Genomic DNA, 60,948 nt, shown 5'->3' with positions numbered 1-60,948 from the left:
AAGTTTCCAACAACAACCCGATGATTGTGTCTTGCGGAGGATTGTGGGAGTTGCAGTTAAACAGCTAGAAAGACCGAGACCTCCACTCCACTTTTGGTTGCCAAAATGTCTCACATACCTTAGAGAGAAGATTATAATCAAACAGTCCTTAGAACAGCAGTTGCTCAGACAGAAAAAGCACCTTCAGTTCCTCTGCCGAGTCAGATAATATGAGCAGCCATTATTACTTGCAGGTGGATCAGCCTGTGACTCAATCAGCTTGATTGTTGGGAAGGATAGGAGGAACGAGGCCCACATAGGGTCGAGATGAGTTTAGGCTAGGCCCCCTCCCCCGCTAGATGTGTATTGTGAGTATCGGCTGTCAGCCCCCACTCTCTCTCACAGGGAGTTACAACAATAGGTCCCCCTTTTCGGCGGGAAAAAAGGGGGCGGGCTGAAGGGCGGAGCCAGGGGGCAGGTAAGCCAGGAAGGGGCTTTTTAAGGAGGAGCAGGAGGCCAGTAAAACATAACCTGTTTTTTCTTTCAGAGAGGACACTTACCGGTACGCTGCCAGCTTCGTTGAAAATGGAGAGAGGAAGATCCACTGCGCCGAGAAGGAGGGTGCTGCGTCCTCAGAGGTTCCGTGACGAAGAAGATGTTGGCCAAGTCCACGGTTCCGGTGCGAAGAGGAAGGTAAATTTCTCCCCTCTAGGTAGACGCTCCAACAGGCGACGCAGGATGATGGAGGCCATCACTGGAGACGACGCCGCCAGCAGCCACGGACCGGAGGAAGAGTTTGGAGGAAGCGGGTCGGAAGAAGATGGCGGCGGTATGAAGATGCAGGCATCGCGAGACTCGGATGACGTCATCGCACCGGAAGGAGGTAAGGGAGCCGGAGCGGTCCACACCGCTAAGAGCCCGATTACGGCCAGCCACAGAGGTCCACAGCCGGGGGAGAAGGAGGCCACAATACCCCATGCAGCACCCAAGGGGCCCCAATTTTGCTCATCACGCCAGCCCACCAACGATCGGGGAGCATTTACGCCACGGGGCAAGACACCAACCAGGGGCCCTATCTTATTAAAACCCCGCCATACAAACCCCATCTCCGCCCAAACAGGGAACCCCCCTCCCAGTAGCCAGAGGGGGGTCCCTCCAAGAAGCAAGGGCCGGGAACTAGGAAAACGCGGGGGGAAAAGCCAGGCCCACCCCAACAACCCCAGCAGTCCAGCCCCTACAACTCCCCCGATCCATAGGAATGCCCATAGAGGGGGAGGGAGCTGGGAACAGGAGCAGGGCTCCGACGAAGGAGAATGGGGGATGGAGGCAGAATCCACCCCAAACCAATCTAGGGCCAGGCACCCAGGACCTTTCCCAAGGGGGGGAGGGAACTCCAGGCCCAGGGGAACAGGTGGTCACTCGTATTTTCAAACCTCAAGACACTGGAGCCAGCCACAGTGGTCTGGGGAGTATGACCAATGGGAAGATGATGACTCTTGCTATTTTATCGAGGAATACAATTACGAGGATGATTGTGAGTTTTTTTCCTTCAAGCAGCCACGGGCATCGGCAAAGGAGGCCAGTAAAGGGAATGTGGCAGGAAGACATTGGTTACGGAAATAACCGGGTGCCAAGTTTTTTTTTAGAAACCGAGAGGAGGAGGAGAGTTGGATCCAATGGAGAAAGGAGAGAGAGCAGAAGGGAGAGGAGGAAGCAGGACCTTCAAGACGGCAGGAAGGAAGGGAGAGGGCTTCATCCAGTACAGAAGGGCAGTCTTCACAGAACGGCGACAGGACCAAGGTGCCTACACGGAAGACTACTATGGGTGAGTTGAATATTTCTTCTGATTCGGAATCTGATTTTGAGGGGTCAGATAGTGAGACTGAGGGAGGAAAGATATTATCATTAATGAAAAAATTCTTTAGAGGACAAGGGAAAGAAAAAGGTTTAGGAAAAACAAAAGAAAGTAGTCAATCAATGGTGCTAGTTGGAGCAGCAGATACTTACGCATGCGCGTTGACAGAAACAGCAGATCACTTGCTGAGGAAAACTAGGAAAAATATTGAGGCTGGAAAATTTGTGGATATCTATGAGTTGACTAGGGAAGCTGTTCAGGCAAAGGAGGACGGGGTGAAAACCGAAGAGAAAGGAAAAAAGGGAAAAACAATTTTCGATTGGTTGAAGGGATTCTTGGTTTTTGCAAGCGTATACTTAGAGAAAAAACCAGAACAATGTTTGAATATTATAAAGTACATAGACACAATAGTCGATACATATTTGTTTTATAAAGGCTCTTCATGGTCGGATTATGACAGGGCTTTTAGGAAGAAGATATTGAGTAGCAAGGTCTTGTCTTTTGGACAAAAGGATATAGATTTGTGGACGAGATTGGTTGCAAAAGATAATGGTTCAGCTGGCAATGGCAATAAAGGGTCATATGCTTTTAAGCCCAGAAACATCTGTTTTGCGTACAACGAGAAAAGGTGTACTAGGGGCTATGCGTGCAGGTTTAAGCATTCTTGTTTGGCTTGCGGATCTTCTCATGCGGTATCTGAATGTAATAAAAAGAAAGAAGGTCAGATAAACAGGCAGCCTTTTCGAACAGCTTACCAGAAGAGCGGAAACGCCAATACAGACAGCCAGGCTAAGTAAAGAGTTGGCAAGTTACCCAGACAAGGAAGCCGCAAAATTTTTAACAAAAGGTTTTTTGGAAGGTTTTAGGATCCCAGTTTTACACCCTCCCCCACCCAGCAAAGTTTTTAAAAATTTGAAATCAGCTAGTCGACATACCGAAGTTTTGAAGCACAAAATTGAAAAAGAAATAAAAGCAGGGAGAATGGCAGGACCATTCGAGGACTTGCCTATTGAGGGGCTAGTAGTGTCACCTTTAGGTATAGTCCCAAAAAAGGAGTCAGGAAAATTTAGAATGATACAGCACCTTTCATATCCAGAAGGAGAATCGGTGAATGATGCTTTAGACGAGGAACAGTGTAAAGTACAATATCAGTCTTTCGATGAAGCATTGGAAATAGTTAGGAGTCAAGGAAAAGGGGCATTGTTGGCAAAGGTAGACATCGAATCTGCATTTAGGTTGTTACCCTTACATCCAGAAAGCTTTAGATTGACAGGTTGTCATTTTCAGGGAGCATTTTATGTCGACCTATGTCTACCCATGGGCTGCGCAATCTCTTGTTCATTTTTTGAGACTTTCAGCACCTATTTGCATTGGCAGTTATATAAAAGATCAGGCAACAAAGCTATAGCTCACTATTTAGATGATTTCCTGATCATAGGCCCCAGACACTCTTCAATCTGTCAGGACACATTAGCAATATTTCTGCATATGTTGAAGGAATTAGGAGTGCCAGTGGCCGTTGACAAAACAGTAGAACCAACCACAAAATTGACCTTTTTGGGTATTGAGATTGATACAGGGGCCAAAATGTGTAGATTACCAAAAGAAAAGGTAGTAAAAACTAGGCAAGCAGTTAGGAGATTGGAAGCAGCGAATAAAGTATCACTGAGGGAAATGCAACAAGCCCTAGGTCTATTGAATTTCGCATGCAGGATAATACCAATGGGTCGCATTTTTAACAGGAGATTGGAAAAATCCACATCAGGGGTTAATAAACCATTTCATAAAATAAGGGTCACAAAGGAAATGAAAGCAGATTTGAAAATATGGAACTGTTTCTTATCTAAATTCAATGGTGTCAGGTTATGGTTAGCAGAAACATAAATTAATCAAGAGGTAGAGCTTTTCACAGATGCAGCCGGAAGCGTTGGCTTTGGAGCTTACTTGGCAGGGAAATGGTGTGCGGCCAGGTGGCCGCAAGCATGGCATGACAAAGGTCTGACAAAGAATTTGACATTGTTGGAGTTATTCCCAATCTTGGTAGCATTGGAGCTTTGGGCAGAAGATTTGAAGGATAGGGCAATTAAGTTCTTTTCTGATAACATGGGAGTGGTCCACGCAGTGAATAACCTGTCATCAGACTCAACCCCAGTAATTGGACTACTAAGACATCTGGTTCTGATTTGTATGAGGTTTAATATATCGTTCAGAGCCCAACATGTACCAGGGGTAGAAAACACTATAGCAGATGCCTTGTCTAGAGAAAAGTGGGATATTTTCTTTAAGTGCGCTCCATATGCGGAAAAATCAGCTTACGCATGCCCTAAAAATTTATGGCAGCTCGTGACCCCCTCTTAGAAGAATTGTGTGAAAGGGCAGTATCCGAAAAGACTCTTTCCAGCTACAAAAGGGGCTGGAAGAGATGGCAGATATTCTGCAGAAGCGGTAAGAGCAATCAAGGCACTAAGGATTTGGTGTCATTTTTAATGGTCCTGTACAGAGAAGGAAAGTCAAGAGCAGGAGCCAGCAACGCATTAGCCGCAATTTCTCATTTTTCCATAGTAAAGGGTAGAGCAGATATCACACATGATCCATTAGTTAGGAAAATAATGAAGGGATGGGCAAGAGTTGAAGGCCCCAGGGTCGATAAGCGAGAACCCATAATTGAATGCAGACTAAAAATGATTCTGAACTCTCTTGAGGAGGTGTGTTCAGACCAATTTGAATGTATTTTGTTTAGAGCAGCCTTCGCTCTGGCTTTCAGAGGAGCATTTAGGATAAGCGAATTGGTCCCCCCATCCAAGAAGGTAACAGATAAAGGTTTAATGTATAGCCAGGTTTTATTACAGGACAGGAAGTTGTTAGTTTACATCAGTAGATCAAAAACAGATCAGTTGGGTAAGGGCAGATGGTTCAGTATAGAAAAAACTTCGAGAATAACATGCCCGGTCAAGGCCTTGCAGGATTACATAGGGATGCGCCCAGCAGGGGGGCACCTTTTGTTAATTCACAGGGACTTATCCCCCATGTCAGCATTTCAATTTAGGCAAGTGCTCAAAAAGGCAGTCATTGCGAACGGATGGGATCCTAAAAAATTTGGATCACATTCATTCAGGATAGGGGCAGCAACAGAAGCAGCAATGAGGTGAGAAACAGAGGATAGGATAAAAGGAATTGGGAGGTGGAAATCAAAAGCATACAAAAAATACATATGCCCCATAAATGTAACACAGTAGTAATCCTACAATTTTTAACCTACCCCCCCCCTTTTTTTTTTTTTTTTTTTCTTTGGTTTGTTGCTGCAGGGGGAAAAGCTACCTGCAACATTTTGATCATAGGCCACTCCTTTATTTTTTGGGCAAGACAGCATGCAGCAGGCAAGCAGTTGGGGTTACCGGAGGAACACATGAAGATTACATGGCAGGGGTGGAGAGGCATGAAGTGGGAACAAATGAGAGGCCGGTTGTATAGTTCAATACAGAAGTTCAAGTTCATAAACCTGGTGATAGTACATGCTGGGGGAAATGACCTTACGTCAATCAAAACCCCAGCGTTGATAGAAAGCATGAGAAAGGACTTGGAGGATTTAATGTCCAGCAACAAGATAGGGGGAGTGGCTTGGTCAGACATCATACAGAGAGGAGAATGGCGAGGAGCAGTTTCCCCCCAGGGCATTGAAAGAGCCAGGAAAAAAGTAAACCGGGCCATGCACAAGATCATGTGTTCCTCAGGTAACGGGGTAATTAGACATGACAATATAAGGTACCGACAAACACAGCTTTTTAGAAAGGATAAAGTACATTTGACAGAGGAAGGTTTGGATTTGTTCTGGGCAAACTTCAGGAATTATATAGAAGAATGGTGGAGGTCGCAGGAGGTCTAGGTGGGCCATGGAAAAGGATAGGTGGCACCCTTCCCTTCTTTTCCATTGGGTGGCATCAGTGCGGCTCCAGGAAGATGGATGGTTTTTTCAGTGAAGTGCAGGCCTACCCTCGGAAAGTCGCGAGTGTGGAGCAGACTTTGACTGCACGGTCTTGTCTGTGTCATGCGAGAGGCTGGGTTAGCGCCATTATTGCACATGATAGGGAGCAGGGGGATGGGCTACTGGTTGGTCAACAGCGGGCGCTCTGCCCCATGATCCCTGCTCTCTAAAATAACTGTTTGGTACGGTGTGGGCACCAGGCCCACGTTCTTGGCGATTATAGGAGCCGCAGCTGGTGGTCAGGGTGTACCTAGTCCTTGGCACATATATATATAACTTTGTTAATAAAATACGTGACCTCCACAGATTTTGCCACCTTAAGAAGTCTCCGTGTCGTTATTCAGGTTTTTATTCTTAATAATTAATAATTAATAATTAATAATTAATTCCTTAGCCTAGAGACAATTAGGGGAAAGCTTTACACTGGAACCTGGAATTCCCTTTGTGCTAGAGGATTCTTATGTCACGTAGAGACAAGATTGTTCCTTGTTTCCTGAATATATTGTTGTCTAATGTTTTCTTGCTACTCTCACTATAGTTTCTGAGCAAATGGTAAGTAAACATGGCTCCACCATCCAGTCACATGTAATGTATATTGTTACTAGGGCTGCGTTTTTAAAACATGCATCTTAATATTTAGTACGTAGATGGCAGTGTATATGCCTTACATAAAGTGAGGGACACATTACTAGACCTGGAGCAAGCTCTGTTTTAATTTTTTTGGGAAAAGATGTTTATTCCTGAATAAATTGTCTTTGTCTCATTAGCTAATTCCTAAGGCAGAATAACGTGACCAGGCAAGAACAAAACCTAGCGTTGCTCTGCGGCTCATGCATCTGTACATATTATTAGTATTATTAGATGACGCCCTTAAGTGTTGCAGGATGGATTTAAATAATGGCTTTCCTGCTAGATGTTGATTTATTTTTTATTAAAGACTGTGGTTAATGAAAATCCAAATAATGTGATTAATAAAACACTTTCAAGAGGGATGTTATAGTTCAACAGTCTTTTTATTGCAGTCTCTCATAATATATGTAAGTTTGCACTTCTTAAGGTGAATTATTCGATAATATAAGCCACAATTTTCTAATAATACAGTGGTGTGAAAAACTATTTGCCCCCTTCCTGATTTCTTATTCTTTTGCATGTTTGTCACACTTAAATGTTTCTGCTCATCAAAAACCGTTAACTATTAGTCAAAGATAACATAATTGAACACAAAATGCAGTTTTTAAATGAAGGTTTACGTTATTAAGGGAGAAAAAAAACTCCAAATCTACATGGGCCTGTGTGAAAAAGTGATTGCCCCCCTTGTTAAAAAATAACTTAACTGTGGTTTATCACACCTGAGTTCAATTTCAAAGGTTATAAAGCCATTTCTAAAGCTTTGGGACTCCAGCGAACCACAGTGAGAGCCATTATCCACAAATGGCAAAAACATGGAACAGTGGTGAACCTTCCCAGGAGTGGCCGGCCGACCAAAATTACCCCAAGAGCGCAGAGACAACTCATCCGAGAGGCCACAAAAGACCCCAGGACAACATCTAAAGAACTGCAGGCCTCACTTGCCTCAATTAAGGTCAGTGTTCACGACTCCACCATAAGAAAGAGACTGGGCAAAAACGGCCTGCATGGCAGATTTCCAAGGCGCAAACCACTTTTAAGCAAAAAGAACATTAAGGCTCGTCTCAATTTTGCTAAAAAACATCTCAATGATTGCCAAGACTTTTGGGAAAATACCTTGTGGACCGACGAGACAAAAGTTGAACTTTTTGGAAGGTGCGCGTCCCGTTACATCTGGCGTAAAAGTAACACAGCATTTCAGAAAAAGAACATCATACCAACAGTAAAATATGGTGGTGGTAGTGTGATGGTCTGGGGTTGTTTTGCTGCTTCAGGACCTGGAAGACTTGCTGTGATAGATGGAACCATGAATTCTACTGTCTACCAAAAAATCCTGAAGGAGAATGTCCGGCCATCTGTTCGTCAACTCAAGCTGAAGCGATCTTGGGTGCTGCAGCAGGACAATGACCCAAAACACACCAGCAAATCCACCTCTGAATGGCTGAAGAAAAACAAAATGAAGACTTTGGAGTGGCCTAGTCAAAGTCCTGACCTGAATCCTATTGAGATGTTGTGGCATGACCTTAAAAAGGCGGTTCATGCTAGAAAACCCTCAAATAAAGCTGAATTACAACAATTCTGCAAAGATGAGTGGGCCAAAATTCCTCCAGAGCGCTGTAAGACTCGTTGCAAGTTATCGCAAACGCTTGATTGCAGTTATTGCTGCTAAGGGTGGCCCAACCAGTTATTAGGTTCAGGGGGCAATTACTTTTTCATACAGGTTTGGATTTCTTTTCTCCCTAAATAATAAAAACCCTCATTTAAAAACTGCATTTTGTGTTTACTTGTGTTATCTTTGACTAATAGTTAAATGTGTTTGATGATCAGAAACATTTTGTGTGACAAACATGCAAAAGAATAAGAAATCAGGAAGGGGGCAAATAGTTTTTCACACCACTGTATATGCATTTTTCAGTATGAATGGGGGGCACAAAACTGTTTGCTCTGCTAAATTAACTTATTTAAAAGATTGTTCAGTTTTAATCCCAGGCTGAATTACTCTTCAAGTGGCCAACAGCCCATGGAGAGGCAACAATATTGTTCATAATATACTGTCCTCTGTGGCAGGTAATTACTTTGAACCAGTTGTTATCTTGTTGGACAAACCAGATTAAAGACTGCATTTGTTTCATGACCTGACATTAAGGGCGAAAATAGAAAGGGGATTTTGATCAGATTCTGTGGTTCAGACGTTATCTGACTCACAGAATCTTGTCATGCAACAGCAGGAGATTTTATAAGATGCTACAAAATCTGATCGCCACTACTGTAATGCAAGTTGGATTTACATCAATGTATTTCACACCATTGGATTCCTGAGCTGAACCCCTACTTGACATTTTTTTTGCAATTGTTGTTTAGGTAACCAATACACCCCAAATCGCAAGATGAATATTACTCCTAAATCAATTTTTTTCTCTAAAAATGTTGTAGCTGCTACCTTGAAGTAGTATATATGAAGTAAATGGTCTTCTGTTTCTACTGTGCGTAACTTGTCTAATTACACATTAATGTTGGAAGTTAAAATGCTATCAGAAAGTAGATTTATTGTGGGGCTAGATTATTATTCATTTAACCCTCGTCTGTTCAGGAACCTTCATCTTCATTTGCCAGTCTAACATCTTGTCATCCAGTTGCTAAGGTCAAGACTCCAGCACTGACAATTATATTTCAAATAGTAATGTTCTTTATTTTTTTTGTTACTTTTGAGCAAGGGTAATAGTACATACCATCTATGTCCTGTGCTGCCAGACAATATGCAAGAGAAAAATGCTATTTTGGCATAAAAGTCCCTTTCCAGACTAATACAGGTAGGACATGGTCACACTGGACTCTCTAAGGGCTCTTACTCATGAGCGTTTTTACCTGCGCTCCCCTTCTCGGCGTTTAGCCACAGGGGAGCGCAGGAATAGACGCATTTCATTATTTCAAATGGGGCTGTACTCACACAGGCGCAAGTAGGCGCCGAACGCAGGTTGAGACGCAACATGCTGCATTTTTCCTGCGTTCGGCGCCTACACGTGCCTGTGTGAGTACAGCCCCATTTGAAATAATGAAATGCGTCTATTCCTGCGCTCCCCTGCGGCTGAACGCCGGAAAACGGAACGCAGGTAAAAATGCTCAGGAGTAAGAGCCCTTACACAGATGGGTCCTTGCTAAGTGGATAAGAAAGGGAGAGGGTTCAATCACACCTCTCTGCTGCTGTGTTGATATAAAAATAAGATGCCAGAGGTTCTTGCAAACAAAACAAAGGCTTTGTCAAAATGTCATTGGGTTATACTCTGTATTATTGATGTCTGATGCAGTCAATGTTAGAGGAGGGGTCTGTGACAGCTAGGTAGGTTTTATGATACACCTTTATGTTACCAGTTAGTGGTCTGGATCCCCTCCAGTGGAATCATTCAGGAAGCAATATCCTAAGCCTCAATTCCTTCAGCTATGTAGTCCCATCAGTTTAGGCCAGTTATGCCTAAAGAAGAGCCACATCCAGCCATCAAATCCTTAAAGGGGTTGTTCACCTTCAAACAACTAGTTGGTTTCAGATAGATCACCAAAAATAACGACTTTTTCCAATTACTTTCTATTTCCTATGTGTGAAGGTTTTTCCAATATTGAATTGTAAAGTGTAATTTCTCTCCTTCTGCAGCAGCTCTGGGAGGGGGGGTCGCCGATCCTGTAAGCTGTTCTAAATTGATACATTTAGTTGATACATTTGTTATCTTTGTCCCTGCTGAGCAGAATCTCTGGGTTTCATTACAGGCAGCTGTTAGAATTGATACAATAGTTGCTAATACTCCAGAGATGCTGCTGAGAAATGTATCAACTAAATGTTGCAAAATTGTAACAGTTTAGAGTCTGCACCTGAATTACTGAGCTGCCAGACTCAAACACCAGAGACACGAACATTCAACTTTAAGCTTAGATTTTGGGAAAAACCTAAAAAAATAAATAATGGAAAGTAATTGAAAAAAGTCTTTATTTCTGGGGAACAATCTAAAAACAACTGAACTGAAAAAAGTGTTTGGAAGGTGAACAACCCCTTTAAGTGGAGCACAGGCAACCCTTTATAGCTACGTCACACTATCTTTATAGGTCCCTGGTAAGGCCTCACCTGGATTATGCAGTGCTGTTTTGGACTCCAGTCCTTAAGAGCGATATTAATGAGCTGGAGAGAGTGCAGAGATGTTCCAGTAAACTTGTTAAAGGGATGGAATATTTAAACTATGAAGGTAGACTATAAAGGTTGGGGTTGTTTTCTCTGGAGTAAAGGTGCTTGTGAGGGGACATATACACTCCCTCATATATATATGTGTATGAGTGTAAGGATAGGTCTGTATAGTTAGTTTTGTACACAAGAAAGTGCTTTAGTAGCAACGAATGACACTGTCTAAATTTACACATCATGTTATCCACAAAATCCCCAGATCCTTCTCAGTTAAAGGAGAATTCAATCCCCTAATTTGCATCACTCCTGGAAGAAGTCCGAAGGAGACAATATGGCTGCTGTGAACTTCGTTTGACAGGACCTGCAAGAGGGGCCCAGGGTGCCAGCTAGGCCAGGAGGGAGGAGGCCTATTTAGAGTAAGGGGATGCAAATTAGGGGGTTGAATTCTCCATTAAGAATACCCCATAACATACTGTCATTTAGTGTAGAACTGCCATTTGTTATTTTTACCAAAGTGTCTTTGCATTATTCGACTTACTTTACCCAGTTTAGTAATTTATATGTGGAAAGTAGCAGCATCTTACATATAACTTATTGTTTTGCATAATTTGGAACTCACAAGGCAACCATCAGGGTCACAACATTAAAGAGATACTGACACCATAAATTGAACCTTTTTTTTTTACATTTACCATAAAATTGACTTTGCATGCTACTTATAATTTTGCCATAAAGTATTTGCTCAATGCTTTTACATAAACTATCTGACTCCCTGTGATCGCCTATGAGGGAGCTGCCATATTTGTGCAGCAGGAGTCTGTTAGCATTAGAAACTTTAACTGACAGGCTGAGATGGGACAGTCATGTTGGCAAAACAGTCAGGTTTAGAAACTTCAACCAACAGTTACAATTAAACAAACCTCTCTGCAAAAAAAACAAAACAACATGGTAAATTTTAATATATATTCATATTTTAAAAAGTAGGTTTTAGTGTCAGTATCACCTTAGCAAAGACGGACCCATGTGGTACTAAACGTGTTCTATTTACTACAGGAAGTGGATAGCTCAATTTTCTGCTGATCGCGCCGGCCCGGAGTGTCAGGAAATTAAATACAATCACTTGGGAGTGCCTAACTTTTGGCTCCTCCAAGTGTAAAATTACTTTCCTTCTCCTTTAAATTGATTGGAAAGGGGAGATTCTTCCTCTTTGGCCTCCATCCTGACACAGGTTGATTTGTCTGGGGATTTGCAATAAATTAAAGTATCCTATTCCTTATAAGAGGGGTGTCCAACCTTTTGGCTTCTCTGGGCCACATTGGAAAAAGAAAAAATGTCTGGGGCTACACATGAAATACACAAACACTTTAGATTTGTAAAATGAAAGAAAATACACAGAAAAGAACTACAGTACCAGTTGGATAACCAGAAGGAGCTCTACATTGGAATATGGGACACCTGGATATTAAACAGACTTATTATTATTACTAACTGGGCAATGGGCAGAGTCCCTCATCCTCCCTACTCCATAGGTCACCACATTGTTACAACATGGCATAGTAAACCTGCTCCTAACAAGACGACAGACTGAGGTGGTTAATGTGTCTGGACCTAGCACAAAGTGTTATTTCACTTTTGTTTTCTCTGTATTTCAATAAATTTCTTATTTTTCCCCTTTACTTCCTTTCAGCTGGGCCACATTCATATCCATCCAGGGCCACAGGTTGGACACCCCTGCCTTATAACCTCATTTAAGTTTTCTTACCACCATTGTCTAACCAAAACATAAATGTGCTGAAATTATGTTTCTGTCCTGTATCAAAGGTCCCAATGACCCAGAATGCATTCTACCACACAAATAGAGCTCCACCCAAAAGCATCAAGAAGACATTTTGTACATTTTCACATTTTAATAGCCATGACTAGGAACTTAAGATTGTGGTCTCCTCATCACTTGTTAAAGGATTCAGTTTAAAAAAAAAAAAAGTTGAGGTATAAAGTTTTTGGGAAGGCGGCTATGATTCTTCTTCCTCTTCTTCCTTTAAGCTGCCATTTAAAAAGAGCTATGGGGTGGCCGGCACAGTATTAGGGGCAGAAAAATTACAGCAGTCGATGCTAGTAGTGGTAATCTGAACTACCAGAAACACCCGCATTATAACTTCCATGGCATGTGAAAGTAGCTGGCTGGAAGAGGGCTGCAGTGTGTGGCTTCAAAGTTCTTCATATACCTCTGGGCCTGTTGAGAAAAGTAATAAAGAAAAAAAAACATTTAAGGGTATCAACCAATGAAAAATGTACTACGGCCTTGGGAATTGAAGACCACAATAATAAGACACAGCAGCAATGCCTTGAATTGAAGACAAAAAAAGCCCTTAAGTGCAAAGACACAGCTGGGTACTACAGACAAATCAACTAACTATAACAAAGAACATCAACTGAAAAAAAAAGTGTAGACATGGTTGTAAACTAAGGATAAAGCAATGAACTGCTGCAGGTTAAAATGGGTGTGTGAGCAGCTGAAGGCTTATGGGGAAGACGGAGATGTAAAAAGACCATATGGTCTAAAGGTGGCCACAACGAGCAGATCTCTCCCCCTTATATGCCCACCTTGAGGTGGGCAATATCGGGCTGATCTGATCATGGGCCCTAGGGCCCAACGATCGGATCCGCGGGGATTTTTAGTCCCGTCTAATGGACATCTGGCCGACTTTCGGGCAGATATCGAACAAGGAAGCCCGTCGGAGGGCCCCATACACGGGCCAATAAGCTGCCGACTCGGTCTGTCGACAGCTTTTATCGGCCCGTGTATGGCTGCCTAAAGAGACAGGGACATATTGCTGGAGCAACTAAATTACTTAGATATTCCTAAGAAAAACAAAAGTTTGGGGTGCAAAAGCCATAAATGTATCTGTGTGTCTTTTGCACCTAATATACTAGTCATTTATTAAATCCTTTGTTAAACTTCCCCTAACCACTAGAAACTGCAGGCACTGCCACTGACCATACCAGAAATACTAACCTCTCTAGGGATCTCCTGGATGTGAGGAAATATTCCCAACCCATTTCCTTGCTTAAGTTGATGTGCACAGCTCACAGGAGAGAAGCTCATATAGAACTGTCACATATTATGAAGGTTTATGGACAAATTGCCTATTATGCATGCAGTAATATATTGTGCCCTGGAAGCGATATATGCTGATAGTAGGGTAGTAAGATACTGTTCAAGGGCACAAAACTAGGGTTTACAGGTCTGTGCCAAAAATAACTGCACTAACCAGTAAATGAGTATGCAAGCAGAGTAGCACTTAGATGGGTTCTATTTCTAACACGAAGAGGCACATTTATCAAAGTTCGAATTCATGTGAGTTTTTAAAAACTCCCTTCCTTCTCAGTTAAAGGAGAATTCAACCCCCTAATTTGCATCCCCCTTCCCTAAATAGGCCTCCCCCCCTGACCTACCTGGCACCCGGGGCAAATGCCCCTACTTTTGGGCGCCCTAAAATGCCGATCACTACAGGAAGAGGATCGAAGGAGACAAGATGGCTGCTGTGAACTCTGCTGGACAGGACCTGCAAAGGGGGGGGGGGGGTAAGAAGAAAGTTAGGGGCATTTTCCCAGGGTGCCAGGTAGGCCAGGGGGGAGGAGGGAGGGGGGCTATTTAGGGAAGGGGTATGCAAATTAGGGGGTTGAATTCTCCTTTATGAAAACCCTATAACAGACTGTCATTTAGTGTCGAACTGCCATGTTATTTTTACCAAAGTGTCTTTCATTGCATTATTCAACTTACTTTACCCAATTTAGTAAAATTTACTTTGCATGCTTATTATAATTTTGCCATAAAGTATTTGCCCAATAGTTTCATAGTTACATAGTTAAATTGGGTTGAAAAAAGACAAAGTCCGTCAAGTTCAACCCCTCCAAATGAAAACCCAGCATCCATACACACCCCTCCCTACTTTCACATAAATTCTACATACCCATACCTATACTAACTATAGAGCTTAGTATCACAATAGCCTTTGATATTATATCTGTCCAAAAAATCATCCAAGCCATTCTTAAAGGCATTAACTGAATCAGCCATCACAACATCACCCGGCAGTGCATTCCACATCCTCACTGTCCTGACTGTGAAGAACCCCCTACGTTGCTTCAAATGAAAGTTCTTTTCTTCTAGTCTAAAGGGGTGGCCTCTGGTACGGTGATCCACTTTATGGGTAAAAAGGTCCCTTTTACATTACCCATCTCACTCCCTGTGATTGCCTATGAGGGGGCTGGCATATTTGTGCAGCAGGAGTACGTTAGCATTAGAAACTAACTGACAGGCTAAGATGGGACAGTCAGGTTAGCAACTAACAATTACTCACAAAAACAAACAACATGGTAACTTTTAATATACATTCATATTTTAAAAAGTAGGTTTTAGCATCACTATCACTTTAGCAAAGACAGGCCCCTATTAATACGAAGAGGCACATTTATCAAAGTTCGAATTCATACGAGTATTTAAAAACTCCCTATAACTCCCATAAATTGATCTAAATTTATTTTAAAAAAAATCATTTTTTAAACTCAGATGAATGTAATCGACCTGAAAACGCAAATCAAGTTTTCACTTGACTGTCAGGAAGGCTACAAACAACTCAAAATTGATCCCTGGATGTCTCCCACTGACTTAAACAGCAATTGGGCAGGTTGCAAATAGTCCAATTAGTGTTCTTAAAGGGGGCGAATTTGAATTTATTTAAAAACTTGAATTGAATCTGACAGTTTTGACCATAAAAAAACTCAAATTTCAATTCGAGCCTTGATAAATCTTCCACTAAGGCTCGTCACCTATAATAGCAGTTTTATAAGGAGCTATAAGAGCATAGGTTGTTCAGCAAGTAGATGGGCAATTCTAATATCCAATGATAACTCAATCAGTACTTCAAATGTGTTTTTAATGATGGGTATATGGTGTGAATTGGCTATGAAAATGAATCCTTCCTGACTTTTGCATAAGGATGTAAAGTAATTATGGATTTGACAAACTATGAAAAGAGTGCAGAACTTATTACGTACTAGATACAAAGCCAGTTGTCGTCTACCTTCTGAGCTCATCTCCTCACCTAGAAAAACAAATAAATAAATAAACAAACATCTCACTCCTATGTTTTGCCTCGCCTCCCAAACATCCCAGATTGTGAAACTTACCCACACTCCATGGAAAGAGGCCTGTGTGCTCACTTTGATAGGATTGCAAGACAGAAAGACACCAGTCATCTTCTACTCCATAAAGGCTTTGCACTGATGCTGCACAAAGAATATATAAAGGGGTAAGTGATTTTAAAAATGTCTCTTGGCAGAAAGATTTTGACAGCTGCAAGTTAAAATGTAAGTAAGTTATTTAATGGAAAAGTAACTAGCAGCTTCAAGGATTTAATTGTAGAAAAGCTAACCAGTAGCACAGATTGTACTTGAAAATGAAGTATACCCAAGTATAACACAAGTTGTTTTAATTAAGAAAAAAAATAGATTTATTTTTTTTCTTGAGCAAAATCGGGAAACTGAAAATACTCCATGTGGTCAACTTCCTGGTGCTTGCCAGGTAAATAAATTATGAGTGTCCAGCTAATCCTCCATATAATGGACCTGTGTGGTACTTTATTGTAAACCAAAACAGGATTGTCACAATAAAGGGGTGAGGGGAGGTGGTTGTTTATACAGAGCTCAATGTAACAACTGGGCTATTTACAGTGGAATTAGTAAGTGTAAATACAAAACAATTCTCTATTACTACTCTACAATAAGAAAAAAGCTACAACTGATGAATAATTAAAAGAAGCAGAATATATTTTCAACATTCAATGTAATTTGCTTGTGTTGAATGTTGAATAAAAAAAAAAAAAAAGGTTTATATAGACTTTTAATGCTCCTCTAATTCAGTGAATATTTTTAGTAGGACTTGTCTCTGGAAGAAATTAATAAAGGCAAACTATGGAGGAACAAAAAAAGAGAAGAAATAGCATTTTAAATCTGACCTTCCTGCTCAGGTGTAGAACATGCCAGCCACTCCCTTACTACCCTCCTGCCCTCTTCAGTCATTACTTTGGGGTAACTGTGGAAAAGAACATTGAAATATGGGGTAAAGGGTCTGTGGACAAGCAAAAATGTAACTAAACAGTAGCAGGTATGGGACTTGTTATCCAGAATGCTTGAGACCTTCGGGTTTCCGGGTAACGGATCTTTCCGCAATTTGGATCTTCATACCGTAAAGGGATAATGTCATGGGAAAACATGTTTTTTCCAAAACGCATCAATTAATAGTGCTGCTCCAGCAGAATTCTGCATTGAAATCCATTTTTCAAAAGAGCAAACAGAAAAAAATCTTTTGCTCTTTTGGGAAATAGATTTCAGTGCAGAATACTGCTGGAGCAGCACTATTAATTGATGCGTTTTGGAAAAAACATATTTTTCCATGACAGTATCCCTTTAAGACATCATATACACATTAAATAAACTTAATAGGCTAGTTTTGCTTCCAATAAGGATTCATTATATTTTTGTTTGTATCAAGTACAAGCTAACGTTTTAATATTCCAGAGAAAAAGGAAATTTTTAAAAATTTGGATAAAATGGAGTCTATGGGAGACTGTCATTCCGTAATTGAAAGCTTTCTGGGTTTTTGGATAACGGATCCCATACCTGTATAAGGCACTTTATCAAGCCAACATCTACTGAAGGATGCCAGCCATAAATATATATAAAAATATATACCGTCTGTACTAAGGTTACTAGCATCTTGTTATTTTGCACTTGCATTTCTACTTGGAGTCAAAATATCAGAAATTGCATCAGGTTACTGTGTCCCACAGAAAATAAATATTGGTGATACTGTGCATTGCCAGCTGAAAACAAAATTGAACAGTATTTAATGCGACATGTCTGTTGAACAATGAAATGTAAGTTGACGGGTGTCTTAACTTAAACCTGCAGTAGAATTGCAAAGTGCTATGCTTATCACATTGGATCCTGGTTGTATATGCCAGGATCAGATCTAAAGGCTGCAGTTATGCACCCTATACTGTTTAATGGAATGTTCCTCACCGCTGCTGAAGTAGAGTCATGAGCAAATCATTGCCTCTATTTGAGGAGACATCCTCTGGGACTCTGTGGAGCAGAAACCTTATTAGACACTAAAATCAATAACAAATTCAGATTCAATAACCACTTAAATGCACTTACGTTGTTGTGATAATTTCGTCTTTTGTTCTTCTGATTAATAGTACTGGGCCCTGATACCTGGGGCAGGAGATATTACTTATCAGATGCAGTGGAATTGCTGGACAATGGTATAAACAGCCCACAATGATAAAGTATCAAACATTCCAATATCTTCTATCTTGGTATAATGTGTAAGACATGAACAGGATTTAAAAGTGAAAAATATTTAAATTCTGCCACTAGCTATGGGCAGAAAGAAACCTGTAGTTGTACTGCAAAAGTAAATGATAGAGGTCTCTCGGGTCTGCTTCTAATATATTTCCATTTACAGCAATACGGGTACTCGTATAGCATATTGAAGTAAAGTTATTGTTTTTTATTTTGCTATAGATTCAAAGGACAAGAAAAGTGTAAATCACTGGGAGTACCAATATTAATTACCCCTTTATAATTACATGTGCTAACCATAAACCTTGGCCAGTGCTCCTCTTCCCTGAATATTGAACCAGCCTAGGATATATTTCTGCCAGTGCTGTGACTCCATTAACTGAAGGGCTCCTTGCAGTGAACATGCACTTGGTTCTGACATTCAAATGGGACCACTGGGAACTTTCAGAACATGGCAGTGTAGCACAGGCAGAAATATACTATATAACAGCATGCATAAAGCTAGTGTAGGAATCCTTTTGAACATAATCTTTATGTAAGAAAACGGACAGGAAAATTCCCTTCACCTCCCTTTTATACACAATAAGATGGTAAGCATACCAAAGCACCATTGTTCACAATGGTGAATGCTTTAATTAGATGGGAAGCTGTGATGCAATTTTCTGTGTTAAATGGGATAAGTGGGATATCTGGGTTATTCTGTGTCAAACACACATACCAAAGTGGCTTCATCTTTAGTTCATCTAGTGAGGGATAGTCAAGCTCATATATACTGCTGGGTCAACATGCAGGTCAGACTCCTAGCTCTTTCTGTGTCAATGTGCAGGGGAAGTTCAAACTTAATAGTTCCTATCTGCTCCCCAGTGGTATGAAAATGTACCTGCAAAGCTGCTCCGCATTGTTTAGGTTTAAATACTTCCTAACTGTTCTGGTAACCAGACCTCCTGGAAAGTAAAAGATAAGCAGAAAATTATTTGAAAAATATAATGGGATCAAGTAAAGAAGATATAAAAGAAAAGCAAAAAGGAGACACCAAAGAAATTAAACAGAACTATATATTCTCCTATCCTTACTCCAGCTTTCTGGCATCACTTTCAGAGCAAGTGGCACAAGGTCATCAAAGGAAGCATCAAGGATGATAGCACTTATGTCTGGGTAGGACATGACAGCCCAGGTAGCTGTGAAAGACAGGACAGTCCAAAATAAGAGAAGGGGAGGGTAAAAGGTAAATCCAAAACTTACATAACATGTGTTATGCATGTTTATACACTTTGTCTGACCCAACTCACACCTGTAAAGCCCCCAATAGACCAGGCATATACAATGATATCTTGCAGTTGGAATCCCAGGTTGTACAGCGCATACTGGATCGCCACATCCATTGCATTTGCCTCATTCTGTGGAAAAGGTACACCCTGAAGAAAAGGGAAATAATATCATATGAATGTGACATAAGAATCATTCATTGGTGCATAAACAAATAGATTATGGATACATGTAAGCTACCAACTGATATATTGGTGCCTCTGCATTGGTATTTATTACAAGAAAAAAAACCTGCACACATGGCATCTCAAAAAAAAAACAGCCTTAAAACACAGCCTAATCTTATGAAGGCAGGTAGGAAATCCCCTGGTGCCCAATATAATCTGGACAAGGAAACTTCTTTATTTAACTGAAGAATGGTCTCAATTCTGAGGACACTAGACTGTGGCAGAGGCTATTGGTATAGCCAAGAGGGGAGGAGCTCTTCTATGCTAGTGTCCTGCCTCCTATTGGTACAAGCTATAATCCATTGTTCCTTTGTCCCCCAAGGAGATGTGAGAAAAAGAAAAGACAAAATGTTAAACCTCCTCCATCCACTCCACAAGATTCACACCCAAATACTGTAAATGACTTGTTGCTCTACTAGAACAAGCATAAGAACTATTCTTATTCTCTTCAGAATTATAGTTATATGAAAAAGTTAGGGAACCCCTCTCAGCCTGCATAATAATTTACTCCACTTTCAACAAAAAAGATAAGTGGTCTTTCATTTCCCAGGAACATCGGAGTACTGGGGTATATTATCTGAACAAAGATTTTTAGTGAAGCAGTATTCAGTTGTATGAAATTAAATCAAATGTAAAAAACTGGCTGTGCAAAATGTGGGTACCCTTGTAATTTTACTCATTTGAATGCATGTAACTGTTCAATACTGATTACTGGCAACACCAAATTGGTTGGATTAGCTCATTAAGCCTTGAACTTCATAGGCAGGTGTGTCTAATCATGACAAAAGGTATTTAAGGTGGCCAATTGCAAGTTGTGCTTCTGTTTGACTCTCCTCTGAAGAGTGACAGCTCCTCAAAGCAACTCTCAAAAGATCTGAAAATAAAGATTGTTCGGTATCATGGTTTAGGGGGAAGGCTACAAAAAGGCTGTCAGTTTCAACTGTAAGGAATGTAATCAGAAAATGGAAGGCCACATGCACAGTTGCTGTAAAACCCAGGTCTGGCAGGCCAAGAAAAATACAGGAGAAGCATATTCGGAGGATTGTGAGAATGGTTACTGACAACCCGAAGATCACCTCCAAAGACAAGAACATCTTGTGCATCGTTCTACAATTCAGCGCAATTTGCACAAAGAACATCTGTATGGCAGGATGAGTGGCAGGGTGTATGGCACTCACACTACAAACAGTCGCTTGTTGTATGCAAAAGATCATTTAGACAAGCCGCAGTCATTTTGGAACAAAGTGCTTTGGACTGATGAGACAAAAATGTAGTAATTTGGTCATAACAAAAAGAGCTTTGCATGGTGGAAGAAGAACACCGCATTCCAAGAAAAACACCTGCTACCTACTGTCAAATTTGGTGGAGGTTCCATCATGCTGTGGGGCTGTGTGGCTAGTTCAGGGACTGGGGCCCATGGTAAAATCGAGGGTCGGATGAATTCAACCCAATACTAACCAATTCTTCAGGATAATGTTAAAGCATCAGTCACAAAGTTAAAGTTACACAGGGGTTGGATATTCCAAAAGACAATGATCCTAAACACACTTGGAAACCTACAAAGGCATTTATGCAGAGGGAGAAATACAATATTCTAAAATGGCCATCACAGTCCCCCAACTTGAATATCATTGAAAATCTATGGGACAATTTGAAGCTGGCGGTCCATGCTCGGCAGCCATCAAATTTAACTGAACTGGAGAGATTTTGTATGGACGAATGGTCAAAAATACCGCCGTCCAGAATCCAGACACTCATAAAAGGCTATAGGAGGCGTTTGGGGCTGCAAAAGGAGGCGTTGGGGCTGCAAAAGGAGGCTCAACTAAGTATTGATGTAATTTGGGGTGCCCAAATTTATGCACCTGTCTAATTTTGTTATGATGCCTATTGCATATTTTCTGTTAATCCAATAAACTTTATGTCACAGCTGAAATACTACTGTTTCCATAAGGCAATGTTTTATATTAAAAGGAAGTTGCTACTTTGAAAGCTCAGCCAATGATAAACAAAACTCCAAAGAATTAAGAGGGGATCCCAAACTTTTTCATATGACTGTAAGTGTATTTATATAGCATATATGCTACAAGTTGACTCATATTTATACACTGTATTCAGCATGCAACAAACTTGGTAGGAGAGAGGGGCATGCCTAGGGGACCATAATATTCAACTGCTGCTTTCAGACTGCACATAGCAAGGTCTGTATAGAATTGGTTTACTGAGATGTGAGTGCAGTAACCTGACTAACCAACCTGTTCTTTTCTAAATCCAAGTTAGAAATTCACCAAAGCAATAAATAAACTTACTGTACTACCAGCAAATCCAGGATGATTCCAACCAAGGACTGAATAGCCAGCTGCAGAAGAGATAAACCAAGCATTACAAAAAAGGCAGGTGGTGTAGTAACAATTTCTCTAAAAATTCTACCTTACAAAAAGCAACCATACTATAGTTAATTAGCTTTGAATTATTAAAATATAATGCCAACATAAAGTCAGACTAGAGGGTTTCTTTACTCAACCATGATTTTTTTCTAGTGGGGTTTTTATTTTTTCATAATTTATTATACCCCAAAGCTGCAAAAAGTCAAAATCCGAAATCCAACATCTCAAACCTATCCAGGTCATGTTTAAGTCAATTGGAGATTTCCCTTTTACAATTTGAAGATATCTTGGTCTATGCTGGGTTTTCGCTCGATTTTGAGTTTTGTCCCCGACTTTTTCGAGTAATTTTATTGATAAATACGATAAAATCGTGGATGTGAGTTTGGTTGAGCTTGGATTAATATAAATATGAGATAGATTTGAGTTTAAGTAAATAACCCCCTAAGTGTTTTCCATGTGACTGTCAAAAACCAAGTGTTTCAATTCAGTGGATAGCATTTTCCAGTGCAGTGGACTCGCATCTTATAGAAGAATACCGGTACCTATTACAGTGAAACCTCAATTTTACATACCCTGATTTTAAGTTAATATGCAAACTTGTATGTGATTATTTTAAACATTTTGTAAGTACTGTGCTATGCATTTCATCATTACAAATAAAATACATAAGAAAAGTAGCTTGCAAAAAGAAGGGCAGATACAGTACATGAGGAGATTAGTCGCACCATGATTAATCTCCTCCAAATGCTTTCCCAGTGGCTAACATGCAAATCGCTGCTGAGGAAACATACGCAGCACAACTACTTTCCTCGCGAGGAAACTTCAGGCAACTTTGCACCACATACAGTATGTTTCCCCAGTGGCCGATTCACATGTTAGACACTGGAAAAGCAGTTGGAGGAGATTAATTGCAATAACCTCCTCATGTATCATTGCCCTAAACCCAGTTAAATGTGTGCTATAGCAAAATAAAGGTAAGATTTTAAACTTACAGACAAATCCTTTTCTTGTAAGGCTGTGATGACAGTGCAGATAGATAAGAGCAGTCCTTGTGTGTTTAGTCAGGACAAAGCAATCAAAATCTTTACTTCTCCCTCCATGCTCACTGCACCCTTCTCACCATGTGTGAACATGGAGAAAATAATACATGCCTACAAGAAAGAGACTTATCAGTAAGAAAAAAATACCTGCTGTAAGGAGAGGAGAAGCTGGCATACATGTAAGCAATCTTGTGCAGTGTTAGGAACTGCTTTGTCAGATGGAGAAGGTTTGAACTACAAAGTCCTTGCAAGCACAATGATTAGTTTATGATTCTCCCAACATCTGATGAACTATACTTTCCCCTGCTATAGGAGAGGATAACCATTGTATTTCATCTTAAAACCAAAATATTCAGTTTGTATTCTAATCCTGTTAAAAGGAAAGTTGAACATGACTAGAAAATAAGCTCTGACCTTCCAGTGGTGTGGCAACACAGCCGATTTCATAGAATCCAGCATTCCCCTCGCAGCAGATAACCTTATTAAAAAAAAACCAAACATAAAATTGGTAACATAAAAAGGACTTTTGTGACTATAGCAGTTTCGATCATGGCTACTTGACCAGGAAAAAGTAAAGGTGACTAAATGCTGGGAATCACTATTATCAAGCTGGAGATTAAGTGCACTATAGTCTTTAGAGTTGGAGACTGGTAAAAGAGAGAATGAAATATACACTAGGGTATAGGCAAACAGAAACTCTTACCAGCTTAGATCCTTTGTCATTTCCTAAGTGCCTGCGGTCTACAAATATTGCATCTATCTCATTCCCATCACATGCCAGCAGCTTGGCTCGCTTTCCATTATACTAAAAAAAGGGGGATGGAGGAGAAAATATGACCAGTAGACAATGTTATATGGAAAAGGGTAATGTGAGAGACAGCTTCATGGAGCAATGAAGGAAAATAGGCTCACCTCCTCCACTAGCCGTGCCTGTCCTTGCAATAACATGGGCATGAGAGCCTTCTGTAATAGGTATACTGAGCCAGGGTACAACATACGCCTGCCAAATGAGTGAGCTACTGCATAACTGAGAGGAAAGGAGATCATGAATTACTTGACTGAGCCTACCCAATCAAACAAACATCTACAGAAGAGAACCAAGCCAAATCTACAAGTGGAAGCATTTGCACATGTTATTTCAGTCTAAACTGTGTATTCCTTAAATGATGATAAATGCGCATTTGTCACTACAATGTTTCTGAGAGTCATTTCTAAATAAAGTTTCTAAGAATGTATGTCTGCTACGGTTATTACCTTTCCTTCATCTTGCAGTACTGTATAAATTTAACTGAAATATGGTTTTAAGCTGTAGGTGATCACATAAACATGATCTGGTCACAGAGCTTTCTAATTTTTGACAAATTTATTTATATGACAGTTGGCCTATGTGAGTGACCTAATTTGCAGACATCATCTCCCTATGACATCAGTTTGGTTTTAGCCAATCAATGCTGTGCTGGTTACAGTATATCACACAAGTGTCTGATCATCAGCCAGACTGGCTTTCTATCTGTACATGTATATATTAAGATTCAACCCAGAATAAAAACAAGAGTATTATTGCAGTCTTTAGTTATATTGATATATGAATGATTGAAATGTAATTATGTGAAGGGTAAAACTGTACCTGGTAATCTGACAGGGTAACTTCTGGATCCTCTGTAACACATTATTAACAGTGCCACGTGGACGAGGATCTGGCTTAAGCAAAGGAACTCCCCCAAGTGGGCCTGTGCTTTTAAGATCTTTGCTGTAAGAAGGATAGATATACTGTAAATAACATATTAAGATGCCATTAATATGCTCTCTGGATACATTCTGTTGTGCTTGCCCAAATGCAACAAACGTTACAAATGCTGTTACAAAAACCTTAGTCTATAACAGATGTATGCAGCAAGAGATTATGGTCCTCATTTACCAGGGATGCAGTGCTATGTACAAAATGCATGGAAACTCACACACAGTAAAACACCTTAAAGAAAGACGCTGCTCTTATTTTTTGTTGGCCTTTATCTCAGTACACTTCTTGCACTTCTTACTATGAATTTGGTGCAAGGTGCAGCATTCTAAGCTTGTATTTTATACCTGCCATTGACAAGTCAATAAATCCAATCTCAAGACTCTTATTTATTGTACACTAAATAACACATAATTCTACAGTAACTAAATGCCTATAGACTGCCCAAGTGATGACCATAATAAAGAGCATGCAAGACCCAACATTTACAGAAGCATACACACTGCATACGTAGCAAGTCATAGCAAAGACACTAATTAAAACTGTTTTGTGGGGAAAAATGGTGTTTTGCCATAGTTTATTGTGAATTGCCCTCAGCCCTGAAAGCCAGTAAGTGCCATATACACACCCACACACACCCACACACACCCACACCCACACCCACACCCCCCTTTCATTTGATATATATATCTTCCATGCACTGGCATAATAAGCATAGGCATAATAAGCTTACACTTTTTACAAGTTTTAAACACTTTTTACCAAATGACTAAATGCATACCTGCTATTTTCATTCCACTGAAAATCCACTGGCCAGCTGCGAAAGTCAAAATTATAGCTGGAGAGCATTTTCTGTTAATCAAAAGGATGCAAGTAGTGGTTACTGCTATGTTTGCAGACTATGAATTCAGTATTTATATCAAAATAGCCACTAAGCAGTGTTAACAGACAGCCTTCTATAACACGGATCAGGAAAAACATGTAAAATTCAGAGTTTTAAAAAAATCTTGGGAACTTGGGACATGGGCAGTTTAGGCTATTTTAATTTAAAGGAGAATAAAAGTCACTTTCCCGATACCCTTTGCTTTGTTCCTATTAGCAGAGCAACTTCCCAGGGTTGTTCTCAGCCAAGCACCCTAGTTCCATTCTTTTCCTGCTTTTTCTTAGCGCAGGTGCTCATGTGCAGTAGAGTTGAAATTTAACAAAAAAGCCCATTTTTTCATGCTACAGCACATTTCATTTCAGGGATTGACCAAAAAGCAGAAAGAGGGTCGCTCCATGATGCTCTTTTCGAACAACCCTGGGTCGGTGCAGTGTTCTGCTAACAGGAGCACCGGCCTTGGGTATTAGGCAAGTGATTCGATTTACTGGGGCTATCTAACATTTGCCAGCCCCCCCCCCCCCAATGACTGATCCTTTCCTTCTCCCATAAGATCATATAAAACGGATAGAAATCGATTGTACACTTTGCAAGGCTTACATAGCAGACCACTGGGGTGTGAATCTCACTGTTGGTAGTCTTGCTTGTATATTCCCATATATTTCAGTGGCTGCCATCTTTTCTCTGTCAACTTTCATAGTTGTGTTTTACGGTGTTCCAGTTACTGGGAAGCAGTGAAACAGATCTCTTTCTCTGGTCTTTTAGAACATTTCTCTGAGATCAAATGATTGAACTGGGTGGGCACAGATTCCTGTTGTCTTTTCATTATTTTGATGCATACTATATTTTCACATTTTCCTGCCAGAATCTGCTTAGTACAGGGGAGTATCACTTGGTACATGGTATAAAAAAATACTGCAAGTGTCTTTAGAAAGCCAGGCTGAATTTAAAATGATGAGGTTTAATCAAGAAATTCAGTACAATGTATTTCAGATATGAGGATCCTTCATAGGGACTTGTAATCTGTGCTACTCAAGCAGAATCATTTTTGTCTTTGTTTAAATCAATCAAAAGGCGGGGCTATGGTTAGGGATTCTATAAGCTGTGCAAATATTTGTAACTATTTGTATGTATTTGCTGGAGACCAGATAAAAATAACAGTTCAGTTGATTCTAAAAAAATTGTGGTCAATCATTTCAGCAATCTGGTTGCTATGGCTCAAATTACCCTAACAACCATGCATTTAATTAATAAGAGACTGGCATTTGTATAGGAGAGACCTGAATAGAAAGAGGAGTAATAAAAAGTAGAAAAGAAAACAATACATTTGTACGCTTACAGAGCATTTGTTTTTAGATGGGGTCAGCGACCCCCCATTTGAAATCTGAAGTCAGAAGAAAGCAAATAATTAAAAAAGTATAAAAAATAAATAATAAAAAAACAATTGAAAAGTTGCTTAGAATTGGCCATTCTAGAACACACTAAAAGTTAACTTAAATGTGAACCATCCCTTTAATAAATAGTGGTTTTTACTCTATGAGGGGTGTGCCCTCCAATTGTTTCTCTTTTGGTCTTGGACAATCACAATTTGAGGAGATCTCCATGGGTGCGGGCGCACCTGAATCCTCCTTGGTATACTTAGTGAAGGGAACAAGGTCAAGTCTAAACTGATTTATTTAACATTATGTAATTTGTATACCCTTTTATTGGACAGAATCACAAAACAAATGAGCAGGCCACAGTGAATTGTGATTTCCTTGCCCTTTAAAGGGAAATATACCCAATAAGTTCTTCCATTAGTAAAACATTAGAGCAACCAATCCCTGAGGACTAGGATACCAACAATAAAGAAACTGTGTCACAAAAAAAATACATTTGTATCAGAAACATTTAGATATAATTCATGTACACAAAGCTACTGGCCAAAAGTGCATACACTAGCACATCTGTAGGAAGCTTTAGCTTGGTTTTGGTAAGGTTGTTATTGTCAAGATTTATGGCCTCTCATCTTGTATAGAAATAGATGTTACATTTTTCAAATATGGCCACAGCCCAAAAACTAAGACAAGATTGCTGAAAGATCATGTTTAAAAATATGTCTGAGATAATGCTATTGTAAAAGTAATCTGTTATGAGCAATAACATTTTCTAAAGGTGAAGTAAGTATCCCGAATCCAGGATCTGGTCTTTTTCAGCAGGATTCGACTGAATCCAAAAAAATCACATGACTTTTCATCACACAAACAAGGAAGTAACAAATATTTTAACCGTGCACTGATTTGGTTCGGTATTTGGCCGAATCTTTCACAAAGGATTCGACCAAATCTTAAAGGGGACCCGTCACCCAAAAAAATTATTCAAAATTTTATCAAATTAGTCAACCAAAATGAATTTTTATTACACTATATAAATTATCTGAATCTTGTTTCCATCAGCCTGGGAATTCATAATTATAGCAAGCAGGCAGGAGCCATTTTGTGGACACTGTTATTAAAGATAAGCCTTGCATCACCTCAGAATCTTGTTTGCACCATAATGGGGGGGTCTGATGTCCATTCCCATGCAGTGGCTACACAATTATATGGTAAAGAGAACGGGGAATGTGTGGAGAGCGGTGACATCTAGGAAGTGCTGAATGGAAAGTGAAAGTAATTTTTCTGCCCCGCCTCTATGCCGAAGGCCTTATGTTGTCAATAAAAGGATTTTTTGCAGCAAAGTTCTGCGTCTACCTGGTCTGTTCCACCAACTATATTTTCAATTGATTGCTAGTACCAAGGCCCGGGTACAGTAACTGACCATAAAGGTTATAAAAATTGATGGGAGAAATACCACATCCAGTGGAAACAAAGAAGCTTCCATCTATGCCTAAGGCATAGAGGTGGGGCAGACAATATTTGATTGACAGATTAGATATTTAAATGAGCTTACAACAGCTATGAATACTTAAATAAAAAATAGAAATTGGATTTCATGTTTAATTTGAAAAGGACTTCCATTATACAGATGTTTATGTCTGCATGACAGGTCCACTTTAAAATAGTGGATTCTGTGCATCCATAGATGTAAGCAAAAAGCCAAAAGAGTAATCAGCCATACATGTGATTAGACATACACACTCAAACAAGATATTTGTGTAAACACTGCTAACCCATCGTGCACACCATAACACTTATGTGTCATATGTTTAGACAAACACAGCACCTAAAACATGAATATTGCACATGGACTTGCATGGCTTACAGACAGTACGAGGCAGAAGCACCTATGCTAAGCAACATGGACATGCACCAATAGTTCTAGTTCCTTACTTTGTTCTCTGGGTTGTTCTCTATCTTCGTTCTCTCTAAAATGTAAATAAACTGAATATAATGAGGGTTGCTCCATCTGCCAAGACCTGCAGGGAAAGACAGTACAATGTCAAGAATAAATCTATTTCTACAAAAGTATAGGTAAATGAGGGCACACCAATCAGTAAAGTATTTGGCAGTATATGATAAGAGGTACAGGAAACCAAAAGTTACCCCCCCATATAGTAACAAGATACACACTATGCAATATGTTAGGTTTGCACACTCAAAAAAAAACTTTTTTCAATCAGAGGTGGATACACCTGCAAAAAAAATGAGAATGGCCCCAACGTTTAAGCACAATGGCCTTTGTCAATGGGGATTATCAATTGTGCCAAAACATTAAGGCCATTCTCATTTTTTGCAGGTGTATCTGCTCCTTGTTGTCTTTTTTTGCCTTGTATATACAATTGGGTGGTATGTATACATGTTCAACATTATGTAACTTGATGCTTTTGATAAAATATTGCCATTTTAATTGTACATAAAAAGATTATTTTGTGATACCACCTCTGTTTGAAAAAAAATTTGAGTGTGCAAAGCTAACATATTGCATAAAACTTTTTCTACATTAGATTATAACGGGAACAATATAAACGCAACCACATCATCTACCTTTCGCCCACCTGACCAAATAATAAACCACAGGGGTATATCCCCATTTGTAAGTGCATTCGTGTGCCGGTTTGGTGCACTTGGCCATGTGAGAACACCATGCTGAATCAGACCACATATGTGAATGAGCAGATCACAGCTGAACAGCAATGTGCCACTGAACTTGCACACTTACATAAAGAGGTCATCAGACTATGGTCCAGTGATATAATTTACTAAAAATAATGAACGTTAGGCTTCAACAAGAACTGATGGTTTGAAATGAAGTTGCCAAACCACATCAATCTATTTATGACTAGAATCATACGTGTCCTTTAAATCATTCTACAGGAGGAACTGAAATAGCTATGCAGTTTCCATAATACACAGCATTCTTATGCAACAGAAAGGACATGTGGCTCTTTTTTTTGATCATGCTTTGTCCTATAGTTTTCCTTACCTCTCAAGCACATCACCCCTGCCAACAGTAACACAAATGTCAGACCATATTGTCCTAGGGGAACCAGTCGGGATATGTTCAGATAACCTGAAACCCAGAGAGATGATTTGTGTAAAGGGACATAAATGTAAATTGGCTTTTTTTAAACATAAAAATGTTAAACAATATTCTACATGCGTGCATGCTATGTTTTTCCAGAAGACTGGAAGCACAAGAGAGGGAGACAAAAGAGTTTGGCAAGAAAGCAGTAATAACAGAAAAACAGAAAATGGGTGCATAGTCAATGTAAGAGTGGACTGAATAATAATGACAATATTGTGACAGCCATACAAACATGCACAGACAGTTTTAGATTTCTGTAAATGTGTGAATGCAGGGTCTCTAAGTTAAATGGTGAAAATGTTGTATTGTTTCTACATTCCAGTTTTGCTGGTAATGGCACAGAGGCTGATTTGGGGCCCTTTAAATACAGCATTTTGAATTAGACATGCACCGAATCCAGGATTCGGCCGAATCGTTCTGCCCGGCCGAACCGAATCCTAATTTGCATATGCAAATTAGGGGTGGGGAGGGAAATCACGTGACTTTTTGTCACAAAACAAGGAAGCAAAAAATGTTATCCCCTTCCCACCACAAATTTGCATATGCAAATTAGAATTCAGATTCAGTTCTGTATTCGGCCGAATCTTTCGCAAAGGATTCGGGGGTTCAGCCGAATCCAAAATAGTGGATTCGGGGCATCCCTATTTTTAATCAGCCTAATCACTGTGTTAAAGTACTTAAAAACAACAACTCACAAACAAATACTGCAATCATCTGCAAAGCATTTCTACCAGTGCTTTTGAGGTGAAAATTGTTTGAAAAAAATCAGATGTGCATTATTTCAACCAACAATCTTTTGACAAATGCCACCATAACCAATTGTCAGGTATTTGCAACGTTTGTCTATGGTGGGAGTTTACATTAGCTCCAATATTTTGGGCGACAAACTTCAAGCACCTGAAAACAGCCTCACAATGTAGGTCTGTATAAAAATATATGGAATAAAGAATACAAAACAAACTATTATTAAACAGTTTATTGACTGCATATTGATCAGATGCCATACCTTTTCTGTACATATAGCAGATAGCAAGAGGGGATGAATAATAGGAAATGGTCCACAAGACTGAAACCTAATGGGGATAGAAAAAACCCAACATACTATTATTATCATGTAAATCTATCCAGTTTTATCAATGAACGACTGTAGCAATAGGAACTGCTATACGTACCCAAGCTAAAATGCTATCTGTGTGTTTCTCCAGTGCTCTTGGCTGATAAAAAGACTCCTTCAAATAATAAAACATTGGTAAGTATAAAGGACAAAATGCTGATTACAGTTATATCACCCCTACTTTACTCTTAATTATGACAATTCAGCCATGCACAATGTTTATTAAATAACAACAATTAAGGGTCAGATTTGAACACAACCAGCCAATGCAAACATTCAGCCCTAATGTAATGTTTACTCCAGATTGCCAGTTATTTAATGTATTCAGAAATAAAATGACTCAAAGGCCATTTATTGTGCATGTATTTACTATCCTCTTTAGAGGTAAATATTGTACAGGTAAAACAGAGTACTTGTAATGTAGTACAGTAGACTTGGTAATTGCTCTAAACTACATGCAAACAGACATTCTTCCAGTATGTAACCTTGTATTTTAAACTGGCTGTGGCGGCTTTGCAAGGTACAAATCGGTTCCTAACTGCTCTCCTTCCCAAGGATCTCAGGAGCTCTCAAAATTCAAAATGCTCGGGGGATTGCAAATAAAATTCATTATGTATCTTTAAAAACATGAAAATGGATTGCAAAAAGCTAGAGTACCACATCACTACCCCTTAAGGGGGGCAGCTGCACAGTTTGGAAACCTGAGAAAACTTGAGAATAAATATACTTCAGCAGCACAGAATGAAGATATGGTATAAGCCTCTGTGCCTAGGAGAGTTGAAAAGTAATTTCCAGTGCCACTATATAGTTTTGTTGCATACGAGACGTGTGTAAAGCTGGCCATAGAAGCAAAGATCCGATCGTACGAATCATCGTACGATCGGACTTTCCCATCTCCCGACCCGCCACTAACCATTCAGATCAAAGTCTTACCAGTCAAATTAGTTAAAGAACAGATCAGCAATGTTCTGCCCCTGACAGCAATCGTACGATATCTATGTCCAACCAAAGCTGGTGACAGTCTCCCACTGAAAATCGTACGATCGGCAAAACACGCAGAGATATTATCGGCAGCCGACAGAAATTTTCTAACCTGTCCGATTGACCAAACGACCGATCTCCGCCGGACGAAAAATGTCGGGACTCTCCACACACGGTTCGAAAATCGTACAAATCCTCGATTCGTACGATCAGATCTTTGCGTCTATGGCCAGCTTAAGTCTTGACTCTCAGGAAGTGGAACAATGCGCTTACTATTATTATACATAAACATGCATAGCCTGAGGCCCTCCAACTGGATACACTAAATGTGTAGGGTCCATTCAAAGTAAAAGTGTCATGGAGCGAGACAAGGACTGGCTAATAAGTTGTAATGTGGAAGTCACAGTGCAGTTTACAGTGGATGATATATAACTGGCCTTTCTCTGTACAATCACAGGACTCATTGTCTCATGTACAGACAGGGCCAATGCCATTTCATCTCCCCAGGCCAGAGCTCTAAACCTAGAGTAGAAGCTCTTCAGGGCAGGGTTAATAATCTTTACTATGGGACTATTAGTTCTACAAAAGAAGAGTCAACATGGACCCCTGCCACAATCTGACACTCACCGCGCACCGTAGACTATATACAGGGTACTACTACTACTACTGAGCTATAAAGGCTGATTGTTCGCTAACGGCGGGCGCCATATGGATTTGCACATACAGTGTGTACCCAGATAAGAAACACACATATTCCCCCACCCAGGAGACTGCGGGCTCTTCCTCCTCCTGGCCTCGTCCTCTAATCGCCGCTGTCCTTCCGTTTTGCCGATACACTCTGTAGAGCCGTGGGCCCTTCACACACAGATACATCAACGCCATTCCCCTTATGCATCTCCGAATTATACCATCCCCCACCGGCCCGCCAGCAGCCGCCATTCCCAATGGTATCAAATCGTTTTTCGGATTCCCTCAAGCCCTTAGCAGCTCACGTTATGAGAGCCACCGGCAGGAGAATGAATCTGTTGTGCTACCAGGCGCTCGTCCAATCAGGTGACAAGAAGTCAGTGAGACGGAAAATTCCCGCGACATATGGGCGGAGCTGATCTAACGAGGAAGGAAAGCCGATTCGATAAATGACATGCCAAGGTGTGTCCTCGAGGAGGCGGGGTTCCATTAGCGTTGCTAAGCGATATAACCACACTAGGAAGCGATTTAACCATACTAGGAAGCAATCTGAAGCGCAGCTCGTTGTTATATCTTGGCCCATATTCAGTTAATTTAGGGCAGAGACACGCTGCTATTTCGGAAAATTAGTCGCCCTGCCCTTTTTCGTGCGACTAATAATCTCCCAGAACTGCCTTCATGCCGGTTAGAATGTAAATCGCCGGGATGGCACTTGGAACGCTTCATTTTCCGAAGTTGCCTTAAGAGGCAGTAAGGCTTTTTGGGGAGATTAGACCCCCCCAAAGAAGATGCAATTAGTAGCGGTTAAATCTCCCTGAATCTTCCCGTGTGTCTCTGCCCTCAATCGCCGTCAGGATGGCACTCGAAGCGTTTCGCTTTCCGAAGTCACCCAAAGTTTCATCATCAGGCAACTTCGGGCAACCTCAGAAAACGAAGAGCCTTGAGTGCCATCCCGCCGGCGACTTAGATTCTAGCCGGCGGGAAGACTTTTCGGGGAGATTAGTCGCCCGAAGGAAAGCCGATTAGTCGCCGGGCGACTAAATCTCCCCGAATCTTCCAATGTGTCTCTGCCCTTAGCGTCAGCTGGGTTAAGCCTTTTTTATTTGGTTACTAATACTTTTACGTACGTTAGGATCAGGATTGCTAAGGATCTTAATATTCTGCCCTTAATCTTTACCCAATACTCCGTAAATTGGAAATAGTACCGCAGGAGTGGGCCAGACTCTCGGGGGAAAAAATTTACATTTACAAAATAATTTTCCTCTCCATAATTCTTTTCATTCTCTAATCTATCTTCCCAAGTCCATATTCAATCAAATTCAGAAAAATGATAATGCTCTTACTTTGGGCGAATAGTTTCCAGATTTTCCAGGGAAAAACTATCTGTCCCTATATGTGGTGATGGAGGCCTTGAGTTTCATACTATAAAGTATATAGGGTAGTGAGTCCAGACTACTGGGCTATATTCCAGATCTGGTATCACTTAAAAATATGATTAATTTTGTTTGTACAGACGTAAAGTCCATTTTTACCCATTTTACTACAATTAATCTGTCCTTGAAGGTCTCGTGGGTACTAATGAAAATCCTGAAACTGCTTTCCCCAGTCCTGCCATCATTCTCCCTTTGTGGGAGAACCACACTCCTTCCCACACTTTAGAAACCTTGCTGACTTTGACCTAGGAGAAGAGTTAAAACACTGCAACACATTACTCAAACACCTTTTTATCTTTAGCCAACTTCCAGGAGAAATATGCAGCATCACCTTAAGTAATATGAACCACACCATGTGTTTTGCTCTCCATTTGGGGGGGGGGGAGGTTATATATCCCAGTCAACCCCCCTGGGTAGTTTCCTTTCCTTGTTTCATAACTTATACATCAGATAAATCTGACCACAATCAAAAAGTGTGAGAAAAAGTCCCAGTGACCAGTGCTAGAGATGTGAGAGTGCTGGATTCCTTCATCTATTCTGGGACTGTCCAACTCTTTTTTTTTATAGACCATAGCCTTTCCAGTCATGTTGACTGGAGATTTGGAAACACAAAGGGGAGGATGTATAAATGTTCATCTGTGCTCAGACAACTGAAAAAACTAAATGCAAATCATTCAAATATAAAGGACTAGTATACCTAACCTCTTTGATTAACATGAGTCCGATGCATAGGGCCTGTGCTGCTGTACAGAACATGATTTTTGACTATTGTAATTAAAAGCTATGGTTTTTATTATTTATTGAGCTAAACAGAACAGGCTGAAGCTATGTTATGTTTCCAACATCTTGTTTAATATAGATAGATAATCAGATTACCAGGACACACATAAACCCATTGCATAATAGGCTGCTGCTTATATGTAAGTCAAGGCAGTCACAAGAAACGGGTGAAGAATAGAGATGAGCAAATCTGTCCTACTTAATTTTCCCAAAAATTTGCAAAATGGCAAAAATTCACTGGACAGGACCGCACGAGCAGACTGCAGCCTGGGTGGGGGGCACACTGAAGTCCGGTGCCTAGGGTGGCTTCAGACAAAAATACAGCCCTGACCTTGTAGCATCAGGCCGGGCTGGCTGCTAAAATGCCTGTGTATACCTAGTGACATCTGACATGCTAGATAACATACTGAGAGAGCAGAGCCAGAGAGATGATTCCCAACTCACTGTATTGGGAGGGAGAGTTAGGGCCACAGGGGGTTTCTAAAACTTGTAGAAATGTATTTAAATATAGCCTTTATATTGGCAATTCCTACAGACAGGCTAACTTACTCCTACAGTTTTCTTCTGCAACTCTACCTTTTAATGTAATGTTAGTCAGTTGTATATTATTATAAAAATGGGGCTGATATATCAAGCGTTGGTAAATGTTGCAAATCAGTAATGATATATAGTGCTTGGTAAAAGTTTGAAGATACTTTAGGAGGTAACAATTTACCTTTACACTAACATTTGCTGCAGCACAGAAATTAATGGTCCAAAACCTTTGTCCCCGCACGCTGTTCACATCGTAGAAGAGGGATTCAATAGGTAATAGTGCTTATTCCTGAGCACTACCTCTACATAGGAAAGCATAGTACTTGAATATTCAATAAACATTGAACTAAATCAGCTTTGATTAATATGTCAGTTCCCTAATTTGCTTTGATAAATGTATCAATTTGTTAAAGTAGAATGAACATTCCACTTAATACCTTTAAGAGGCTGCTCTCCCACTGGGGGTGCCCTAAACTGCCCAGTTTGCGGTATATGGTTCTAATGCAGAGTGCATCATATTGTGATTTAGGTCCTCTTCTGTGTGACCTCCCAACAGGAGCATGTGCAGTAGAACATGATCTAGACCCGGCCTCAAATTCACATTCTCTGGATCAACTATATCTGAGAAAGAACCTAAAGCCCCACTAAATGGAACATGCAAACCCCACTGTGGTTCTCAAATGTGCCAGGTGCAGCAAATAGGTATTTTAGGTAGTCCCCAGTAGTTCATGGAGGGGAGGCTTTCTGGACTAGGCCATGGTACAATGGCAAGCTTTTGTTCCCCTTTAAAGAACACGTGTGACTGTCAGAAAAATTATCCTAGCAGTAAACTTTTGATAATTGGTGATATTAAAAACTGCTGGGAATACATCTTTATTAACCAGTTCACTATTTGATTATTTGGCCGCTGAATCTTGTAAAAATATACTGAGGTAGTGCATGCTGTAAAATATATTTTTATTCATGTGATAGTACATATAATTTATTGCATTTACATCTAGGCACAATTTCAGTTTTTCTGTCCATTATTTATTAAAAATAATACAGCAACACTAACAGGACATAACTGTATTGTAAAATGTGTTGTATGTGGTGCAATATGAGCTTCTTTGACATCCAAAAACATTGATTCAGTGTGCATTTTACATTCTGCATAGTATTAGAAGTTGCCAGACCTGGTCAGCAATTCAGAATGACTCATTCTAATTTTAAATTAGTTCTTATGTTTCTACAAGTCTACACACAGGCTTCTACACTGTGACTTTATACCACTGTAACACTCAAGCAGCCTGTAAACATGTTAAGGCTGATTGATACAACATTTAAGGTCGCGTCTTAAATATAAAGCAAAAAAAGATTCAACTCCAACTTTTTTTCTGCAATCAGGGAAAAAAACCATTGGGTTAATTGCAATTGTGTTAATTAGAGGCCTATTTATCTGAATTCGGATTTGTTCTGCTCACAATTAATAATAAATTCACAATTATTATTAAATTATTATTAAACAAAAACAAACTCACAATTAAAAAAACAGGAATGTTACTATATTTATTTAGAAAATCCAGAAATAAGAAACTTGAATGAATAAAACTCGAATTGAATATAAAGTTAAAATTTTGGCCAGGACAGCTCCTATTGACTTGCACATGACCTTGCAAGCTTTTAGATGCTGAAGTTCTGCATTTTTTCTTACTTGAAAAATATTGAAAAAGCCACCTTAGATGAAAAAATCTGTCTGCAAATTGTTTCATATATTATCAACAAAGCTGTAAAATTTTGACTATTTTGACAACCCTGGTTAAAAAATTATAAACCACTAAAAGTAAATAAAGCTGCTTGATTGTTTAGATATAGTTTCCAATTGAATGTTAAAGAAACTCTGCAGCTTTTAGATAGCAGAATTGTTACTTTAACATTTTGAGTGTTATTTAAAAAATGGGAGTGTGAAAAATGCATTCTTGAATTTGAATATATTTGAGTCTTGTGTGTATTTGTTAGAAGCCTGTTTTACTGTACCATATTAATAAATTGGCCTTAAAACCTTCACTCCTGCTAATATAAATGTTTTAAGTGGGATAATGCGCATATTTAAACACAAGCTTTAATATTTCTAAATATATTTCAGTACTAGGAACCATATATTTAAAGCACCTCAAACTGGATCATCTGTGTAGTATGTTAATCATATAAACATTACCCAAACTTTGGACAATTAATGCATGGAATAATACAATAAATTGAAGAATGTTAATTACTCATACTATACATGTTGTGGGGTTTATATCTATACTTGCATATGTATCCTCCTCTATTACATATATTAAGACTGTATTTATTAAAATGATAAGATAATGGACAGAGTATTTCTTTGCATCCTAGGGTTGAGAGGAGTATTTCTTTGGTATCATTAGGATTTAATGTATAAAGTAAAAGTGCTTATTGCTCCAAGGAATATGAAATGAGGGGCATGTAGTGCAAGTCCTCCATTGCAGAAATTAAATGGACAGCAGGTTGAAGTGTAGGTAAAAGCCCTCAGCACTCCACTAACTTGAGCGGTTTTGTTGCACTCTGATATCATAAAACATCCATATCTGTTGAATACCTGGTTGCCATCTGTTGAAGAGAAATTTAGAGTTTAATAACATTCATGCTATTTGCCGCATACTTTTAAAGTATCCACAACTTTCTGCCATAGAGACTGCAACACAGTGCTATACTATATGCAAATTTAGAATTTTGTAAATATTGCAAAAAACAACTGGTTAAAAAATTATTTATAGTTTGCTATTTTTTGAACAAATGCATATTTATGTATTTATACCTATCTAGGAAAAATGACCTTTTTTTCTGTTTCATGATACTGCAGGGTTTAGCATTTTAGGAACAATAGTACTGCAGGTATGGGATCAGTTATCCAGAAAGCTACTAAATTACAGGAAGGCCATCTCCCATGGACTCCATTTTAATAAAATAATTCACATATTTAAAAATGATTTCCTTTTTCTCTGTAATAATAAAACAGTAACGTGTACTTGATCCAAGCTAAGATATAATTGATCCTTGTTGGAGGCAAAACAATCTAGGGATGCACCGATTCCAGGATTCGGTTCGGGATTCAGCCAGGATTCAACCTTTTTCAGCAGGATTCAGTCGAATCCTTCTGCCCGGCCGAACCGAATCCTTCTGCCCGGCCGAACCAAATCCAAACCCTAATTTTAATATGCAAATTAGTGGCGGGAAAGGAAATCGCATGACTTTTTGTCACAAAACAAGGAAGTAAAAAATGTTTTCCCCTTCCCATCCATAATTTGCATATGCAAATTAGGATTTGGATTCGGTTCGGTATTCAGACGAATCTTTCGCAAAGGATTCGGGGGTTCAGCCGAATCCAAAATAGTGGATTTGGTGCATCCCTAAAACAATCCTATTGGGTTTAATTCATGTTATTTTTTTATAGACTTAAAGGGAAGCTATCATGAAAATGAAAATTTATATAAGATTCATGACACTGAAATAAGAAACTTTCTAAATATAACCAATTAAATAATTCTGTATTGTTTCTGAAATACTAAAGTCTATCTTCACATTGTCACTCTCAGCATCTGTTACTCTTCATTCTCTCTTCATGAAGGAGTTGGTTGTCAGATTTTCATTGACGTTAGAACTAATTTATATTTTGGGGGGCTCCCTTTTCTAGCAGATGTGTTAGAGCTTACTCAGATAACTGACTCCAGCACAAACAAAGTTGAACAAAAAACTGACTTTGGTACAATGATTTCCAGAGATTTAAAACAATGAGCGCAAACACATCTTGTAGGCAAAATGAGCCCCCAAAGGCTGCATTGGACCTAACTGTCATTCAAAGTCAGACTCCCAACTCCAGCATGAAGACAGAAGAGAGACAGATGCTGAGAGGATACTGAGAGTGAAGATTAACTTGATTCTTTCAGAAACGGCTCAGAATTAGTAATCGATAATATTTAGAAGGTAATCAATTAAAGCAATTCTATAAGTAGTTTTCCATCTGGTAGAATATTATATACTTCATCAATCCTGTCCATCTCACCCTCATAGTAGTACTATCCTTCTGTGAATAGGGAGAGATTTGTAGAATGTTTATCCATCATCCATTGGAGCAATACATCGACGAGCAACAAAATGATCCAGATCTGCCCCGTGTCCATTACCCATGAAAGTTTACATGCACTGTATACATCTAGCTAAAATTCTATTACCTGCACTGAACTTCATGATCCCACACTGATCATCTTCATTAGGACAGACAGCAATAGAATTGGTGGTGATGCACTGGTCATTTATTTTGATGTTGCAGTAATTACATTGTCTGGTGACCTGACAATCTCCTGTTACGGGAACAAAAAATTTATTTTTTATTATCCTGGAGGATCAAGGACAAATTATAAGGCAGTTCATATCATATTCAATACACAAACCCAATTCTCAAGTGTTTGCTGTAACCTATAGCACATCTTTTATACTTTTGTTTGACATGAAGAATGGTTCGCATTTAGACTCCCACCTTCTGGCTGTTTGCATGGAAGTAAGTTCCATGATGTTCTGATGAAACACTTTAGGTTGTATAGTTCTTATTAGCCGAGAAGTGTGATGAGCTAAACTTACATTTGTAACTCCAATATTTAGATTTTCATAAATTAATTGTTGTGAATTACACTATGGGAGCATACCCCTCTTCTTTTATCTGCTTTTACAACTCTGTGTTTGACGAACCAAGCAAGGAAGCAGCACTGGACATAGATTACAAGGGCATATGAACTGCATATGAATATAATCTTTTAATTGTGGTTTTTAACCACATTGTTTTGAGAATTACACCCCACTACAAATTACCTTTTCTCTCTTATTTATTAATTTTAATACTTATTTTATTATTTTTCATTCATTTTTTTAATTTTTTTTTATTTTGAATCCTTTTTTTAACTCCCCATAGTATTATTGTTTATCCAGCACCTAACCTTTCATGTTCTTCAAAACCTAGTGGGTTAGCAACAAATTATTACATTGAACATTGAAACATTACTTATTAGAATTACTGCTGTTTTGCATGCATAGGGGATTATTAATTATGCCATGATCCTGTCACTATAGATATGCACATTACTTGCGTCTCATATGCTTAACAGAAACTCCATTCCCTGCACAATATAAACCGCATTTCTGTTAGATAGACCTGTACATGCATACTGACCGGTTATAATTAGCCATATTCTGACCCTGTGTCTCCAGTTTAAAAGGGATGCCAAATGTTGCCAAGTACATACATTTGATGCAAACATGCACAAAAAGTAAAATCGTGGGGTAAAAGATCATTTAGGCTGAGCAATTATTTGAGATCAGAAAAGCTGACATTATAAATCGTTTTTTACTTGAGTGAAACAAATAAACTGTTTAGCCCAACAAATGCGTTACTTTGAAAATGACAGGAAGAGACACAGAATAAAATGAATTAAAGTGCCTGACCTATGAATGCCATAAAGCTCATTAGATATATTAAAAGCAATATATTAAAAGAAAATAAGATTGAAATTAGGAACTATTCCTCAGCATTATTCTTTCCATTAAGGGATGTTTAAAAGGAGCATGGACCAATGTCATTCTGAATATCTTAAAATATGACATGGGCTAATAATACATCTGTCGTTTTTTTTGAGCAAGCAAGAAGTAAAACATAAATGTGTTCTAAGTTCATCTAGGGATTGATGCCATAGCCATCTGGAATTACTTCAGATAAGGACTTGAATGTGTTTAGCTTCAACTTCAATGTTATTATGGTAGAATTCATTTAAGGTTTTAAATTACATTGTTTACACTGCAAATAATTCACTCTACAATATAAGATTTCATTCCTGAACCAGCATGTGTATTTTTTTTAAGTTATAATATTGGTGTGTAGGCAGCCATGGAAATAGAAAAACTGGCACTCAAGGCAGAAGAATGCAGGGTTACCCCATGCTATTTGTTTTGTGCGAACATTCGCACAAAATAAATAGCAAGGGGTAACCCTGCATTCTTCTGCCTTGAATGCCAGTGTTTTTTATTTCCATGGAAGCATTGGGGGTTGCCGTACCCTCTTACACTGTGCACCAGGCGATCCAGCAGAGGGAGGGTTAAGAGCATGCTCGGCTTTAGCTGTTTCCTGTGTAGGCAGCCATCCCAGGTCATTTTGCCTGGTCATGTGCTTTCAGAAAGAGTCAGTGATGCACTATGGAACTGCTTTCTGACAGACTATTGTTTCTCCTACTCAATGTAACTGAATGTGTCGCAGTAGGACCTGGATTTTACTATTGAGTGCTGTTCTTAGATCTACTAGGGAGCAGTTATCTTGTGTTAGGGAGCTGCTATCTGGTTACCTTTTTTGTTGTTAGGCTGCTGGGGGTGGGGGGAAGGGACGGGGTGATATCACTCCAACTTGCAGTACAGCATTAAGAGTGACTGAAGTTTATCAGAGCTCAAGTCACATGACTGGGGCAGCTGGGAAACTAACAATATGTCTAGTTCAAAGTTAAATATAAAACAATCTGTTTGCTCTTTTGAGTAAAGGATTTCAGTGCAGAATTTTGCTGGAGCAGCACTATTAACTGATGCATTTTGAAAACAAAAAACATTTTTCCCATGGCAGTATCCCTTTATAAAATGTTTACAAGGTACACATATATTTATATATTTACAAATTACTCTATTATACCTTTATGAAAATCATATGAAAGTTCATTTGGAGATTATTCCTGTTTGACCACAATTGGGATTTAGCTCATTTAGTACATTTCAAATAAACTTCTTTCAATTTAATACCAGCACACTAATAAAATGCACGTAAAAGACTGGAAAAATGATGATCCATATGCTACCCCTAGATGTACCTAATTGTTCTGCATATAAAAAAGCTCCCCCAAACATAAGCTGTCATGTATCATAATGATAATTTCCCAAATGGCAATACATACCCATCTTAATTCCATAAATGGCTATTAGACAGAGCAGCAGGTAGTGTGCCATCCTTAGATTTTTCTGAGCAGGTTTCCAATCAGGAATAGAATCAGTTATTGGTGTTATGTTCTGCTTTATATATGTTTTTTGGTTGAGGGGATGGGGCAAACCTTATCTTAGGAATGTTTTTCAAGCAAGGAAGAGTCTTGTAATACTTTGAGGTTTACAATTTTTTTTACTCTTTGAAGTTTCAAGGTGTGGTTCTGGTATCAGTGGAATAGAAAATATGACAGCAAGTAAGGAAAAAATGGGGAATGCAGGAAGAAGATCATTTGTGGTATACGAAATGAGGTGTGGTGTGTTGTTTTACCCTAAAATAATTCAAACTTCACACCCCATCTAAAAGAGCTAGTGATCCATCTAACATGATTATATTGATACAGAAAAAAACTGACAAACTCACAACACGCTAGTCTTATAATGAATTTATAGCAAGATACATAAACATCCTTTTTTCAGTCTTTCGATAAGGTTTAACTCAGTCTTGAACATTATTTTCTACATTTGGAAAAAAACTATTCGTGTAGACTTCTTGTTGTAACCAAAACAACAAAACACCTGTTTCGCAAAGATTCTATCATTTACAATTGTGCGACGATATAAAGAAAGGGAAGGGTCACTGAACAAATAGTTGATTCAAGGCAAAAGCAAATTTAGAGAGGTACCAAGAAGTATAGGCAAAAATATTAAAATTAATCAAATGATTTTCAGCTACACCTAAGAATTTTTACGCAAATAATATCAATATCTATACCCTCAATATCTTTATGAATAGTTTTGGTGGTCTGCCAACTGATCTGAAGCCATGTGAAATTAAAGAATAAAGCTTATTTGATAGGTATGCATGTATCTAGTATCTATAAATAATAATAGTTATATAATTCAGAAACTCATGGGTATGAGCCAAGGTTCTTTGCTCTTTGAATGAATATTTTCCTTATCTTAAAATGCAAAAGGTGCTAGTTTAGAACTGAACTTTCAATGTCTAAATTCAAATGTAAGTAAAATTAGGTGGTGTAAATGTACACTGAATTCTTTCTTCAATGTTCAATGGCATATAGGAAAGTCACCAAATACTTCACCCCTACATCATTTAATTAATACAATTTAGCATTTATCTCTCCCTTAAACATGAAACATACCATACTGTCTGTGCGCTTAAATAGAATACCTGCTTATCATTCAAACAAATTAAACCAAGTAATCATGAGGATTCAATGTGAATCTTAATCAAAAAGAGAGACATAGCTATAGTTAAATAGCCGGTTTGTAGACATGAAATCAGACCTCATGACACAAAGGGGTTGGCTTCAATCTTAAGGTCTACCTAAGTAGCCATAATTACTGGTCAGAATGTGACTCTTGTTGATGTTGCTTAGTGAGGCTAACAACTGGAGTATTGTTTTACACTAGAAACATATTTGAACCATGTGCCAGTATTGATCTCATTGGTCCCCAGACAGGGCAAGTCCTTAAACACAGCTTTACTCCTGGCTTAGTGTAAAATGCTAAAGGAAGTATATGAAGGACAGACCATAAGAAAAGGAAAGTTGAGTTCCACATGGAGGAGGTACAAAGGACAGTGCTTCGTTACCATTAAAAATGCGATTTACGGTTGCCATGAAAGGGAAACAGCAAAGTTAAAGCTTTAGGTAGTCAAGAACTGTTATTGAAGACTTGTTGAATATCCCAAAAATATAACTATAAATATGTATGCTGCTGTCAAATCATATTATAATAATTAGCCCTGTTTAAGGGGTGGGTCAACTTTAAGTTAACTTTTAGTATATTATAGAATGGCCAATTCTAAGCAACTTGTTCTGCATTCTTTTTTATTTATAGTTTTTTCAATTAATTATTTTTATTTCCAACTGTCAAATAGGGGTCACTGACCCCATCTATCAAACAAATGCTCTGTAAGGCTGCAAATGTATTATTATTGCTACTTTTAATTATTTATCTTTATATTCCGGCCCTCTCCTATTCATATTCAAATCTCTTATTCAAATCCATGCACGGTTGCTAGGGTGATTTGAACCCTAGCAACCAGATTGCTGATATTGTAAATTGGAGAGCTGATGAAGGAGCATGTGAGGAGGTAATGAGAGAAGAGTTGAGGAGCAGGTCAGTAGAGGAGAGTAGTAAGCGGTTGGGTGAGTATATAGAGATGAGTTCAGAGATGTAGGGTGGGACAGAGTTATGAAGTGCTTTGAATTTCAGGGTCATTAATTTGAATTTGATTCTGAAAGGTAGCGAAAGCCAGTGCAGGGATTGATAGAATGGCGTGGAAGAGGAGGAGCGGTTGCTGAGGTGTATGAGCCTCGCATCAGTGTTCATTATGGACTGGAGAGGTGACAGTCTCTGGAGGGGAAGGCCAATTAAAAGAGAGTTACAGTAGTCTAGACGTGATATGATGAGAGAGCATCTTGGGTGATGAATGATCGTATTTTGGATATGTTCCTTAGGTGGAAGTGACATGATTTAATAAGTGACTGCATATGAGGAGTGAATGACAGGGCACAATCTAGGATAACCCCAAGGCCTGGGGAGAGGGGGTGATAGTTGAATTGTTAGCTATGATGGATACTTCTGGGATGTTACTGGTGTTAGTTGGAGGAAAGAGAACCATTTCAGTTTTAGAAAGGTTTAATTTAAGGTAGCGTTCTGACATCCAGGTAGAGATAGCGGACAGGCAGGAGGAGACGTGAGTTAGGAGTTCTGGGTTGAGATCAGGAGATGAGAGATAAATCTGAGTATTGTCAGCATAGAGGTGGTAGTGGAAACCATACGACTTGATTAATTTGCAGAGGGATGAAGTATAGAGGGAGAATAGTAATGGTCCCAGGACAGAGGCTTGAGGAACCCCAACAGAAAGAGGTAGGGGAGAAGATGCTTCTCCGTTGTAGGAGACACCGAAGGAATGATTGGTGATGTAAGAAGAGAACCAGGACAGGGCCGTGTCATGAAGGCCAAGCGAATGGAGGGACTGGAGGAGGAGAGGGTGATCCACAGTAACAAATGGAGCTGAGAGATCAAGCAGTATTAGTAGTGAGAAATGATTGTTGGCTTTAGCGGTTAAAAGGTCATTAATTAGTCGGGTCAGGGCAGTTTCAGTGGAGTGTTGTGGCTTAAAACCAGATTGTAGGGGGTCCAGCAGGTTATTGTCAGAGAGGAATGAGGTTAGTCGTTTGTAGACTAGGCGCTCAAGTAGTTTAGAGATGAAAGGTAGCAGAGAGATAGGTCAGAGGTTGTCAAGATTGGAGGGATTTTACAAAATCTACAGATGGTCAGTCTGGGACTGACTGTAATCCCATCTTCAGCAACAGTGATAATATTTTCGGTTAGATGTGTGTGTCCCTTTAACATCACAACTGGTATATAATCCAGTTAGCATGTGCATCAGTGGTGTAACTATATAACAGTGGGCCCGTGTGCAGGTTGTGCATCTGCCCCCCATAAGAATTGGGCTCCCTGCAGAAATCTCCCCCTGCCTAGCCACCCGTGATAAAAATGAATGCAGCTCCAGCAGGCCCAATATACATAGATACAAACACACTGCATCTGCTCCTCTATTACCAAAGAAGCAAGCTGTACAACAATAACTATCATTGTCTGATTACCTTGCAAGTTGTTTCCTTATTCATTAAACATAACAATCTTTTGTTATAAATAGTTGTCCTGTCATTATAGTGTTGTCATTTTGTCCTTGAATAAATTACTTATACATTGTAGATTCTGAGGGCGTGCATGCTCACCAAATTACCTATGAGTGATCAGTGGTAACTGGAACCCACATTATCCTCACCCAGCTACAGCCAATTCAGTGAGTCATGCAATAGGTAATCACTCCTTCCCAAATATGCAATACTACAACATGCATCACTAATATGAAAACCAAATAGATAAACTGGGTAAGCCTAAACTCTGGTTTTTCTCTATCTGCCTCGGTAATTAGCAGCCACCAGTTATTAAAGCTATTTCTGTATTATGCAAACAAACCCTAGTAGTAATTCTTTCCATCCCATGATAAATTCCATTTATTGCAGTGTTTGTTTTACAGAAATAAGAATTAATAAACTGAAAAGAGTGAAAAACAAAAATGTAAATGTATTACTAAACTGGGAAAAAAGGGGTACTGAAGCTATATTCATACATACATACATACACCATGTTTGGTCCTTGTGAGGTAGACAATGTGATTATCAGAGACCAGATCAACCCTTAACAAAATATATTCCTGCTTATCTGGGCAATTGGTGCCTGATTTATCAAAGTGTGAAATTAGAGCTCCCCACTGTAAAACTCGCCCACATTCTATTCATTCCTATTGGATTTTTAGAAGAGTATTTATCATTGGGTGAAATTTAGAGTTCATCATTTGATACATACACTTCTAAAAATCCCATAGCAATGAATAGAACTTGGGTGAATTCTACTGTGGGGAGCTCTAATATAACATTTTGATAAATCTGAATCTATTTATCTACATTGCATTAACCAAACATGGAGTAGATTCAGTTTCCATTTGATCTGATTAGTGCAAGAAATAGCAAAAAATTTTTAATTTTTGTGATTGAAACAATATTTAACTCATTTAAACTTTGTTTTTCACCTTTATACAGCATTTCTTTGTGCAGCCCATCAGTCTAAAAGTGGTTTATGAGTCAGGATAGAACTGAATCAGTGATGTCAGGGCCTCCATTAGAAATCATGGGGCTTCGTACATCAGCATTTTCTGGGCCCCACCCACAAAGTTTCTGGGCCCCCAGGCCCCACCCCACGCTCCACCCCAGATCCCGCCAACACCACAGTAAAAAGGCCACACAGACAGCGCTAAGAACGGTAACCCCCCCCCACAAGTTATAAAAAACCATTGATGGTCAGGGCCCCCTTATAATTTAAAAAAAAACATTGGGCCAGGGCCCCCCCATAAAAGTTTTTAAAAAAACATTGGTGGTCAGGGCCCCCCCTACAAGTTATTGGAGGAAAGAAGCAAACATCTCTGTATAATTTAATTCTATGTTACAAAATTTATAGGCAACTTAAGGCAGGAACAATTGCTTATTTAAGCACATTTATGTTATGTATGGATTAAACATACATTTCCTGCATCTATTCGACTATGGTAAGTAAATAAAAGCCTTTTGTCCTCCATCTCCAGATGTGTCAGTGTTGTTTATTTTTTGTGTGTTTTTGGCTGTCCATCATACTTTTCCCATGTACAGTATGTTCCTCGGTTTGTGTGCATTTATCCATCATAGGCAAACCACATTTAGGAACTGCTCTCACCATTGTAAACAGGCAAATGATCAAGAACTGGAGTTGTACGTTGTTCTTCTTTTTAAACACAAATTTAAATTCAGGAGGTTCTCCTTTTGGCTAATTAATAATTACACAATATTTGACAACTCCTCCAAAGGCATGTTTATTATTAGGTTTCATAAGCTCTTGAGAGGAACACCCCAAGCCATTAATGTGTGAAGTCATTCATTTATATAAGGGCAATATAATTACATATAATATTGTTTTTTCCCCAAATCTTCCATCTTCCTTGCCCCATTCTTCTCTATTTCATTTCTTTGTTTCGCTTTACTTCATCCGGTTTCCAGAATATCTTGGAGGGAACCATTAGTAGAGAGAGATTACAAAGCACTCTTACACGAGAGCATACATAGGAGCTGGGTGGATTCTTTTGGTATGACAGATTGTTCAATTTCCCATTCAATTTCCTCGTGTACTGCCACATAAGGGTAAATTGCAGTTGGCTGTATAAAGGATTCCTTCCAGAACAACACACAGGTAAACAGGTGTGTAGACCACAGCATGCAGACATGTAGGGCAATATATCATGACCAGTTGGACAGTCCCAAGTAAGAATATTAAAAGTTGTTTAGGTACAGTATGCTGGTCACTTATTTAAACGAGAACTATTGCGAAAATTGTATATAAGCTTTTAAATAAGTTGCTTATTTCTGTATGCTGAAGCTTACATTAAATTTTCATTTTCCCTTTAAATACATTATAAGGTTGGAAGGCTAAACATTTTTTTGTACGAGCAAAGGCTTGACAAAGGGTCTTGTATAGGCCCGAAAACATTGCCACTATTATGAGCTAAATAACCCACAACTGATTTCACAGCATCGGATATGCCATTGGTGTTTTGTTCGTGGATACTATTTTTGGGTCCTTGGCAGTTTTTGGGGCCATACACAGAGGAACCTGATACCAAACAGGTAATACTGGAAGCAGCACTCCATCTCTGTACTGTGTATAAACATTTTTTTGTGTGGCATGTAGAACCCAATCATGCCCCATCCATGATTGCTGTAAGCTAGGGTCTGTTTAAAGTATGAACTTTATATTTTATTTTTAACAAACTGCACTTTAGCTACTATCATTCAACATACTATTACCATTTAACCCATGTACCATTATTACTACATTGTTTTGATCCATTAACTTTACTTTTATTATTTTATTTTATAATTGTTCCCAATTATTTTGAGATCGTTTATATAGTTTTTTTAAACATGTTATGAACTGACACTTGCAAGTGCAAAGTGCAAATAAGTATATTTATGAATGTATTTATGTTTGTAGGTTGGCCAGCCACATACAAAATATTGTGCCCTTGTATACCCATTTTCTGTGGGACAGTCCTGATTTTGACAGCTCACCCTGCAGTCCTGGGTTTCTTACTGAAAAGTTTCTGAAACTTAATTAAAATAAGAGGCTTTTAAGCAGAGAGTCCAGAACACTCAGCAGCTGCACTTATATACTTTTGTAACAATTTAAGATAAGCAAAGATTCAATTGTAGCTATTTAAGATAAGCAGGCCTTTTGGGAGAACTGAGACTAGCAGCTTAAAGGGCAATTCACTTTCATTATCAAAACTGTTATAACACATAAAACATTGCACCAAACCTCCCAGAAATGTGTAATAAGGGGTGTGGCCATAAAACACGCGTGGTCAAAAACATTTTTATCCCTCTTTCAATGGTTTGAATGTTGGGAGGTATGACCTTGTCCTTAGAGCCCCATGCAATTCAATGAGAAAAACTGTTTACTACATGAAAAATCTGTTGAATTCTATGGGAAAAATAGAATATAATTCGGAAAAAAAAATTTCTACTCAAATTGAATCTCACCCAAAATTTTTATGTTATAAACTGAAAATAACAGTTTCTGACTGAATTAAATCTGGCTCAATATTTTTTGGTTTATTGCGTGGGCACAATTTAGTTTGAGCCTATACTTGGTTAATGTATCAGCATATCAAGCTGTTACATTAGAGTTACATAACTCAATTTGACATGTAACAAACTGTTAGAACATACCAAAGAAGTTTTCCTTGCTATGACTGGTACATTTAAAGATTCTATGACTATAAGGTGCAACTAAAAATATCTTTCATTTATTGTAGCTATTTTATGTAGCTATGAAAATGTCTATAAGGGGTTTGCGCTAGATATACAGTTAGGTCCATAAATATTTGGACAGAGACAACTTTTTTTCTAATTTTGGTTCTGTACATGACCACAATGAATTTTAAATGAAACAACTCGGATGCAGTTAAACTGCAGACTTTCAGCTTTAATTCAGTAGGTTGAACAAAAAGATTGCATAAAAATCTTAAGGAACTAAAGCCTTTTTTAACACAATCACTTCAATTATTGGGGCTCAAAAGTAATTTGACAAATTAAAAAACTGAAAATAAAATGTTCATTTCTAATACTTAGTTGAAAATCCTTTGCTGGCAATGACAGCCTGAAGTCTTGAACTCATGGACATCACCAGATTCTGGGTTCCCTCCTTTTTGAGGCCTTTACTGCAGCCGCTTTCAGTTGCTGTTTGTTTGTGAGCCTTTCTGTCTGAAGTTTAGTCTTCAACAAGTGAAATACATGCTCAATTGGGTTCAGATCAGGTGAAGAATATTCCACTTTTTTGCTTTAATAGACTCCTGGGTTGCTTCGGCTGTATGTTTTGGGTTATTGTCCATCTGTATTATGAAACGCCTCAATTTGACTGCATTTAGCTGGATTTGAGCAGTCTCTGAACACCTCAGAATTCATTTGGCTGCTTCTGTCCAGTGTCACATCATGGATAAACACTAGTGTCCCAGTGCCACTGGCAGCCATGCACACCCAAGACATCACACAGCCTCCTCTGTTTCACAGATGATGTGGTATACTTTGGATCATGAACTGTTCCACGCCTTCTCCATACTTTTTTCTTGCCATCACTCTGGTAGAGGTTGATCTTGATTTCATCTCTCCAAAGAATGATTTTCCAGAATTGTGCTGGCTTTTTTTTTTTTTAGCAAAGTTGAATCTAGCCTTTCTATTCTTGAGGCTTATGAGTGGCTTGCACCTTGCAGTGCACCCTCTGTATTTACTTTTATGCAGGCTTCTCTTTATGGTAGACTTGGATATTGATATACCTACCTCATGGAGAGTGTTGTTCACTTGTTTGGCTGTTGTGAAGGGGTTTCTCTTCACCGTGGAAATGATTGTGCGATCATCCACCACTGTTGTCTTCCATGGACGTCCAGGTCTTTTTGCGTTGCGGAGTTCACCAGTGCTTTCTTTCTTACTCACAATGTACCAAACTGTAGATTTTACCACTCCTAATATTCTTGCAATTTCTCTGATTTGTTTTCTTCTGTTTTTGCAGTTTAAGGATGGCTTGTTTCACCTGCATGGAGATAAAATCAACTCTGCTTTATTGATAATGACATAACAAAGGAATTGCTCACACCTGCCTTTGAGTCAATTGTCCAATTACTTTTGAGCCCCTGAAATGAAGTGATTGTGTTAAAATAAGGCTTTAGTTCCTCACATTTTTATGCAATCTTTTTGTTTAACCCACTGAATTTAAGATGAAAGTCTGCAGTTCAACTGAATCTGAGTTGTTTCATTAAAAAATTCATTGTAGTAATGTACAGAACCAAAATTGGAAAAAAAGTTGTCTCTGTCCAAATATTTATGGACCTAACTGTAGCTCACAGTATTATATGTACATACATTTGTATTATACCCAAGGAGTATATTTACTAAAGAGTGAAAGTTACCTGGTTTCACTAGGTCAAATATGTACAGTGAATATTAGCCAATTTACGAAGAGCACAGGAACTAAATTTCTCTAGTTTATGGTTGGTATAATGCCATAATAAAGATAGAGCATAAGTCATTTACTTATAGTGCAAATTCTCTAGAGAGTTTTTCCACACTAAAATTTTATTGGGAATATTACACTGGTGAATTTTCACAGAGACTTTACGCCATGAGAGAAAATTTGGCAATCTTTCAGTGTGATGATGATTTTTTAGTAAATATGAGATGTGTATTTGACCTTTAGAGGTGTCAGACTAACCCAATATTTGAAGGATAATGATCCATGCCGAGCATTTTTAAGATCTTAGTCCATGTTACCATGTAGTGGGATGAGAAATTAGGTTTAAAGAACCCAGGAATTGAAAACTATCACCCTCATGACATGGAGTTAGTTGGTCAACTAGAGGGCTCTCCATCACCTCATACCATGTGTAGTAATTATAGACACACACACATATATATATTTATATATACTTTATGTACAGTGTTTGCACTCTTACCTGATCACAAGTTGATTGCGGGTGCAGGGTCAAAGTATGTCATACAATATAGCAGAAAGACCCGCACTCTATTTGTAGTGAATCAAACGTGTTTATTTAATAATGAATATCCAATGTTTCAGTCCACATTAGGGCCTTTCTCAAGGCACAAAGAACACACAGAACACTCGTGGGACTTAATTTATGTGCAAACCTTTAATGGTCTAAATCAACTTAGACCATTAAAGTTTTGCACATAAATTAAGTCCCATGAGTGCGCCGTGTCTTTATGGTGATATTAATTTTGCAGCAGCACCTGGGCTTTTTGCCTTTTTCTAGGGATGTGTTACTGTTCCTTTAAGGCTATGTATATGTCACCAGACAAGTAAATACATTCTGTTTTCAGAAAGCATTATGCTGAATTTACAACTGATAAAGTATCCATTTCCATTATATTGTAATATGCAACTGATGCCAGTCACCACACTATAATGGGCAATCAATACTTATGGATCAGATGTGAATTGTGCTTTAGGCTAAGTACATCATGCTCTCTATGGAAAATGAGCTAAAGGTGCCAGTACTATATGCCCTCAAGTGTTCTTTAGGTGCAAATACCCTCTGCTCCCAATTGTATAATGCTATAAGTTGCCAGTACCCTTTGATTTATTTCTAAAGTGTGGGATCTCTTTTATGGAGATCCGATATCCAAATTATGGGATACCATGTACCATAGAGTAGGCAAATATTCTATTTTTTAAGCTTATTTTCTTTTTATCTGTAACAGTAAAAGTGTACCTTGTATTTAGATGGTAGCTAATCTGCCCAAGCTGTCCCAAGCATTCAGGGTAATAAGTCTCATACCTGTATGCGCTATACTGGTGCTTACTGCTCTCGCTGACAAATACTGTATAGATTCAAGTACCAACATCTCTTACTTTGATGGGTTGTACATTTCAGCATCAACGGCAATGTACAATATGCTACAGTGCATACCTCCCTGTCCTGTTTTCAGCAAGACAGTCCCGCTTTTGACAGCTCAACCCGCAGGCACAGGTTTGTACTGGAAAGTCACAATTTTCTCTGCACTGAGCAGCTAAAGATACTTTGTAACAATTTTGAGATAAGCAAAAAAGTAATTGTAACAATTTAGATAAGGAGGTCCCTTGGGAGATGTTAGACTCACAGCTTAAAGGGCAATTCGCCTTCATTAGCAAGACTGTAATAACTGGAAATAAAAACACAGAAATATGTTCAAACTTTCATTACCTGCCAAATTTTGTAAAATGAAAATGGTAATTAGGGGTGTGGCCAAAACATTTTTGCTGCACTGCACTAGGCAAAATTTGTGCCCATGTTGGGAGGTATGCTACAGATGCTAGTACCCCTTACGGTTCAGTTATGAATGCATGTTCCATTGGAAAAAATGCATGCAAATCACCATTCTTCTAGCATAATATATTAGATTTAATAGAAAACAAGCATGAAACTCATTAATTGTAATAATGGCACGGTTTCCATTTCTCCTGCTCATGTGTAGGTATCGGGTAACAGGCACATTTAAACATCTAATTGTCAGCAAGTTGTACTAATTCAGAAATGTCATGGTTCAGCTCCATCTGCACCATTTCAAACTCCACCCCAGGGACCCTTCAACCCCATGATACTCAATTATTCAGCAAGACTGAAGTTTCCACATGCTAGATCTAACCCCAGAAAGGACAGGTACATTCCTATGAAATAGATATCACAACTATGAAATAGTTGGAATAGATGCAGTTGCATCAACTAACCACATGATGGTACCAGAGTACCCATGAGAGATTATCATACATATCTACTGCTCACACTAGCAGCAATGCCAGCAGTGCTAGGGGAAGTAATTTTTGGGCCTGGGAATGAAAATAGGTGATGATAATAATAGTAACAATTATTATTAACACTTATTTATAAAGCAACAGCGTATTCTGCAGCGCTCGACAATAAATGGGTTTATACAATGAACAGAATTACATCCGCAGTGACAATATAAAATCTGATAGAGCAATATTTTTAAATATCTGCAAATTGTTATGAGCAAAGAGGACCTCTGACCAAATGTTGAACTTCAAGGGGGCCATAGATCTAACAGTCTAAAAAAACACTGCTGTACAGTTATTTTAGGCATAGTAGATGGTTATGTTCACTGTAGTGATTTACTGAAGGAATTATTGGCACAGAATTCAAAGAAAATTTACATTTATATGTCCATAACTTAATCTTGGTACACTTTACCTGCACACTCACACTTATTTCAACAGAATGATGCAAAAGTATAGTATTTTACCTTATAATTTGATTTGACCAGTTCTATTCTACTTGTATATGGCTCATTTTTATTTTCCAGATCTGTAGAACCTGTTTCTGTGAAAGGACCTGTAATCCATCTGTAATCCACTTGTAAATGTCAAGCAATTGATAATAAGCTTGCAGTCAGTAATGCTGTGAACTGTGTACTGTGTGTAATACTTGGCAAGAATAGTTCGAATTAGGTAATTCTGTTTTTTCTTTTAGTTTATTTTATTTTCACACTTGAAGCTGCCAGTGGTATAACTAGCCACATGTGGGCCCAGGTGCAGGACGATCACCTAGGCCCCCCTTGGGGCCCTCCCCCTCCTGAATCGCACATTGGTACCTCCAGGAACATACGCCGAAAAAATGACCATATGACCTGCTGCACAATATAAGTTTTATTGCTGCTCCGGTGGGCCCGTGTACAGTCACACCCCCAAATTAGATTTCAATTTGTGAGGTGCTTGTCCCATGAAGACCGCCCATATAAAGTCTCCAAAAAATAATCAAACAAAAGATAAATATAGGGACTGCACACTCAAAATTTAAAAGGCAAAAATTTATTACATTTACAAAAAATACACTCACATGTTCAGCTATGGCCCAGTATTGGCCCTACGCGTTTCGACCACAAAAGTGGTCTTCATCAGGGGCAAAATCCATAAGGTATTAGAAAAAGGATAAAAAGGCAGAACGAATGTATACATTAGACAAGCTTAAATACCTTTGAAATGCCTCCATAATCCCCCACGCATGATAAGTGGCGTGTGACGTCACATCCGCCCTTGAAACAGAAGCTTGTCACAAGAAGTACTTTGCGATCCACATGGAACGCAAATGCATCTATTGTAGACGTCACTTCCGCCAACTACTAGAGAGATCTGAGGAAGTTCCTGCTGCTCATCATATGGAGCGCACTTGCGTTCCAGCGTCACTAGCATCAATTAAACAGTGGTCTATACTGAATTGATCAACAGCTTCCACCTCATACTGCATGTAATTTCCAAAATAATTGCAATAAGCGTGCAAGGAACTTCCTCACCTCTTCTAATTAACATTCCAATTTAAACTAAAAAACAAAAAAACAAAAATAAACAAAAAAAACAAAAAATAAAAAACAAAAACCAAAGAAAAAAGGAAAAAAAGAAAAAGAAATATATTTACACAAATAACAAAACATTTTGTTGAAATATACAATGGGAGAAGAGGAGGACAAAAAAACACAAAGTTTGAACATGATCCAAAATTTATTATGTGTCAATGGAAATGTGGTCCTTGTCATCATATTATCCTCCCATTATCGTTAAACCTATGACAAAAAGATCGTAAGTACTTCAATGTTATGGCAAAATAGTTATAGTAACATAAAACAATCATACCTACCCAGGACTCATGAAACAATTAATCCCCAATAATCTCCAATAATCTCCGTATTGGAATGGCATGTTAAGAAGTTGAGCAACCATTGGAAAATAAGATAATTATCTGTTCTGCAAAAAGCAAGACAAATTTAGGGAATTATTAAGGCCATGAGGTGTAATTGTATTCAAACGATAAATCCACTCTGCTTCTTTCCTCAATAAAAGTGTATTTCTATCCACTCCTCCAACTGAATTAACAATTTGTTCAATCCCCATAATTCTCAATGATGAGACATTATGGCGATTGTCTTTACAATGTTGTACCAAAGGTGTTGTATCTTTGCCAATTTTTATCACACTTTTATGTTTAATAAACCTATCTTTCAACTTTTGGATGGTCTTGCCAATATAATACAATCCGCAAGGGCAGATCATCAAATACACCACATGCGTTGATTGGCAAGTAATCCTTTGTTTGATCCCAAACCTCTGTAGAGTTCGTGGGTGTGTAAAGGAATTCCCTTGAATCATGCTATTACATATAGAACAACCATAGCAACGATAGTTGCCTGGTTGTGGTTTTGATAGAAAGTGAGGAACACTATAATAAGCTTTGTTGTCAGCTCTGACCAATAGATCCTTCAAATTTTTCCCCCTCTTAAATGCTAACATGGGTGGTTCTTGACATTCAGCACCAATGATAGCGTCAGTTTGTAAATGGTGCCAATGTTTTTGTATAATATGTTTGACATACCTACTGGCCGTTGTGTATTTAGTAACAAAGACTTTCCTGGCTTTAACTAGTTTGGTGTCACAACATTATTATTTACCTTAGCGATAGCCTGTGATACTATTTCCTCTCCATAACCCCGTTCACGAAACCTGTCAGCCATAGTTTGTAATGATTCATCTAAATCCTGTGTCTCTGAAGTGATGCGTTTTACTCTTGTCATCTGAGAATATGGTAAAGCTTTAATTAACGAAGGCGGGTGAAAACTATCAGCATGTAATGTATTTCTATCAGTAGGCTTGCGATAGATACTAGTTTTGAATTTACCTGCCTGATATTCTATCAATACATCCAAAAAGGATATAGAAGTCATACTCCATGATGCAGTGAATCGGATAGTGGAAGGAATATTATAAAGAGAATTGATGAAATGAGTCAATTCCAATTCTGTACCCTGCCAGAGAAAGAAAAGGTCGTCTATATAGCGAAAGTAACAAATAATGTGCTTCCAGAAATTAGATTTGTAGATGTGAGTATCCTCATACTCGGCCATAAATAAATTTGCATATGCGGGGGCCACATTGCTCCCCATAGCAGTGCCCTGTGTCTGTCTGTAAAAACATTTTTCAAAACGAAAATAATTATGATCCAACACAAAACATAACAAATCATAAATAAAAGGAGCTCTTATGTCTTCCCTATATTTATCCTTTAACAATTTATCAATTATTTGTTTACCCAACTCATGAGGAATGTTCGTGTAGAGGCTGGATATATCCACTGTGACCAACAAAATTTGTGACTGAGAGTCATGATCAATTTTAACTGAATGTAACTTGTTAAGGAAATCAAAAGAATCTTTGATGAACGATGGTATTGTGACAACATGCGGCTGTAGAAAATAATCCACAAACTGAGCTAGTGGTTGACATATCGATCCTGACGCCGAAATAATCGGTCTGCCAGGAGGATCAATTAAAGACTTGTGAATTTTGGGGAGCAAATAAAGACAAGGACGTCTCGGACAGCTCATAATCAAAAATGTACTTGTCTTTTCATCAATAACATCCCGGTCAAGTGCTTGTTTAACTTTTATAGCAATTTCGTTTGAATAATGTATAGTGGGATCTCCCAATAACTCCTCATAACATGCAACATCTGAAAGTTGGCCAAGTGCCTCTGATCTGTATTTTGCATAATCCATCACAACTATGCCCCCACCCTTATCTGCAGATTTCACAATTCTGGATGTATCCCTGCTTAGCTCCTGAATGGAGGACATTTCTTTACGATATAAATTTCTTGAATATTTGTGTTTACGTTTGATATACAATCCAATATCCCTTTTAACATTATTAGCAAAAGTACTCACAGATTTGTTTTGTATCGGTGACATAAAGGTGGATTTTAAACGCAATTGTTGTGACATGATAGGTGTTGGTTGCTCAACTTCTGAACACGTCTGTTCCTCTTCAAACTTGGAGGCAAAAAAAGAATTTAAGTGCAATGTGCGACAAAATTTGAACAATTCAACCTCAAATCGAATGGGTTAAAATTAGTGGTCGGAACAAAACTTAATCCCTTACCCAAAGCACATACCTGCAGATCAGTTAGAGGTATGGAGGACAAATTAAAGACTATCTGTCCCTTTTGCTCCGAGTCTTGACCGGACTTTTTGGAGTTGGAAGAGTATTGTCCTGTAGGGTATGATTGCTTTCTTTTGCCTTTTGAGGGGCCTCTTCTGTTTTTTTTCTTGTATTTATTTTGGTGCCTTTCGCTAAAAAAAAGACTGCTGATGTCGTTGTTCTGCTAGGGAATCACTGTCAGAAAGTTCCGTGCCACTTCCCGAGGATGATCCCCTGGCCTTTTGTCTGGGTGTAAATTTCCTAATTCATCTATTGTAATCACCTTTCAACCATCTATAAACATTATCTGTTTTGTAATCTTGCACCACTTTCAGAAGTTTTTTCTTTTTAAATAATAATAAATCTATCTTCAAAAGATCAAGTTTCTCATTCAACTGTGTGCAAAAGTTGTCCCTTTCTTCATGGGTAGAGACCCTGTCAACTTACAACTCTATTTTAAGAATGTCTGTTCTGATTTTGTTGGTCACAATGGATATATCCAGCCTCTACATGAACATTCCTCATGAGTTCGGTAAACAAATAATTGATAAATTGTTAAAGGATAAATATAGGGAAGACATAAGAGCTCCTTTTATTTATGATTTGTTATGTTTTGTGTTGGATCATAATTATTTTCGTTTTGAAAAAATTTTTTACAGACAGACACAGGGCACTGCGATGGGGAGCAATGTGGCCCCCGCATATGCAAATTTATTTATGGCCGAGTATGAGGATACTCACATCTACAAATCTAATTTCTGGAAGCACATTATTTGTTACTTTCGCTATATAGACGACCTTTTCTTTCTCTGGCAGGGTACAGAATTGGAATTGACTCATTTCATCAATTCTCTTTATAATATTCCTTCCACTATCCGATTCACTGCATCATGGAGTATGACTTCTATATCCTTTTTGGATGTATTGATAGAATATCAGGCAGGTAAATTCAAAACTAGTATCTATCGCAAGCCTACTGATAGAAATACTCTCTTACACGCTGATAGTTTTCACCCGCCTTCGTTAATTAAAGCTTTACCATATTCTCAGATGACAAGAGTAAAACGCATCACTTCAGAGACACAGGATTTAGATGAATCATTACAAACTATGGCTGACAGGTTTCGTGAACGGGGTTATGGAGAGGAAATAGTATCACAGGCTATCGCTAAGGTAAATAATGATGTTGTGACACCCAAACTAGTTAAAGCCAGGAAAGTCTTTGTTACTAAATACACAACGGCCAGTAGGTATGTCAAACATATTATACAAAAACATTGGCACCATTTACAAACTGACGCTATCATTGGTGCTGAATGTCAAGAACCACCCATGTTAGCATTTAAGAGGGGGAAAAATTTGAAGGATCTATTGGTCAGAGCTGACAACAAAGCTTATTATAGTGTTCCTCACTTTCTATCAAAACCACAACCAGGCAACTATCGTTGCTATGGTTGTTCTATATGTAATAGCATGATTCAAGGGAATTCCTTTACACACCCACGAACTCTACAGAGGTTTGGGATCAAACAAAGGATTACTTGCCAATCAACGCATGTGGTGTATTTGATGATCTGCCCTTGCGGATTGTATTATATTGGCAAGACCATCCAAAAGTTGAAAGATAGGTTTATTAAACATAAAAGTGTGATAAAAATTGGCAAAGATACAACACCTTTGGTACAACATTGTAAAGACAATCGCCATAATGTCTCATCATTGAGAATTATGGCGATTGAACAAATTGTTAATTCAGTTGGAGGAGTGGATAGAAATACACTTTTATTGAGGAAAGAAGCAGAGTGGATTTATAGTTTGAATACAATTACACCTCATGGCCTTAATGATTCCCTAAATTTGTCTTGCTTTTTGCAGAACAGATAATTATCTTATTTTCCAATGGTTGCTCAACTTCTTAACATGCCATTCCAATACGGAGATTATTGGAGATTATTGGGGATTAATTGTTTTGTGAGTCCTGGGTAGGTATGATTGTTTTATGTTACTATAACTATTTTGCCATAACATTGAAGTACTTATGATCTTTTTGTCATAGGTTTGACGATAATGGGAGGATAATATGATGACAAGGACCACATTTCCATTGACACATAATACATTTTGGATCATGTTCAAACTTTGTGTTTTTTTGTCCTCCTCTTCTCCCATTGTATATTTCAACAAAATGTTTTGTTATTTGTGTAAATATATATTTTTTTATTTTTTTCCTTTTTTCTTTGGTTTTGGTTTTTTATTTTTTGTTTTTTTGTTTATTTTTGTTTTTTTGTTTTTTAGTTTAAATTGGAATGTTAATTAGAAGAGATGAGGAAGTTCCTTGCAAGTTTATTGCAATTATTTTGGAAATTACATGCAGTATGAGGTGGAAGCTGTTGATCAATTCAGTATAGACCACTGTTTAATTGATGCTAGTGACGCTGGAACGCAAGTGCGCTCCATATGATGAGCAGCAGGAACTTCCTCAGATCTCTCTAGTAGTTGGCGGAAGTGACGTCTACAATAGACGTTGCTGGAACGCATTTGCGTTCCATGTGGATCGCAAGGTACTTCTTGTGACACATGCTTCTGTTTCAAGGGCGGATGTGACGTCACACGCCACTTTTCATGCGTAGGGGGATTATGGAGGCATTTCAAAGGTATTTAAGCTTGTCTAATGTATACATTCGTTCTGCCTTTTTATCCTTTTTCTAATACCTTATGGATTTTGCCCCTGATGAAG

The 60,948-nt window shown here is 38.7% G+C and overlaps 2 protein-coding genes across 6 annotated transcripts; one reads left to right on the top strand and one right to left on the bottom strand.

Annotated features, from left to right (window-relative positions):
• Nucleotides 1-265: 265 nt before the first annotated feature.
• On the top strand, nt 266-6,137 carry LOC121397055. 4 transcript variants are annotated; one of them, XR_005963396.1, is made up of 3 exons: nt 266-1,513; nt 1,626-1,804; nt 5,140-6,137. XR_005963396.1 is itself a non-coding variant. In XM_041572893.1 (3 exons), the coding sequence occupies exons 1-3, from the start codon at nt 565-567 to the stop codon at nt 4,190-4,192; spliced, it is 495 nt and encodes a 164-aa protein (XP_041428827.1). In that variant the 5' UTR covers nt 269-564; the 3' UTR covers nt 4,193-6,137. The 4 variants fall into 4 exon arrangements, 2 of the variants coding, with proteins under 2 accessions (XP_041428827.1, XP_041428826.1); XR_005963397.1 differs by having other exon boundaries at nt 4,175-6,137; XM_041572893.1 differs by having other exon boundaries at nt 269-862; nt 4,175-6,137.
• A 6,358-nt stretch (nt 6,138-12,495) lies between these two features.
• abhd16a.L (abhydrolase domain containing 16A L homeolog) lies at nt 12,496-33,215 on the bottom strand. 2 transcript variants are annotated; one of them, NM_001093525.1, is given in 20 exon segments: nt 12,496-12,841; nt 15,670-15,716; nt 15,802-15,900; nt 16,629-16,705; nt 17,695-17,757; nt 17,833-17,889; nt 18,860-18,923; nt 19,053-19,157; nt 19,271-19,394; nt 21,779-21,828; nt 23,311-23,374; nt 23,600-23,701; nt 23,809-23,923; nt 24,524-24,646; nt 25,416-25,486; nt 28,823-28,908; nt 29,916-30,002; nt 31,024-31,090; nt 31,190-31,246; nt 32,875-33,143. In NM_001093525.1, coding segments are annotated over 20 exon segments (1,719 nt in total). In that variant the 5' UTR covers nt 33,052-33,143; the 3' UTR covers nt 12,496-12,757.
• Nucleotides 33,216-60,948: the final 27,733 nt, after the last annotated feature.

The sequence above is a fragment of the Xenopus laevis genome, chromosome 8L, assembly GCF_017654675.1.
Source record: "Xenopus laevis strain J_2021 chromosome 8L, Xenopus_laevis_v10.1, whole genome shotgun sequence".
Lineage (NCBI taxonomy): Eukaryota > Metazoa > Chordata > Amphibia > Anura > Pipidae > Xenopus > Xenopus laevis.
This window is presented reverse-complemented; position numbering and strand designations above follow the sequence as displayed.

Coding starts and splice junctions, on each gene's coding strand:
- abhd16a.L (XM_041572051.1), bottom strand. Junction 24,647..25,415: donor CAGTGGAATGAAAATAGCAG/GTATGCATTTAG, acceptor TCCTTCTTACAG/CAAAGATCTTAAAAGCACAG. Junction 18,924..19,052: donor AGTGATGCCAGAAAGCTGGA/GTAAGGATAGGA, acceptor TTTACTTTCCAG/GAGGTCTGGTTACCAGAACA.
- LOC121397055 (XM_041572892.1), top strand. CDS start 565: ATGGAGAGAGGAAGATCCACTGCGCCGAGAAGGAGGGTGCTGCGTCCT. Junction 863..1,625: donor CGTCATCGCACCGGAAGGAG/GTAAGGGAGCCG, acceptor GTTTTTTTTTAG/AAACCGAGAGGAGGAGGAGA. Junction 1,805..5,139: donor TACACGGAAGACTACTATGG/GTGAGTTGAATA, acceptor TTGTTGCTGCAG/GGGGAAAAGCTACCTGCAAC.